General features: G+C 38.6%; 8 protein-coding genes across 10 annotated transcripts; 4 read left to right on the forward strand and 4 right to left on the reverse strand.

Annotated features, from left to right (window-relative positions):
• The first annotated feature begins 10,847 nt into the window (after window positions 1-10,847).
• On the forward strand, window positions 10,848-12,092 carry LOC149378825 (uncharacterized). Its single transcript, XM_089603878.1, has one exon. The coding sequence runs from the start codon at window positions 10,848-10,850 to the stop codon at window positions 12,090-12,092; it is 1,245 nt and encodes a 414-aa protein (XP_089460004.1).
• A 13,859-nt stretch (window positions 12,093-25,951) lies between these two features.
• LOC149378826 (uncharacterized) lies at window positions 25,952-29,748 on the forward strand. The gene is made up of 4 exons (XM_089603167.1): window positions 25,952-26,729; window positions 27,638-27,793; window positions 27,874-28,587; window positions 28,813-29,748. Exons 1-4 carry the CDS (start codon window positions 26,382-26,384, stop codon window positions 29,746-29,748), a joined length of 2,154 nt encoding a protein of 717 aa, XP_089459293.1. The 5' UTR covers window positions 25,952-26,381.
• A 301-nt stretch (window positions 29,749-30,049) lies between these two features.
• On the reverse strand, window positions 30,050-32,646 carry LOC149378827 (5'-nucleotidase / magnesium ion binding protein). Its single transcript, XM_089603168.1, has 10 exons — window positions 32,360-32,646; window positions 32,160-32,283; window positions 31,819-31,879; window positions 31,614-31,746; window positions 31,427-31,550; window positions 31,272-31,328; window positions 31,112-31,208; window positions 30,764-30,971; window positions 30,491-30,551; window positions 30,050-30,188 (listed from the first exon to the last, which is right to left on the reverse strand). Exons 1-10 carry the CDS (start codon window positions 32,467-32,469, stop codon window positions 30,108-30,110), a joined length of 1,056 nt encoding a protein of 351 aa, XP_089459294.1. The 5' UTR covers window positions 32,470-32,646; the 3' UTR covers window positions 30,050-30,107.
• A 1,521-nt stretch (window positions 32,647-34,167) lies between these two features.
• LOC149378828 (SWIB/MDM2 domain superfamily protein) lies at window positions 34,168-35,339 on the forward strand. 2 transcript variants are annotated; one of them, XM_089604449.1, is made up of 3 exons: window positions 34,168-34,396; window positions 34,727-34,922; window positions 35,021-35,339. In XM_089604449.1, exons 2-3 carry the CDS (start codon window positions 34,749-34,751, stop codon window positions 35,147-35,149), a joined length of 303 nt encoding a protein of 100 aa, XP_089460575.1. In that variant the 5' UTR covers window positions 34,168-34,396; window positions 34,727-34,748; the 3' UTR covers window positions 35,150-35,339. The 2 variants fall into 2 exon arrangements, with proteins under 2 accessions (XP_089460575.1, XP_089460576.1); XM_089604450.1 differs by having other exon boundaries at window positions 34,171-34,396; window positions 34,733-34,922; window positions 35,021-35,338.
• On the reverse strand, window positions 35,325-36,577 carry LOC149378829 (uncharacterized protein At3g28850-like). 2 transcript variants are annotated; one of them, XM_089604448.1, is made up of 2 exons: window positions 36,301-36,389; window positions 35,325-36,206 (listed from the first exon to the last, which is right to left on the reverse strand). In XM_089604448.1, the coding sequence occupies exon 2, from the start codon at window positions 36,097-36,099 to the stop codon at window positions 35,437-35,439; it is 663 nt and encodes a 220-aa protein (XP_089460574.1). In that variant the 5' UTR covers window positions 36,100-36,206; window positions 36,301-36,389; the 3' UTR covers window positions 35,325-35,436. The 2 variants fall into 2 exon arrangements, with proteins under 2 accessions (XP_089460574.1, XP_089460573.1); XM_089604447.1 differs by having other exon boundaries at window positions 35,325-36,577.
• Window positions 36,578-46,198: 9,621 nt separating this feature from the next.
• LOC149378830 (chemocyanin-like) lies at window positions 46,199-47,565 on the forward strand. Its single transcript, XM_089603879.1, has 2 exons — window positions 46,199-46,400; window positions 47,144-47,565. Exons 1-2 carry the CDS (start codon window positions 46,199-46,201, stop codon window positions 47,563-47,565), a joined length of 624 nt encoding a protein of 207 aa, XP_089460005.1.
• A 14,349-nt stretch (window positions 47,566-61,914) lies between these two features.
• Window positions 61,915-65,162, reverse strand: LOC149378831 (uncharacterized). The gene is made up of 4 exons (XM_089603880.1): window positions 65,064-65,162; window positions 62,270-62,861; window positions 62,103-62,195; window positions 61,915-62,031 (listed from the first exon to the last, which is right to left on the reverse strand). Exons 2-4 carry the CDS (start codon window positions 62,858-62,860, stop codon window positions 61,915-61,917), a joined length of 801 nt encoding a protein of 266 aa, XP_089460006.1. The 5' UTR covers window position 62,861; window positions 65,064-65,162.
• Window positions 65,163-66,994: 1,832 nt separating this feature from the next.
• LOC149378832 (RING-H2 finger protein ATL47-like) lies at window positions 66,995-67,378 on the reverse strand. Its single transcript, XM_089603881.1, has one exon. The coding sequence runs from the start codon at window positions 67,376-67,378 to the stop codon at window positions 66,995-66,997; it is 384 nt and encodes a 127-aa protein (XP_089460007.1).
• Window positions 67,379-71,009: the final 3,631 nt, after the last annotated feature.

Genomic DNA, 71,009 nt, shown 5'->3' on the forward strand with positions numbered 1-71,009 from the left:
AGTGTAGGAGAAATGTATTCGAAACAAACCTTTGATCAATCAAAGTTATTGACAGAAATCAACGTCATTTTTCTTTTCTTGTTTTGAAATGTTTATCACGACTCCTACAACATCTGCAAAAGAATCGATGTTAAAGGAGATTAAATAGAAGGAAATAAAGTAAGACATTAATTTGAATAAATGAATTAACAGTTTATAGTAAAATAAATAATAAAGTACATACTTAATGCAGTCGTTGTATCAACGAAATTCTTGCACAAATCGAGTGAAGTGAATTCGTACAATCCTTCCACCATAGTTGTGTTATCTTCTTGGACTTCATCAATTTTTGTGTCTCTTCTGAACGTCAAATGAGTTTATGTTTCGTATAATTTGTATGAAGGTTTCTCGTCTGCTACTATTGCATTTGAAACGTTATAGGTTTTACCCAGTTCTAGAGTGTTTTAGAGAGGTTCGATGTCGTGATTGAATATTGTTCCTCTTATTTTGTTTGCCTTTAAAAAGAATGTGTTAGAAGTGTTATTTTTATTAAAAAGTAAATCTTAATGTTAAGAAGCGTTAACCTCTGAATCAATTAACACCATGCTTTGGTGTCTCATTCCAGTTTGAGTATTTTTCTTAGGACTTTGCTTTTCAGCTACCGTTAATTTGGATGTCCATTGATGGTCTCTCAATTTCAATTCCTTGATTAATTTAGATGGTGTACTAACGGCGACGTCACTTATGTCTTCATTGTTTGTGTTATTGGCAAATGAGGACGAACTGAGGAAAGAAAAAAAGTAGGTATCATACACGTTTAGTAAATACAGATTAAAATATATGATAGATAAAAAAGTATCATATTTTATTGATATGGACTTCCTAGTCTATAGGATCGAAGAGATCTCGCACGAAGATTTAAAGAAGAACGAACATGTTTAAACAACAATTAGTGTATGTCCATTTTTCTTGTTCAATTAGTTTATGAACCAAAACCTCAACTGTATAACAATTTAAGGACTATTTGAGATATATATGAGTTTTAAATGTGTTAAAAAAATTCCACTGTTTTTAATCCAATTAATTACTCCAATAAACTCCCAAGGTAGTATCTATCCAAAACATATATTTGTTATAATTTAGGATAAAATAATCGAAATGATGAGCCATGGTTATTATAATTCAACAGAGTTGCGGTTGATTAATTAATTCTTTATTAGCTATTTAGCACTGGAGAAAGATAATGACGTGTCACATTACGATTGGCTAAAAACGATTAGGAATAGTCTATGAATAGTAACTACTCATTGTGGCTTATTATATTATATAGATATATATATATATATATAATATATATATATAATATATATATAATATATATATATATATATATATATATATATTTTGCATAGTTTTGAATTTGATGCTGTTTTTTTTTTTTTTTTTATAAGTAAGTGATTCTATTTGTGGTTCCACGGCTTAGTCTGAAATTGTAGAAAAATCAAACTCATGCCGGTTAGAAAAACCATAATTTTTTTTTAATACCTGTGAGAAAATAAACCCAAGTGCGACGTAACTAAATTTTAGTTTCAGATTTTGGAAAGTTCAACGATGTCATACTATGCTAATAACGTAAAGTTTCCCTCGAATGATTAGTAATCAAAGATAATTAATAAGCAGTACGAAACAAATTGGAGGACATGAGTCAGTTGTGTACGCATATCCATCTTGAATAATTAATCCACAAGAAGTTTAACATTTAAAAAAAAAAAAAAAAAACAAACAAAAAAAAACTTCAAGGATTAAATTTGTTTCAAGAGTAGTCGCTTTTTTTTTTTTTTTTTTTTTTTTTTTCATTCTTGGCCTGAATACCAAATACAAGTTGGCCATCTCAAAGAGATCCTACACAACACAACTGTGTGACCTTCGCCATATTTTATCACAAGAAGGAACTATGATGAGTCAGTGCTCATCTTAATTCTTGGCCAGAAATGAAAGCAAGTATTTTCTTTTTTTAGATTAAAGATTCTTAGCTCAATGAGATAGATAGAGATCTGCCATGTGAAGGATCAAATATCAGAAGAGAATGAGATTTATGAAAAGCCTAGTGATGACTATAAATGGAAATGTGTATAATTAAGAAACTGAGACGCGTCTTAATTGTGGTGACAAATAAAGGATTAACAATATCATACGACAAGGCAAAACTTATCGTTCTTTTTCTCTTTATTTTATCTTTGCTGAGAAAACGGCTCATTATAATCTTGAATTTATACTCATTAAAACCTTGAAACCATGTCCATTGCACATTCAAAAAGTCTATGCATGCAGTTTAAACTTTAAAGAACCAACTTGACGATAATAATAATTAAAAAAGAGGCCCACATAAATTCACAACAAGGATAGAGGAGCAGGCTTATGGGTATGGAATAAAAAGTGGGAACATGTCTAAGGTAAGGTTTCAATCTATCACCACGAAGAGACTTTCATATATATATATATATATATATATATATATATATATATATATATTTTTAAAAGAGACTTTCATATAAAGAAAAAAAAAAATCATTCCATTTTCTGTAAATGAATCGGACCTCTAGTCTAACATAAGTGCGTGTCAAATCAACGAAAGCTTTCTAAACAATTTAAAAACGCAACATCAATTGAGGTTCAGAAATTAGTGAATACTTTATTTTAATTTTCATTAGTTTATAAAAGATGTATATACGGAGTTAGATTTCAGTATTATATGTTTAATTTTACATCTACCAAATTTCAATTTATTAGATACACACATGATACATCTATCTATCTGTAAAATCCTTTTTTTTATGCGATTTGTTTTTTCCCGGACATACCATAACTTAAGGGTTGACATAATGCAATAAATAAAACTTAAAAAAAGGAAATGGAAATAGTGCAGCAGATGACAATTTGATTCGGAAATGAAACACGGAATAGTTACGATACGATTCAAAACGGATTATCCAATTAACAAGATTAGTTAATGATTGACGCGAAACACGATTACGACTCGCACGAATATGATCCAACTAAAACAATTACGAGTAATAACACGATTACGACCCAATTTAAACACGATCAATATTATATATGTAAAATTATTATTTATATATAAAAGTGGTGTAAATAGTTTTCAAAATAATTAAACTCAACTATTCATGTAGAACAATAAATAGTTTGTCAGTCAATCAATCAGGTTATATAGAACAAATAAGAACAATAACAATTTAAGAAGAATAGATTTTTAATCATTTAGTTGTTTTATTAGTTTTGGAATCGAAAATGTCGTATACACATACTAAGATTGTCAATTATTTTGACAATAATATATTTTTATATATTAATCCGTAAATGTAAATGTTATATAGTTTTAGTATCAAATGTTATATAACTTTAAAAAGTTAAAATGAATTTTATTCAATTTTATTTAATTTAAAGAGCCATAACCATTTGCCTTCACGAGCCATTTTGAATCATATAGTTGTATTGTCATCGAATGACAATTTGGTTCAAAAATAAAATACAGATTGGTATTTTTCAATTTGTTTTCAATTACTAAATCAATTTCTATGTCTAATTATTTTTAATAACTAAACCAATTATTATGTAGTATTTTTATAACAACAACGTTATCGAATTATATAAAAAATTCACAATTCACAGATTTTTTTTTTTTTGCATTCATATATAAGAGCAATTCTAGAAAAAAATAAAAAAAATTCATATATAAGAACAAGGACCATCTTCAGTGACACATATAAACTACTTTTGGTTCAATTATGACAGATGTTGAACCCTAGTTTTGTCACAAATTTAGTTGACTTATTATGCCCTTTGAGAACCACTATGCATTCTCTTTTTTCTCGTGTGAGACTATTCCGAGAGTTTGGTTGAAAACAACAATCATTGGAGAGCTTGGACTTGCCAAGAACAATTCAAATTGCCCATTGCATATAATTTTAAACCAAACTATTACCATCGGTTAGATGTGTTTAGTTTTTCTTCAAGTCTCTATTTTTTTAATATAACTCTTTTTTCAACTCTAAAACGAAATAGTCACCTAATATCCACTAAACAAATTAAATGTGATCACCCATGTAGAATGTAGTTTGAAACTAGAAATAAAGTAATGAACAGATAGTTTATCATGACTTGTCAGCATTCTATTGGATTTCAAGAGTAACGATCAAAGATCATTAGTAAAGCATGTATAGTGAGGCAAATGGAAGCAATTTTTTAATAAACGAAATAAACTAGACATCTATCAATTCTGATGTAATTAATTTTTTTATTTACTTATTTTTTTATTACCAAATCAATAAGTGCAATTAGAATTTGAGGACTGAGCTGTAGACCTGGGCATTTTGTTGCAAGTTGCAACTTATGACATGTATGAAACTTTTGGGGACCATGCATGATTAATTTCTGAATTTTACGAAGTGAAAATCGTAGTATATGAGGGCATAACAAAATATATAGGTCCCTATATGTCTAGGTCTCTTTTCGAAAAAAAATATGTCTAGGTCCTTGCTTTAATACAATTATATAAAACCGAGTGAACTAACATATAGTTACACCGCAAACTCTCATTCCTCAAATTTTATTATTAAACAAATTGTGTTTCGTGTTCAAAGCCATGAAATTCTTAAAAATCAATATGAAAACGTAGGAGATTATGACGGGCTTTAAAGTCATAAATTTTCCCTAACTTTATTTATTATTTTTTTAAATAAAATTTTTGGGTTCAGGAGTAAGCCAAGCAGTGGTGGATCCAAACTCGGAAGGAGGGGGGCCGAAACTGAAATTAAGCTGTAAAAAAAAAAAAAAAATTAGCCCAAATATTTTTTTTGGGGGGGGGGGGGGGGGGGGGGGGCAAGTAAACATACATATCAAGCCCGTCAAATATATTAGGGAAATTTTCATGTCTATTTAATTAACATTATAACTGTGTCTAAGTGGTGGTGGTCGTTCACATGCAATAGATCATCATCATTATCATATTGCGGATTGATTTTTGTTTCTCATCATTATCATTACCTAAATTTTTAAAAGAAAATCAACTTTGAACATATACTGATGTCTGTATGTGGCAAACTTTCGTACTTTTGGAGGCACATTAAAGTTTAGGTAAGAACATAGAATGATAATTAATACAAACGATCATTATCTACATGCACGGTTTGTGATGTATTTCTTTTACTTTTCATTTTTGTGATGTGTTTTTTAATTGTTTATAAGCCTTTATATTATACATTCACTGAATCATTCGTTTACATAAATTCACCATGCTGTCGTAAAATATAAAATATATGTGATGTCGTAGAGAACTAAATGGAGCACTAGTAATAAAGTATTTTTCATCTTTTTTTTTTTGTACCCTTATGGTTGGTGTTTGTCTACTCTTAAAGATTTTTATGCGTCAAGAAAAATGTTTAAGGTTTTTTTTTGGTGAATATAAGGGTTCTTTAAATGAATTTTTATTTATTTATTTATGATAAGAGTGTAAAACACATTGGAGATTTATGTCATTTTTAGATTATAAAGTGTAAATGCAAGATGATCTTGGAAATGATATGTAAGGTTCATAAAAAGCTTGACATAACTCATTATAGCAGAATTAAAAAAAAAAAAAAATCACATTCAAGCAATACAGCTTTAATGAAACCTAACCAATATGCATAATAATATATAAAATAATACAAATCTCTTGAAGTGTGCTTAAACTTTCAGAAGATTTTGTATTATGAACACAACTTTCACTTCGACATCGATATTTACTTGATAATGCACGAGGAACTCAAAAAAAAAAAAGGATAAATTACACTCATACCCCCTGAACTCGGAGGTCGATAACAACTCACCCCCTGAACTCAAAAAAGTCACAAAAAATCATCTGAACTCTCGTTCTGTTAAAGTATTGCCCCTTCTGTTAAAAATATTCCGTTAAAATTTATATTTTGAACATATGACTCTCACGTGATTATTATTTGAAGGGCAAATCAATAATATTACTTAAATAAACCATTTACTTATAAAAATGACAACTTTTTTTTTATCCCTTTTCTGAAAAAGCTTGCAGGAAAGAGACAAAACATAAACCATCGTCCCTCTCAATAACTCTCACTCTTACTCAGCTTCGAGAACAACAACAATGGCAGACAAAGAGGAACCAGAGCAAGACGACGGCGGCGGCGACGACTTCAAGAAGCTCCTGCACTCCTACGTCGGCCTGAGCTTCGGCGTCTTCCTCGCCGTGGTCCGGCGACAGACGGCGGAGCTCCGTCGCGCGGAGGAGCAGGTCCGCTTCTCTTTCCGAGTCAATAACACAGTGTTCCTCAGTTTCTATCTTCTCGAATCCTGACTCGATTCCCGAAAATTTCGGGGTCGCAACTTCTTCTTCTTCACAAGCCTCTGAAACCCCGAGACTTTTGGTCTCGAGAGCTAGTTCATAAATGTCAGTCTCTACCTTGTTCTGGGCACACGATTTATCGAAACTTTTCTCGACTACGTTGCATTCCTCGATCTCTCGCTTCAGTCTCATCTCAGTCACGCTATTTTTGCTCGTCAACAAATCAACCTCTTATTCTCTTGGGGCCAAATCAAACTCTTCACAATTTTCCAACAACCCAACACTAGTTTCCTCTGAACTCTTCTCAGCCAAATCATTTTCTCTCGCCGCCGAATCGGACTCTTCTTCACAATGCTCTAAACTCCCAAAACCACCATCGAAACCTTCTTCTTCTTCTTCACGAGCTTCACAATCCTCATTCTTTGCCTTTGAAATATTCCCAGTCAAATCTTCCTCGCTCGCCGTCAAATCAATCTCTTCGCAGCCCTCTGATAAGCTCTTAAACCCACCATCAAAACCTCCTTCGTTTAAGACCGAGTTATTAATCAGCTCTTCACGACCTTCCAACAACACAACGCTACGCTCCTCGATCTTTGCCTCTGAAACCTTCGAACTCACGAAATCACCATCAAAACCTTCTACTTCTTCGCTTGGGGCCAAATCACTAAACTCTTCAGGACCATCCAACAAACCAACGACACTACTACGCTCGTCAATCTCAGCCGTTGAACTCTTCTCAGTCGAATATCTTTCGCTCACCGCTAAATCAGACTCACCAAACCCACCATCAAAACCTTCCTTTTTGTCTTCTTCTTCTTCCAACAACTTAACACTACACTCAGACTCTTCTTCACATCCCTTCAAACCCCCAAAACCACCATCAAAACCTTCTTCTTCTTTACTCGAACCCAAATTATCAATCTCCTTCGTTTGAGATTCTCTTTTATGTTTCAAGAGAGAGAGAGAGAGAATACCAAATATACCCCTCGCTGATGGGTCACGTGTCGAAAACGTGAGTTTGTCATGGATGGTAACTGAAAATAATAGACAGAAGGGGCGCAATTCAAAAAAATTGAAAGATCAGAGTATTTTTTGTGGAAATTTCGAGTTCAGGGGGTGAGTTGTTATCGACCTCCGAGTTCAGGGGGTATGAGTGTAATTTATCCAAAAAAAAAAGAATCTAAAAATTATGTGTGGGCACAAGTGAAGTAAATGGTTAGAAATGAATTTTCTTAGTCAAATCGAACTTGGAATTCTCGAAAAACTTATATGTTATAGATGGCCAAGTGTGTGTGCACGCGCGCGCACGAGAGAGAGAGAGAGAGAGAGAGAGAGAGAGAGAGAGAGAGAGAGAGAGAGAGAGAGAGAGAGAGAGAGAGAGAGAGAGAGAGAGAGAGAGAGTTATTTCGAAAACCAAGCAAGGTGTTCACTAATCCACTTATTGTGGAGTCAAGGCTAACACCTCATCAAGTCTAAATCAAAACCCCTCTCTCATTGTGTCACACGACCCTGATCTTCAATCCTTTTGAAAATAATTGAACAAATAAGATTTAAGCACACAATAAAGTTGATTAATTATGACTTAAGATCATTCAACAAAATGACATGTGCATTAATCCTATCTTGACCGAAATGGCTTGCCACATAAAGAGACTCACGACCAAGCTTGATCCTTGTGATGTTGTCTTCAACCAATCACAATTTTACAATACATCAATCTCATTTAATTAGTCCATGACTATAGCTTAATGACATGTGTAAACTCAAAGATAAAAGTTTCCTTGATTCCCTCCACATGGCGCGGTCATAGTCTCAATTATAACTTATGGTATTTATTTCATTTAGCATCATACGATAAATTGCAAAATCACGTTATGAATATTTGGTAATTTTAGTGAAAAACAACACCGAGTGACTTTTCTAATTGCATTTCACAAAATGAAAGTACATTTAACAATTGAATCTTATTTTCAATTTAACTAATTTAACATATCATATTTTCTTTGGCTAGATGAAGAGACCTTATTATGGACCCATATGAACAAAGCTAAGATTGAATCATTGGATTCAAATCAAGGAAAAAAATACCGTTTTCGTTGCCGTTTCGAGGCGCTCCTGATTTACGGAAAATCGTCATGCCGATGGAAAATCGAACGGAAAAAATGAGAAAAATGGCAAGTGAAATGCCGTTTTCCATGGAAAACCGACATGCTGATGGAAAACCGAGCAGAAAAGATGTGGTAAAATATATTTAAAATATATACATGTAATACATACATATATTTTTCAATTTTTAAACATATATAAAGAAAATACATTATGTATATAATCTTTTGAATAAATCTCATTTTTACCCCCTGGACTCGTACCTCGGTTACATTTCGCCCCCTGGACTCGAAAATGTTGTAAAACTCAACTCACAACTCAAACACGTGTTACAAAACCCCACTTCCGTCAGTATTTGGACGTTAAGTTTCACGTTTTGATGACGTGGCAAGATTTTAAAGGGTATAAGAGTATTTTCTATTATTCTAAATACTTTTAATATTTATCAGATATATTAATTGTTATTAAATAATTATCTATTATTCTCTCTCTCTCTCTCTCTCTATCTCTCTCTCTCCTTTCTTCTTTTTTTCTTCTCTGCATTTTTTCCTTTCATCAAAATACAGCATTATCAAATGCCAAACAATAACAATCCTCCTGAGCCCTGTAACCCCAACCAAACAAGAACACACTTCATATATGTGGGGGTCAAAAATCAATTTTCTAAAAATAAAAGTAACAAAAAACATTTAAGTTGGGCTTAGGGCCGACCAAAGCCCAACATCAGACCAATTCGGCTCTCAGAGACGTGTCTGGACCCAGCTCGACTCATGGATCTCGGCCCAGGCCCAATAAAGAACCCAGTTCGCCACAGCAAGAGCCGCCCGCGTTGACTCAACACGAAGAAGCGGTCTCAATCAGATAGAAGACCTCGCCGCAAAGATCGGATCTGGGATAGCTTTGACTAGCGACGCGACAGAGCCGAACTGACGAACACGTGTCCGCTTCTATAGGCCAACCTCGATTATAAATAGAAGCTGATATGTTAAATTTCACACACGCAAGCCATTGATTACTTTGGATTATTCATTAATTTATTTCTTTGAGTTCGTCCTTATCAAGTTCGGCACTTCGCCTCCCTCCGGTTTGTAATTCATTCAATTATCAATAAAAGCTTCGAGCATTCATATTCATTTCTGTCCATTTTCTTCAAGATTTCTTTTGCTTCTTATATGACGTCTTCTGAAACCCCCATTATAATAAATCAAATATAAATACTATATTATAATTTGAGATTGTTGAAATCGACATCAACAATATGGCGCCGTCTGTGGGAAGACCAGAGAGACTAACCTCGAAAGAAGTAGATTCGCCAGAAAAACAAAATCATGTCTTCCACCCCAACTCACTATGAATCGGAAGAGGAAATCCCTCCGGGGATCAGGACAATCCTGGATATGCTGAACAAAAAAATTGAAAGTCAAGAGGAAACCAACCGGAGCCTCAACGCCCGGCTGGACTCCCTCTTGACCCCTCAAAATACTCCGGGTCAACAGTCGGGATCCGGCGAAGTGACTGCCTTAGATTCTGCTCGCAACGCGGCGTCAGCTGCGCAAACGAGCCGGACTCTTCCTCCCGGAATCCGTCTAGACTTCTCCGGGATCCAAGTTCCTCAGGGCACGGACCTACCTCCGGGTTCGAGTTCACAGCCCGGAGGGGGAACGGAAGAGGTCTCTACAGAAGCCGCGATCAATCTGGAGGGACTGCCCCCACCCCCGCCAACAGGTGCACCTCAAGGATCTTTCTCGACTGATTTCGGACCTTGCCCTGCAACGACTTTCCATATGTTCACCCCCCAATATTTTGGCAGGCAGAACCAGACACACACTAACCGGGGCGAAGTCACTACGGTCACACCAGTGCGCACGGGACTTCGCCATTTTCAAGAAGGCGAACCCAGCACGACCGAATTCGAAAAATTCAAAGAGTCGGTAACAGCCGAGCTAAAGGTTGTCCGCTCAAAATTCCACAATGCGACCAGCTCGGCCCCAGAGATAGACCGACTTGTCGCCGAAACGGGAAGAACCCCTTTCGCAAAAAATATAACCGACGTCTTTATTGGGGATGCCGGGAAAGTTTGGCTCCCGCGGTATAACGGGACCTCGAACCCGAAATCTTACATCCTGTCTTTCAGGATTGCGATGGGTCGAGCCATGCTAACAGAGAGAGAACAAGAGGCAGGGTACTGCCAGCTGTTCGCTGAAAGCTTGTTTGGAGCTGCCTTGGAATGGTTCTCCAGACTCGAGCCGAACTCCATCGATAGCTTCGCCAAACTGTCGGCAGCCTTCCTAAAACATTATTCGATGTTTGTTGAAGACGAACTCACGATAGCTGACCTAGGGGGGGGGGGGTTCAACAGAAGGAAAATGAATCCTTAAAGGATTATATGATCCGCTATAAGGATGTCCTCTCGAAAATTTCCAATATCGACCCCGAATCAGCCATAACCTCCCTGAGGAACGGACTATGGCATGAATCGAGGTTCAAGTTGGAAATGACTGTGAACTGGCTCCTGTCGCTAGAAGACGCAATCCACAAAGCCGCGAACTACGCCAAAGCCGATGAGGAGTTCGCCTTCTTGGCAAAACAGCGTGCGGCCGAAAAGAAACCCCACGCTAACACATGGGTACGCCCCGTAAGCGCTGGGAACAATCTCCGCAGGCCCAGTCCTCAAGAGGTCGGACCGCAAACCAGGAAGCAGCATGCCCCTCCTGGTTTCGCTTTCAATATAGGAGAAGAAAGTAAGGAGGGAGGTCCCCAAGCAAAAAAATGGACCAGGGATCCAAACGCGTTCTGCGAATTCCACCAAGCCACCGGCCATGCCACAATAAATTGCGAAACTATGCGCAAAGTACTGGCCGAAAAGTATGCAAATGGGGAACTGAAAAACGTCAACCTGGGTCCCCCGCCCAAAAAGAAGGTTTTTAATAACCGCGGCAGAGGCAATCCCTCGCCAAAAAGATCTAGGCCCATCGAAGAAGGGGAGCCAGAATCCCCACCGACCGCGGCAAAACACCGAGTCGACTTCATAATGGGTGGATCGAAGTTTTGCAAAAGCTCGGTCAACTCAATTAAGGCTCATCAGCGTCAGCTGATGAACAGGACCGTCAAGATCGAAGAAGACCAAGATGTCCAAATCTCATTCTCCGAGAGAGAAGCTGCCGGGACAGCGGACCAGCATGACGATGCGCTCGTAATAACAATCGACGTGTCCAACTGTGAAGTCGCCCGAGTCCTAATCGATGGAGGAAGCTCCGTAGATCTAATCTTCGAAGATACCCTTAAGAGGATGGGGATAGAAGAATCAGAGATCGAGATAGAGCAGACCCAATTAACAGGCTTCAACGGGTCGACCACTCCCTCAATAGGAACCATCAAGCTGCCCGTTAAAACCAATGGTATAAATAAGATAGTCGAATTCCAGGTCCTGGAATGCCTCTCCCCTTACAATATTATCTTAGGGCGACCGTGGATACATCGAATGAGGGCCGTTCCCTCTACCTTTCATCAGTGTATCCGGTTCCCCATGCCTGAAGGGGTAGGCAAGATAAGAGGTAATCAGGCGACCTCCCGAAGCTGCTACCTCACTAACCACAAGCAAAATATTAAAGAAACTAGTGAGAAGCAATAGCAATTAACGAACTTAGAGCGAACAAAAAATGAAGGTTCTAAACTAGAAGAGCTGGACTCCCCGAGTACTAAAATGACGGTACAAATACCGCTTGACGGTCTCGACTCCTCCAAGTGCATGGGAATTGGAGCCGAGCTAAAAGGGGGGATACGACGAGAACTGATTTGTTTCCTAAAACAGAACAAATCTACCTTTGCTTGGACCACGGAAGATATGCCAGGGATTAGTATCGACGTTACGTCCCATCAACTTAACGTAGACCCAAGTTTCAAGTCAGTAAAGCAGAAAAGGCGTAAACTTGGTCCCGATAAAGCATCAATAGTTAACGACGAAGTCGAAAGACTCCTGAAGGCTAACTCAATCTACGAAGTCAAATATCCAGACTGGTTGGCAAATACCGTCGTCGTGAAAAAGAAAAATGGAAAATGGAGGGTGTGCATCGACTTCACTGATTTGAATAAAGCATTCCCCAAAGACAGTTTCCCCTTGCCACGCATCGACCAGCTGGTAGAGGCAACTGCGGGACACAACATGCTTTCGTTCATGGACGCATTCTCTGGATACAACCAGATCCTAATGCACCCGGACGATCAAGAGAAAACGGCTTTCATAACTGACCGAGACACCTATTGCTACAAGGTCATGCCATTTGGACTAAAAAAACGCTGGCGCAACCTATCAAAGGCTAGTCAACGAAATGTTCAAAGAAAAAATAGGAAAAACAATGGAGGTGTACATTGATGACATGCTCATCAAGTCCCTAAGAGATTGTGATCACGTAGGACACTTGCAGGAATGCTTCGAGGTATTGAACGAATACCAAATGAAGTTAAACCCCGCCAAGTGTTCCTTCGGGGTAACGTCTGGGAAATTCCTTGGGTATCTGGTCACCCAATGTGGAATTGAGGCAAATCCAGACCAACTAAATGCCCTGAGGGAAATGCCCTCACCCCGTAATAGGCGAGAAGTGCAGCGACTAACAGGCCGCATCGCCGCCCTCAATCGCTTCATCTCTCGATCTACCGATAAATGCCTCATGTTCTATCGACTCCTGAAAGGAAATAAGAAACTCGAGTGGAACGAAAAATGCGAGGAGTCATTCAAAGAACTTAAAGCGTACCTGGCGACACCCCCGATTTTAGCAAAACCTGTGATAGGGGAACCTCTCTACTTATATGTTGCCGTCTCCCAGGCAGCGGTTAGTGGAGTGCTCGTTAGGGAAGAGCAAGGCGACCAACGACCCATATTCTATGTAAGCAAGTCGTTAGTCGACGCCAAAACTCGATATCCCATAATGGAGAAATTGGCATTAGCCGTAGTTTCCGCAGCGCGAAAACTTCGGGCGTATTTCCAGTCCCATTCCATAATAGTGATGACGACCCAACCGCTAAGAAGTTTTCTGCACAGCCCCAACCAGTCAGGGAGATTGACCAAATGGGCAGTAGAACTAAGCGAGTACGACATTGAGTACTGAATCAGGACTTGCGCTAAATCTCAAGTTTTAGCGGATTTCCTCATCGAACTCCCGAGAGAGGACCCAGCCGTGACCAAAGATGATGGCACTTGGACACTGAAAGTGGATGGCGCATCATCGAAGCAAGGGGCAGGGGTAGGAATACACCTGACATCGCCTCACGGCGAGGTCATCGAACAATCATTCAGACTCGACTTCGTTGCATCCAACAACGAAGCCGAATACGAGGCGCTGATAGCCGGACTAAGATTGGTCACAGCCGTGGGAGCAAAGCAAGTGCAGGCTTACTGCGACTCGCAGCTTGTAGCAAACCAATACTCCGGCGAGTACGAAACAAGGGATGAGCGGATGGAAGCCTATTCAAAGGTCGTGAAAGACCTTGTGGCACAATTCAAGCAATTTTCCCTAACGCGAATCCCCAGGGGCGAAAACACCTCTACAGACGCACTAGCTACATTGGCATCTACTTCGGACCCGGACCTCAAAAGGGTAATACCAGTCGAGACAATCAAACAACCTTCCATAGCCATCACTGTCACGGCAGTAATAACTATAGAAGGGGGGGATTGGAGAGATGAAATCATACATTACATCACGACTGGTACGGTCCCGTCCGACAAGATGACAAAACGAAAGCTGATACTAAGGAGCGCAAGATTCTGCGTAATAGACGGAAATCTATATAAAAAAAGCTTCGCAGGACCATACCTTAAGTGCATCAGCACGGACGAGTCAAAACGAATCCTGGAAGATGTACACGAGGGAGAGTGCGGAAGCCACACATGGGGTAGAGCACTCGCCCTCAAAATAAAAAGGCAAGGCTACTTTTGGCCGACCATGCTGGCAGATTGCGAGGCACATTCGCGCCGCTGCGACCAATGCCAACGCCACGCTCCCAACATAAAAAGACCCGCCGAAGAGTTGTCCTCCATCTCGTCTCCATACCCATTCATGAAATGGTCAATGGACATCGTGGGACCAATGCCGTCCGCTCCTAACGGATTAAGATTTTTACTGATCTTAACAGATTATTTCTCAAAATGGGTCGAAGCAGGCGCTTTCGTCCTGGTAAAGGACGTTGACGTAACCGCATTCATCTGGAAGAATATAATCTGTCGGCATGGAACCCCCCACAAGATTGTAACAGACAACGGGTCACAATTCATATCAAAAAAATTTAGAACTTTCTGCTTCCGCAATAACATAGAATTGAGGACGTCGACACCTCGATATCCCCAAGAAAATGGACACGCGGAAGCAACAAACAAAACTATAGTAGACTCAATACGAAAGAGGCTCGACGCCAAGAAAGGGCGATGGGCAGAAGAGTTGCCCGGCGTGCTCTGGGCATATCAAACCAGTCCCCGACGACCGACAGGAGAAACCCCGTTCTCCTTAGTTCACGGGGTCGAGTCGGTCATCCCGGTCGAGCACCAGGTGCAAACCCTTAGGGTGACACACGCACCTGAGGACGAGTCGAAAAACAACGAATCATTATGCGACTCCTTGGACTTTGTGGAAGAAAGGCGGGATGCGGCCCTGGCACGAATGTCCCTCTATAGGTAATCCATTGCCAGATTCTACAATAAGGGAGTCAACGCAAGAAGATTCGACGTAGGAGACTTGGTTCTCCGAAAAATATTCCAAAACACTGCCGAAGCAAACGCGGGAAAACTTGGTACGAAATCGAGACGCTCGGCGGTGTTCCCGTTTTGCGATCATGGAACGTGATCAACCTCAAAAAATATTACTGCTAAGCGTAAGAATCGAACTACGACTGACTTGATCCCTGCATAAGTGTACATAGGCAGCCTTTCCTTGCAAAGGCACAGTCCAAAAAATATAACAATCTTACTCGCCCGTCGAGTAACAACCGCAAATATATAACAAAAGGGTCCGAAGCCCGCACCTCGTCCTAGGACCACGGTGTAAATACCTCACAACCGGGGCGAGATCCGAAGTCTCACCTCGCCATATCACGTGGCATCTGAATCGGTGGACGCGCCTCGCCAGAGAGGACCTCGCCCGGACGGGATTCATTTGTTCACTCTAGCCTAAGGGAAACATTTTAGATCCGGAATATCTAAAAGACTTAGCAACTATCAAAACGTATGGCACCGCGACTCCGGCTTAGGAGAAACGTTTTAGACACTGCAATGGTCTAAAAGACTTAGCCACTTATAAAATACCGCCATATGACCTCGACCTAAAATCTTAAGGGAAATATTTTAGATCCCGCCGATCTAAGAGACTAGACAGATTTTACAAAATCCGAAGTGATCAAGACTTCGGCCGGGCAACATTCTACGGAAGCCCTCAGAACGCAAAGGCGACCTGAATAACTTGGACAATATGCACACATTCATAGCTTTCTCGAAGTAACTGAGCGAGCTAAAAGACTTAGCAAATATTGAAGAAATAAAAGCTGCATTCAAATATAGTAAATAAAAACGATAGTAGGCATTCCAAAATAGATAGGGGTACCGAAGCCCCCTATAATTGTCTTAATATAAATCAAAGTTTCGCCCAAAACAACCGGGCCCAAAGCAGGAAAATAAAAAAAAATGAATGAATAAAAGCAACAAATCGCAAAAAAGTTTTATTAATGAGACCGCGACGAAGGCAGCTCTGAGCTTAAGTCTCGGGATGTTCGGGAGACGGGTTGGATCGCTGCGCCTCTTCCTCGACCTCGGCGATCGGGTTCAGGACCTCGTCTGCCACGCCCATCATCGAGCCATGCTCATCAAAAGGAGGAACCTCCAGCTCGAGAACCTCGGTGGAAGCATCGGGGACGAAGTCGGGTTGGGCCTCAGGAGGAGAGCGATCGGAATAGGGAGTGAAAGGAACGTCCTCGACCTCGGGGACGACGACAGCGGCGAGATCTGCCTCGTACTGAGCGATGTCATCCTCGGTGTCTTTTAGTTCGCCCGACCAGTCCGAGATGTCCCCCTTCAGAGCCTCCGAGATCAACTCCCTGTTGCCTCGGCATTGCTCGAGCTTCCTCAGGATAACGACGGCTTCGTCCATCTTCTCCTTCTGAGCACGATACTTCAGTATCTGCTCCGGATAGCGCATCGAGGTCGTCTTCTGTGCCGATAGGACCGCCCGAGCCTTCTCGACGTTTGCTGATCTTTTGATCTTCCCCAGCTCGCTCAGAGCAGCGGCCAGATCCCGATCCCTATTCCTCACCTTGGCCTCGGATACGTCTAGCTTCTTTTTCAGCTCGGTCGAGTGGACGCCCCACTTCTTGATCGCGGCCTCCTTCCTCGCGACCTCAGCCTCCAAGCCCTTGGCCTTTGCCACCAGGTCGGCCTGGGTGGCTTTGTACTTGGCCAAGAGCACGTCCTTGGCAGCGACATCCTCCTCAAGGGAAGTGACCTTCCCGCCAACCTCCTTTAGCTCGGCTTGAAGGGACTCTGTCCCCTTCTTCACCGTATCGAGCTCTTCGAGAGAGGCCTTCGCCTTTCGAAGACGCCTCTCATACCGGTGGACTCCCCGGTTGAACTGGGTACACAACTGCCAACAAAAGAAAAGAAAGTGCTAAGTTGTCCAGTTCGACCATTTTGGGAAAAGTTAAAAGTATTTCAGTCCGGCCATTTCGGCGAAACTGACTGACTAAAAACTACAAATACACTTACCCCGGTGATGGTCGACGCCATGCATCGATACCAGTCCGACTCCAGCAGCTCGGGAACCTTGGGCAGCTCGTGACCATCAATGGTCATCTGCCTGACCAGCCCCGCAGACGAATAAAAATCGTCGCAGAGAAGGTGATCCTCCTTGTAGTGAAAGCTGACGCAGTGCTTCTTCTTCGGTCTTGAAGAAGAAACACCGAGATCACCTCCTCGCGCCCTCGCAGGGCCGCCCCGGGCCCTCGCCTCGTCGCTCCCAACAGCCGGCGTGCTCTCCCCTTGAGCCGCTCCGCCTTCAGGAGCTATCCCCGGTTCGACCGAGGCGACTACAGGCTCCGGGTCCCTATTCCCGTCACCCTTGTTCTTCTTCTTCTTTTTCCTCTGAAGAGGAAACTCTTCTTCTTCTTCTATATCTCGGCCCTCGCTCCGGCCGGCATAAATTTTCCTCTTCCTGGGCTCCGCAGCGGCTCTGTTCGGGCCATCCGCTCGCCCCGCAGGCGCGACAGAAGCAGACCCGGGGGCTTGGGCGACCTCAGCCTCAACATCCACGACAGGGATATCGGCCTGAGAGCGCTCTCCAACGACCTCGACCTCGGGATCTCGAGGAGGATCCAAGGGTGCAGCAGCCGAAGAGGATGCTACCGCGGTCTTCTTACTACGTCTCGCGTCCCGGGCGCTGAGTGGCACGTTCATCGTTTCCTCGGTGACTATAAAAAAAAATATATACGGACGAAGTAAAAATGAAGTAAATAACATGATAAGAAACTCGTCTAGCAAAATCATATAAAGGCGCCGAGCTTACCGACTCTGGGAGAATGAGGCCAAAGTCCGCTGAGATAAACCTTCCCGGAGTGAAGCTCGGCCAATCGTTAATGCCTTCGCGAAGTAGGTCGAGCTTGATTGCGAACTCCGCAATCGAAGGAGCCTTGATCTTCTCTGCGAATAGCAAAAATAATGATACACGGTTCAGACGGCTGTATAAAAAACATACATAAATAAACAATACGAATTTTTAAGACCGCATACTCGGAGAACTCGCCCACTTCGCTGAGAAGTTACGAGAACGGTTCCCGAGGGATTGTTCATTGACGGCGAAGTAAAAATAGCGCCGTCCCCAGTTCTTGTCTTTTGAAGGGAGGCCGGAAATCACTCCCCGGCCCGCGGCGTTTGAAAGATAAAAGCACTTGGGGTCGTGCTTCGAGTTCGCCTTGACCACGTAAAGACGGATCAGGTCCGTCAAAACGAGGTCAACTTTCTGTTCATGGGCCACGACCAAGAAACCCATGACCATTCTGACGAAGTTAGGGCACATTTGGGGTAGGGTTAACCCCAGCGCCTCAACGAAGTCGAAAAGAAGAGGATGGATCGGGAACCGAAGTCCACACGATTCCAACCAGACTTCATACATACAACAATACCCTTCAACTACGGTATCCGCTGTAGCAAGATGGGGAGGTAAAAGAAGCCCGATCTCGGGGGCTATTTGATATTTGTTACGAATGCTCATGAGGTCAGAGCTTCTGACAGCCGAGGGCATGAGGATGTCCTCATTACCCAAAGGATTGGGTCCCGACGGCGGAATCTCAGTCCCAGATATCGTAACAAATGAAAGTTTAAGCCAAGAAGAAAAGGGCGAAGTGTTTAAAGATGAGAACTTTGTCTAAGATCGCTAACAAAAATAAGGACGAAGTACTCAGAAAATAAACTTTAGCCTGAGTTCGCAAGACGAAATGAAGAACTTTAAAAGCGAAGTCGCAGAAAATGAAAAGCGTTTGAGAGAAAAGAGAGGAGAGTAGTTCAGAGAAGTAAAAAAATGAGAAGTTACCTTTTCGCTGAAGCCGCTCGGAATATAAATGAAGTGAAACGTCCTTTCGAATCACTCTTATTTATAACCATTTATTTTAAAACCGAATTATGAGAATATCGAATGATTGCGAATCAAATCAAATATTCTGAGATAATACCCGACTCTTCGATTTCGACTGACGTAGTGCGACTGAGATCGCGCCACGCGTCACAGAAATCTTAGGTGTGCACACCACGCGCCAAAAGAAAGAGTGATCGAAGCAACTTTTCGGGTTCGGCTGATGAAGCGCGGTTAAGATCGCACCACATGTCGAAATAACCCCGGAAATATGTACCGAGCGCGCCCAAAACCAAAAATTCGAATCTTTTCCCCCAGTTTATTTCGCGATTTAGAAAAATACGCTCAAGTATTCTAAAAAATGACCTATAGGCCAAACTGACGAACACGTGTCCGCTTCTATAGGCTAACCTCGATTATAAATAGAAGCTGATATGTTAAATTTCACACACGCAAGCCATTGATTACTTTGGATTATTAATTACTTTATTTCTTTGAGTTCGTCCTTAACAAGTTCGGCACTTCGCCTCCCTCCGGTTTGTAATTCATTCAATTATCAATAAAAGCTTCGAGCATTCATATTCATTTCTGTCCATTTTCTTCAAGATTTCTTTTGCTTCTTATACGACGTCTTCTGAAACCCCCATTATAATAAATCAAATATAAATACTATATTATAATTTGAGATTGTTGAAATCGACATCAACAATATATAAGACTAAACCAAGAAATGACCTATAAAATCCAACCCGTTCCACTAGCAAGTGCATTTGCAGATCTGGGAAGCACAGATCATGAAGGCCGCCGGAGAGAGCTTCGTGAACCTGGGAAGCTTCACAGACCCAGAGAGAGACGTCCACTGGCAATTGGATTTGGAATTGTGGGGAGCAAAAGAGCAAGTTGAGCAACAACATTTTTTTTTTTGCTAGAAGACCAACAACATTGAGTCACGCTGTAAGTGTTAGTTAGTCAGCTCTCCTCACCTGTCACGTTTTATTGAATTGCAAAAACTAGTTCACCGATCTCGCCTCGCCGGAGCAAGATCCGGAAGAGGACGCCGGATCCGGCGGACCTCAGATCTGGGACTTCCACTCCGGGCGGTCCGAGTGGAAGGAAGACGAGTTCGATCGCGGAAGCTCCTTCATCATCAACAACATCGAAATGCTCATGTACAATTTGCGATTGCTATTCTTCGTTGCTTTGTTCTTGTCGATTTTAGACTCACCGATCTCTCTCTCTCTCTCTCTCTCTCTCTGGTAGATGAATTTCGCAGATAGCGCCGAAGATAGATTGCCTGTGACCGTTCCTGTGTGCGGAGCTTCGAAGGCCGAGCTCGCTCAGAACAGAGGCAACACTACAAGGAGAAGAAGAAGAGCCATGGCGGGTCTCGAGGCGGAGGAGGGAGGTGAGAAGGGTCGGCGGCCATGGCGGGTGGTCGTGGCGGATGAGGGGCTGTTCTTCGAGGAGAGGGTGGGACTGGAGTGGGAGGGGTTTGAGGGTCAGAGAGAGGGAGGAAGGGATGGACGAGAAGTGAAAGCTCCGGCGGTGGTGGTTGTGGTGGGTTCGCTGATGGTGGGCTTTCCAGGTGGAGTTGGAGATGAGGTGGGGTTGGGGGTTACAATGGTTCACAATTATCATTCCATTCATACCCAGAAAAGAACATCTGTTAAAAAAACCCATCATCAAAACCTCCTCAAAAGACCCAAAGCGAGAGAGAGAGAGAGAGAGAGAGAGAGAAAGCCGAGAGAGAGAGAGAGAGAGGGGATAGAGAATAATAGATAATTATTTAATAGCAATTAATATATCTGATAAATATTAAAAGTATTTAGAATAATAGAAAATACTATTATACCCTTTAAAATCTTGTCACGTCATCAAAACGTGAAACTTAACGTCCAAATACTACGGAAGTGGGGCTTTGTAACACGTGTTTGAGTTGTGAGTTGAGTTTTGCGATATTTTCGAGTCCAGGGGGCGAAATGTAACCGAGGTACGAGTCCAGGGGGTAAAAATGAGATTTATTCTAATCTTTTTTAATAGAAAATTGTATATATATAATATTTTATAAATGTGTGCTATTAATAATATTTAATATATAATTTATAAATGTGTGATATTATCTATTAGAATTGTCTCATATGTGTGATATTATATATAATAGAATTGGATATTATATATAATTTTTAAATATGTGATATTATATATTAGACTATGTGTGATATTATAATTTATAAATAGAGGTTATTATAAACACATATATTTATAAAAATGTCCACTTAGACTATGAGACAAATATCTTAAAAAAAAAACGAAAACAGCCAAAAAGACGACTCAAAAAAAGAAAAACGACAGCAAAAAAAACGATAGTGAAAACGACAAAAATCGACGAAAAACGACAAAAAAATGAATAACGGCGAAAAACGACGACATATTTGACTTTCGATGGCCGTTGACTCGCCGGAAACGAATTTCCCGGTGAAAATCGTGGAAATTCTCCGATATTTGATTCCTTGATTCAAATATTCGCAAACTTTTTCCAATATTCATAACCGAATGTCAATTTGCTACACTAAAGAACTGGCACTGAAAATTTCTCGGTTCATATGTTTTAGTTTTCTAGTATAGCACTACAACTTTAATACAATGAGATATGTTAAATATCTTTCAAGGTTTATCTTCATAAAAATGATTAACGATACGAGAATAACAAAAGGTACTATTTTACCATTCTAATTATTATTTCCTTCAACTCATTTGTCATTTGTGATTAAGCACAAGCATATTCTTTGTGAGATGAAGCTATCATATCATAATACTTGATTCAATGAGCCCTCTCAATTGGATACGAGGCCCAATTAATTTATTCACACTACCAAAGAACAAAGCATGAGGTGATATATATATATATATACACACACACACACACGTTGCATTTCAGCAATCTTTTTTATGAATTCCATATGTATGAGAAATCATAACCAAACGCGATTAATTAAGTCCTTTCACCAATTGCCTAATCATATGTTCTTATAGTCATAAGTGATTAGTCATAAGTGATTATGTCCCATCTCAGGAATTAATTAAGCTTGAGTGTATCATAAGTGATTATGTCCCATCTTAGGATTTTAATCATTGGCTCATCAAATGAAGATGATTAGTCATAAGTGATTATGTCCCATCTCAGGATTTAATTAAGCTTGAATGTATCATACATATTGACTTTAAAAGTTAAATGATTTTGGTTTTTAGTCTTAGAAAGTGCATTTGTCATATTCAAGATCTTCGTAAGATATATAAGAAGAACTATAGAGTTCGCAACTTTTTATGTTTCATAACCAAACATCATTAGTTTTTCTAATAATAATCTATCGGAATAATTGTCCATTTGTTCCTAAGATTGCTAATATAACTTTAAACAAGTATTAGAGGAGGTGTTTGCAAATATAAATTTGACTCTCCATGTGTTGTAACTTGTAAGTTATTTTAGGAAAAAAGAAATCATAACACATATACTTAAAGAGAATGAATGTTTCATTTTACTAATTTAATTCATCTTTACATCAAGTTACCTTTGAAAAGACTTGTTACACTTAAGCAAATACATATGTTACATCTATTTTTGGACACCAAACCCAACATATAATTTCATTATTGGGCCAAAGCTGAGTGTATTTCTTTAAAAATCCGAGTATAGAAGTTATCGTGCTCGTTGTCATCAACCCTCAACTATGGGAGGAGATCTAACTATAGACCTTGTAAAATTGAGTATAAAAGTTATTGGGCTGTTGGAAAAGGAGAGGCGAGGTGTGAAGGTGAGGTTCTTGGCATATAGTGTGTGCGGCGATGATTTTTGGAAATAATGGCAAGGAAAAGGTATGTGGCTACATTAGGGGGTTGAAGGTTTGGCGTTGACGGAGGGACGATAATAAGCAGTTGTGGTAGTGGGGAAAAAGGTCTTTTAAGTAAATTAATGGTAAGTTATCAAACTTCATTGTACGCCATTGGAAATCCTCATATTCAAAATTTTAAAAAACAAAATTTAAGGGGTAACAATGACTTCAAAAGAAGTTCATGATATTGTCCTTAAACATCACCGGATCAAATTCAATGGGATCCGATTAAATTCGATAAAATTCAATACGCTATTCTATAATAGAGTTCAAAAATAAATAAATTGATCTTTTTTAAGAAAGTTATATTTTTGTTCGAAAATGTGTCAAGCTCTCAAGTTTTACGAGAGATGACTGAGAAAGTGTGAAAGTAAGAGAGTTAAAGAGGGATAAGTGATGTAATGAGAGGATAAGTAAGTTTGAAATGGTTTATTAAGTTTTGAAGGGGTATTTTTTCTTCTTAAAATGTGACAAAAGTGTATTTTCATAAGTTAGTAACTACCATGTCTAACCATGAATTTTTCATATGAATGAGATCTAGAAAATGAAATCCTTTAAAAATCTGACATGTTCTCATGTAATGCTACCTGAATAATCATGGTGGAACAACAATTTATGTATAATAGCGTCAAGTTCCTCATGCAATATGTTCATATTATCTAGAATATCAACGATCAAACATACATCATAAATTTTTTTTCCAATTCCACAACCTCGTTGCCAGATTAATAGGTACTCTTTGTCGGATCAATAAGAATCAAAACTTTAAGAGGGTTTCTCATTTGGCGCGGTGATGGCCATGAATAATGAATAAGGGAAATCTTAATTGCGATTTAGTCGCAACAAAAAAGAAAAAAAAACATGTATTCTCTGTATTAAATTAAAATGTGAAAACTATTCAGTGACTCCAGAATATTTTAGCCAATAATATTATTTTAATGGCGAATACAAATTATTTCAATCTTTATGTATTACGCCTATCCCTTTGGTTTAATGATTAGTATGTAATTAACTTTATGAAGCAAATTTATGAAGCAAATTTACAATTGATACACTTATTTGACTTTTGTTGACGAATTTATTGCTTTGCTTTTCCCTAGATAGGTGGATATTTGCACGTGCTTATAAATTAAAACGTGCATCGTCTCCTTTCGTTTTAGATAGAGTACCCGCGTTGCGATTCCCTCGGTTGTGTATATATCTATACATATATATATATATATATATATATATATATATATATTATTCGATAATATATATATATATATATATATATATTATTCGATAATATATATATATATATATATATATATATATATATATATATATATTATCGAATCCATCGGTTGAGTGATTTAAAGATGAAATTAGGTCTCGACGGTCACTCTTCATTTGATCATTAAATTCATCTAAATTATTTAGTAAACGAGTTGATGAATAAAAACAGTTCTCGTTATTCAGATTACTACCACTGGATTAATATGTTGCAGTCAATAATCACAACCCATTTTTTTCAATATATTTTATTTGATCTAATTATGATAAATTACGATCTTAAATTCAGGAATATAGAACACTGCCCTTGAATCTTGATAGGTAAGTTGTAACATACTTACGCGTGCTTCTTGCAATTATAGACCAAGCGGTTGGTCAACGCTGTTAATCCTCAATCTTTTGCGCACCTGTGCAACTTCCTATTCACACGCCTTATTTATTTATTTATTTTTTTTTTTCTACTCTGTTAAGATATTTTCCTATCTTCGGAGCTTTTTTTGTTTTTTGTTTTCACTATCCAAAATCATCCTTATAATGGTGAAAATGAAAATCCGGTTGCACACACTACGATATACAGTTATTGATGCCACCAAATACTCCAAGTATTTATTTATAATGAGTTTAAGTATGTCTTAAAGATATTCATTAAAAAAAAAAATATGAGGAACAAGATATAGTCGTATAATATCTTATAGTTGGAGGAGAGTTTGCATTATTTCAAAAGATAATTTTCACATTGGTTTGTTTCATTGTATTATTATATATACAGGAAGTCAAATACTATATTTTTCAGCTTACGGACACAATAAGAACTTGTTCCAACTAATTATATCCCCCAATATATATTACGCAATATTTTAAAAAATATTATTTTATCGTCATTGTAAAAACCTCACGGTCTTATACAATGATCTTCGAAGCAAAAATAATTTTTTTTAGAATGCTGTCTATTTACAATATTCATGGATATCTACGTGCCAACGTAAACCCTGAGTAAAAAACCACATAAATTAGGGATGGACAAGAATTGAAGCGAGGTGTTTTGAGAATTTACAATCGCACCAATTTGAGATATTGAGTTGGAATCATAAAATTTCCTATTTGAGGTTGCGGTTCATAATGAAGTCATTTTATTGGAGGACAAGTGGCGGAATTAGGAATTACAATTAAGAAGATAAATTTGAAAAATAAATTTTAAAGAGGGTAAATTTACAAAAACTATATAATTTTAAACTAAAATATGAAACTTTATAAAAATTTAGAAAAAAATTGCGATAAAAATAATTAATTTTTACGGGTTGTATTACTTATATATATATATATATATATATATATATATATATATAGAGAGAGAGAGAGAGAGAGAGAGAGAGAGAGAGAATCCGTAAATAAGTGATATCAAATATTATTCCGCAATTTTTAGACAACTAGTAAATTTTTATCATTATTTTTTCAAAAAATTAAGATAAAAATTAAGGTCCCTGGCCATCACGTGACTCTGCCACTGCTGGTAGAGCATATAATTAATTACACACTAATGATACGGATTTAAAAAAGTAAAAGTAACAAAAAAAATATTATAAAAAATATAGCACGAGTCAAGGAGTTAGAGTGCAAAATAATAATAGACGTTGGTTCGTTCTTATTCTTCGGTTCGGTAGGTACTTTTTTATTGCCGGCCTTTCTCTCTCCTCTTTCTTCTCTCTCTCTCTCTCTCTCACTCATTTTTTTTTTTTTTTGTTTAATATTTGTTTAGCTTCCTCACAAACAACGGCATATTCCAAATCCAACCTATACATAACTATACAATTCTTGTAAATCACTTTTGTTTTATTACCTCTACAAACAAACCAAACCGAGAAAAACAGGGACGAAAAATTCACATCATAAAGCTTCAGGAAAAAAAAGATCAAATCTTGAATAAGAAAATTAAATATTCTCATTATCCCAAATTTATTAGCACAATCCGGAAAATTTAAACGACCCATTATTTTTCCCCTTTCTTAGAACTTCCCATTCCGTTCTCATATCATATTAATCTCCGTACTTCCTCCACAATCCCAGAATCTTAATATCATTTAAAACTCTCTCTCTCTCTCTCTCTCTCTCTCTCTCTCTCTCTCTCTCTCTCTCTCGGAGCTGTGACTCGCGACAATGGTGGTGAAGAAGATGAAATGGCCTCCGTGGCCACCGAGCTCGTCCAAGAAATTTGAAGCGATTTTGTCGTTGAAATCCATCGAAGGTCTGGATTCAAGCAAGTTTTGCGAGGCTGAGAAAAGGGTTTTCGTGGTCGAGGTCCAATGGAAGGGACCGCAAAAAGGAATGGCTTTGGTCTCTCTGAGACGAACGACGAAGAAGAATCTGACGAAAGAGTACTTTCTCTCTAAGAATGATAATGGTGTTCTGAGTTTCGATGACGAGGAGTTTCGAAACGTTTGCGGGTTCTCTGGTCCCAAGGACGGCCTCTTTTACCCGTGGGAGATTGCTTTCACCGTCTTCAATGTAAGTCTTTCTTTTTTGGAAAAATCATGAATTTCTGTGTTTATTTTTTATTTTCCCTTTTCTTTCTTCCTGGTTTTGACTTTTTGATTATTATATATATTTTTTTGGATTTTTGCGATGACGGCAAAAAAATATGAGAAAAAACAAAGCAGAGATTTCATGTTTACACATGATGTGTTTCATCAAATTCATTCCTTCTCTGGGTTTTGTTGATGTTTTTTTTTTCTCGCTTCGAGTTTACTTTTCCTCTTTTGATCAATTTACGATAGGATTGCAAGAACTTGATTATATTTCTAAAGAATGAAAGAGTTCATCTATGTAACCATAATAGTATGGTATTAAATAATCAAAACTTCGATGTTTTCATTATTTTGACGTATTAGTCAATTTTCTGGTTTTTAAAAAAAATTGTAAAGGGAAAGAGGAAAAAAGAAAATACAGCTACGCTATTGCAATGAGATGAATAACTGAAATTGACAGAGTCAGAAATCGATTATTGAGGCTTAGCTTGGATATTCAGATTATTGAATATCTTCCCTTTTTTTTTTCCTCAATGACTCTGTTTCAGAAATATATTAAAATAATTTGGAATAAGAATTTGGGCACTTTCTTTACATGAGAATATCATTAAATTTAAATTCCCTGAAATTAATGATTAGCTGTTAAATCCTCTGAAAGCTGGGGCCAGATTATGTGCTTGAACATCTCGTCTTGATCATGAAAGCGACAACTTTACTAATTGTAAATGATATATATCCTAGTGTGCAAGGCTTGCTTAGACTTTCCCTTTTTTGACCTCTTCTTCAATATTTTTATGTTATCTTAAATCTGGTTGATGTAAATAGTCTCCATAAAATCCTTTTTGTACATCCTTGAATTTGACTGTGTTTTGGCTTCAATGCATGTAGGGTATTATTCAAGGGCCGAAGAGCAAAACCACTGTTCTTGGAACTGCCTCTCTGAACCTAACCGAATATGCTTCCATTAACGAGGGAAAGGATTTTAACCTCAAAATTCCATTTATCGTCCCTGGTCTTCCGCTCGAATCTCGTCCCTTCTTCAATGTAAGTGAATTTATCATCGCCTTGTTTGCGAATAACTCAAGAGTATTTTTTATGACATAATTATTTTTTTTCCTTTGCAGATATATCTTAGTGTTTTGGACGTCGGAACCGGTGCAGAGCTCTCGGGGACGGCAACGGCAACAGCACAGTCATCGAGGACTCCGAGCCCTGTCTCGCCTTTTTCCTTTGGTTTCTCATCTCCGCCGCCGCCGCCGGCGAAAGACGAGTTCTCTGCACTCAAGGCGAGCTTGAGAAAAGTGAAGACCTTTAAGGACTTTGTTTCATCGCGGAAGACGAAGAAGACGGCCCGGGAAGAAGACGGCAGCGATTCTAGAAGCTCCGTGAGAAGCGACGATTCCCCGTTCGATGTCGCGTCGCTCGACGACATGGCAGGCGGGGAATCGGAGGAGAGCAAGGACGATATCGGGATTCAGCGCTCGGTGAGCTACGAGCCGTTGGCCGGCGCCAACTCAGCCCAGGGCTCGTTCTACTACGCCGGCGATGAGTGGTTGGTGTACTCCAGCAATCTCCGTCGGAGGCACGACGAGTGTTGCTCGAGGACAGAGATCCCGACTCCGGCGAAGACTGTGATTCTCCTCCCCGAGGAGACGGAGCGGGTCCCGCGTTCCAAGCGCGGGTTTCTCTCGTGGAAGAAGAAGAGGAAGTTGGACCTAGCAAAAGCTCTCAAGGCCAAGGACGAGCCTCTCCTGAAGAAACAATACGAAGAAGACGGTGGGGACGATATCGATCACGATCGCCGACAGCTCAGCTCTTCTGACGAATCCAGTTTCTTGGTACGTGTATAATCGTTCCCTCGTCCGATTCTCATACGACCAATAACTGATGCTATTGATGAATTCGATTTCCCATTACACTGTTCTACTAACTAGAAAAAAACAAAGTGATAAACTCGGCAAATCTTTTTCGAAACCTAACGACTTATAGACGCTAAAATAAGGGCCTGAGAGAGATATATTGAAGGTCATAACCTAATGATCCAGATTCTGTTTTTGTTTCAGCCGTTGTATGACGGCTCAGCAGGGAACGGGTCGTTCATATCGGAATTCGGGGAGGAATATTTTAGGTTAGGGAGTTGGGAGATGACGGAAGTGAGGAGCCGGGATGGGAGCATGAAGCTTGGGACGCAAGTCTTCTTTGCGTCGATCGATCAGAGGAGCGAACGGGCGGCGGGAGAGAGCGCCTGCACGGCTCTGGTGGCGGTGGTGGCGGACTGGCTGCAGTCGAACCCAGGGGCCATGCCCATCAGGTCGGTCTTCGACGGCCTCATCCGAGACGGCTCGGCCGAGTGGAGAAGACTCTGCGAGAGCAGCGACTGCCTCGAACGCTTCCCCGACAAACACTTTGACCTCGACACCGTCCTCGAAGCCGAGATCCGACCCCTCTCCGTCTCCCCCGACCAATCCTTCATCGGCTTCTTCCGCCTCGAGGCCGGCCTCGACTTTCTCCAAGGAGCCATGTCCTTCGACGACATCTGGGAAGAGATCCGCGCCGTCGAATCGCCCGCCATCTACGTCGTGAGCTGGAACGACCATTTCTTCGTCCTCAAGGCGGACCCAGAGGCTTACTATCTGATCGACACGCTCGGGGAGAGGCTCTACGAGGGGTGCGATCGGGCTTATATCTTGAAGTTCGATGCAGAGACAACGATCCGACGGGTGACAGAGCGGCCGTCGGATGACGGGGACGTTGTGTGTGAAGGCAAGGAGTCTTGTAAAGAGTATATCAAGAGCTTTTTGGCTGCGATTCCGATACGGGAATTGCAGGCCGATCTCAAGAAGGGATTGACCTCATCGACGCTCGTTCATCACCGGCTGCAGATTGAGTTCCACTACACTAGGCAGATTGAGTTCGACTACACTAGGCCAGTGTTCGTAGCTGAATTTCCCGAGCTTGTGCCTTCAGAGACAGTATCACCTATGGATGTAGATTCCTAGGATAATATCCCGTCTTATCCTAATTGTTTATCCCTAGTTCAGTTATTTACCAACCCTTTTCTTTTGTATAGAGAAACTTTTTTTGAACCGTGCATAGAGAGGAGAAATCACTTCAACTCGTAAGAGCTTGAAGTGTGGTTTTCTGTGAACAGTTTTAAAGATCCGAGCTTATCTTGGATATTCTTTTGTAATCTCTTTTTTTTTTTTTTTTTTCCCTTCATTGTTTTATCATAACTCTCTAACGGAAACCATTAGAGAATTTAGTTGAAAAGAACTTGACCTTTGATTAGAATCTCATGTTTATACTATGTAGTCAAATCTATATTTAAACACAAGTCGAATACAAGTCAACCAGGGATTTAACGGTCGAGTATTTGGGGACCATCTTTAGGCCATAGCCGAGACACAAGCTTCACAACTCCTGACATTGGTGCATCATTCTGTATGAATTTGAAATCATTGACAAAGGTTAGACCTCAAAAGCCAAACAAGGCGCACATAATTAAGAGGGTAAGGATCCGATAAAAAAAATTTAGGCGGGTAAGGACTTGAAAGTGAAAACACATTTATGTCATTTATAGCTTAAATTATCGACCTCTCTACGTGCTAACACTTAAATTGTGATCACAGGACACAATTTCCGCCAATTGATATATCGTCGGGTTTACATCCTATTTCTTGGCCGGTTCGGATTAAAAAGCACAGCATAACTATATTCCGGTACCATGTTAAAAGAACTCACCAGGTAAACGACATCAAAGGCATTGTGGTAGCTCTCGAGTGAATGTTCAATATTATCATTTCTGAAACATAATGAGTGATAATAAAGGTTATTTCTTAATCTGAAATGGATATGAATACCATAGAACATATAAGTACTGGAAATGAGAATATTCCTCTTCTTTTTTTTTAACCCTTTTGAGAAGAAACAACAATCAACCATTGACTAGGTCTGTCTACAATTAGGTACAGAGTTGTGTATGAACAAACAATCATTGACCTTGTTTTTACTTACAGGAAACCCACGGAAATTCTAGTGTCGTAGTCCAAACCATCAGACATGTGAAGGTCACCGAGGTGATCACCCAGAAGAAGCACATTGGTTCTCGCCTTCACCGAGGTTGTGTCTTTAGTCGGTTCGTCTTCATCGCCTAATTGACTGTGAAGCGGAGCGGCCATCTCTAGAGCGTGTTCATTTTTATTCAGACTATGAATTGTCTTCCCTGTTTGGATATAAACATAAGATCATTTTTGTATTCAAATCAATCAGAAGGAACCGCAATTGTCACGGGAAAAATATAGTCAGTGTACCATTAATCAGTTGGAGGAAAAATGGGGTACGATCAACAAAGTGATGACATACCTTTAAAGGATACCAGGTTTCCATTTTCATCGAATACCATCCGGTTTGAAACAATCGTCACGTTTTTGAAAATTCTGTGAAGCTTTTGCCTCAGAACCTGATACCATAGAATTGTAATTAGATCTGAAAATAGATATTGGGAACTGAGAATTAGACCAACCTCCTCTATTACATCGGCCAGTCCCGCCGAAAATATAAGTACAGGGATATCCTTTTCCTACAAAAATAGCAGCCCATTCATACATACAAAAAGACAAAAAGAAGAAAGGGATTCGATAAAAATTTAGGAGCTGTGACACTTTCTAAGAAAATCACCTCCAAAAGCTCAAATAGTTCGGCCACGCCTTCCCTAAACGATATCACAGACTCAGAGACACATTTCTTTATTGAGTCATATGTTAGGCCTCCTTCGATCAGAAGAGCGTGTGTTTTTTCCCACCTGTACAATGAACACTGTTAATATCGCTTCACTTCGTAGACTAATTTTACTTATCTTACTCACCACTCTTCCATCAGCTTTAGTTTCTCCTCAAACGGAATCGTGGGCGAGAATTCTAACGGATGATAATGATAATACAAGTCCCTTCTTTTATTATCACATTCCGGGTTAGTCCCTCGTATCAGCCCGTGACTGCCTATGATCATCGATGGGAAATAAAATCAATCCTAAATAAATAAGGGTTAGTTACCGAGTTTTGGAAGCTTACTTGTACCACGACGACCATTGATCCGATACTTGGTCAGTGTGGCATCGAAATCAGCAATTACCTGCCATGACCATTACAAATAAATACAAAAGATAGGAACAAAGGTTCAAGATACAGTTATTAGAGTGTTTGGCATTCTTCTAAGAATCAAGTAAATAAACACTTTTCAAGCATTCTCTTATACGACTCACTTATCACTAGTCTGACTTTACCGACTGATCAGAAATGGGATTCAAGAGTTCGTATGATGCAATCAAGACCTAATTTTCTTAACCTTGCTTCAGGAAAAGTTCAATTCTCACGGTACGCATAGGAATCAGAAAGAGCTAAGTAGCTAGTACTTGGAGTTTTGTGGGACCGTCCGTACGGATATCGGAGATTTTCTTGTCGAGAAGTTGAGAATCGCCGACGACAAGATCAAAATCACCAGAAGAAGCGGCATTCTTGCCTTCCATTAATCGGATGCTACAGAACAGAACAAAACACTTGAAAGTTTACTCAGAAACAATTAAGAAAGAAGAAATAAAGGAAAATAGAATACCTTGGCGTTAGAGCGAATTTGCGAGTGGGAAAGTGAAGGTGGTTCCGAAGTGGGGTTAAGCAAACTGGCAACGTTTTGAGGAACAATGTCACCATCACAAAATTTAACATTTAAAAGGGTCTCTTGAGCTTTAGAGACCGTGTCACCATCACACAAATTTTACTACTATTCATTCCTCCAACTTAGCCGTAGAACATATCCAGAAGTTGCAAACACTCAAAGCTGCGATTGTAAATATTGGCGAAAAATTTCTACCAAACTGGTCCTTCATTTTAGGATTATGTCCTTCATTTTATATGGATAATTTTGTTTATTTTTTTAAAATAAAATCTATTCATCTTTTTGAATCATAGCATTTATGATCAAATTGCATATTTGTGAGACCTTTATTACTTGTCAATTTGTTTTAATGTAAACAAAACTAAAACTATTTTAATACTACCTTTTAAAAAGGAGATTTCATTTTCAGACATCGTAATTATGAATAATTCCTGGTTAAACTTGCTACTTACCAACTTACGAATATTGATTTTTATCACGTTTCTTTTTCTTTACGAAATTGCTCATCCAATTCTAATAATCCATTACAAACCTAATTCTTCTATCATTACAGCACTTCTCATTCTCTCTGTCTATTGCTCTCTCACTCTTGCGAGACTTGACTTTTTACATCTTATTGGACAAAAAAAAATACATTTTCTAAAAAAATGTTTTTTATTTTTATTTTAAACTCTATTATCGATAAACATATTGAATTTAATCAAAATTCACCGGATTTAATCGAAAATCATCGGATTTTATAAGAAGTTATCTTATTCAAACCTTTAAATTTTATATTATAATAGGCAATGCCGCAACGACTCTAAAATGAGTTGATCTTGCCCTTGAACATCGTCGTATTAATCCGATTTTTTTTATTTATATATTAAATCCGAATGCTTCCCAATAAAATAGTTCAAAATGAAGATATGAATTGATTTGGTATACGTATCTATATGTTATGACTTGATTTGGAGCATGACAGTCAAGCTAATGTCTTCCCGACTTGGATGTTTGGAAAATAATATGGAGCCCTTCCCAAGAATATGGCAATCAAGTTAGAGTCTTCCCTGTCTTGGAAGTCTGTTGAACTAGCCAAAATCCTCCCCAACTTTAGGAGTCAGACGAATATAAGAAGATTGAAGTGAGAATTATGAAGGGTGTTCTCGTGAGAAAACTAATAAGAACATTCGAGTATGGCAAATCAAAGTATTTTGAACAACCACGTAGGATCAATGATGTACGTGTAATTAATTTAAATAGAGTTTGATGTGTCCATGATTATAAGTATTTAAATAAAACTCTCAATCAGTGAATTTTTTTTTTAATTTCGTGTAGCTAAATTTTGAGAAAAATTAACATTAATGGTCCTTATTTTTATATGATAGACTTGTATACTTTTTTTTTTATATATAATTTCTTTCTTCTAATAATGTCATGTATAATTTTACATTAAGAATGAGTTAATATTTGGAAACAACTCAAAATGAGGCTCCCCTGAGAATTTATTGAACAAAAACACACATGTTTGATCTTAATCTTAAAGATAAATTGGAGAAGGTAATAAATAAATATTGAGCCGAGTAATATACACATTCGTCCGTTTGTTAAAAGCCACAAGCAGTTTGTAATTATAAGCTATGTTATTATTGAATTCAATTAAAAAGAATTGATATATATATATATATATATATATATATATTATATATACATATATATATATATATTTATATAAAATCAATTAAATTTAAAAAAAAATTGATGATTATTTTTCTCAAAAAATTTATTTAAAAAAAAAAGATGGATTAAAAGCTATAGAGCAGAAGAGCGAGGCACGGTTAACTTAACAATATTGCAAAATTGCGATTAAACCTAACTATATAGGAATCGACAAATGAAAGTGAAACGGGTTGTAAATATTAAGCAGACTTGAAAGAGGAGACGAGACAGAAAGTTTGAAAGGGCAGTATCGGAGTTACGCGACGCTGACTTGCCGTGGTATATATGTTTTAACCGATACACTTCTTTCATATGTTTTATACTTAGTTTTTGAGCCCCAAATTTGTTGAAATAGTTAAGCAGTGGTTATGCGCTTCTTTCGTTTGCTTTAAGAGTCAAAGTTTGACATATATCAGATACCCAAGTCACGTTTCTGATCAAGTTCACACTCGCCAAGTGTTTGATATAATTACTCAATGAACTTTTTCCCTCCATCGCTTTAGAGTATTGACGTAAAAAAGAAAAGAAAAAGAAGATCTGTATGTGTTTGAATAATTGACTCAAAGAAACCAGTAAATAATTGTAACTGGTTACTATCCGTTTACCAAGTTTCAGAAAGAAGGGCAGGAAAATGATATTGCCTCGGATGAAGAAGACGATGATGGACGATCCGAAGAAGCTGGCGGGCTTGATCGACCTTGTGAACCTTCCTACGCCGATCAGAGATTTTATGGATCAGTCTCGGACTTCTCGGCTCGGGTGCTTCATGCGTGTCTGGTCCTACATTAAGGACAACAATCTTCAGGTTCATCAATTCTTGACTGCGTGCTTAATTGCTTGCTTCTCAAGTGCTCTAAACATCAGATTTTAGTTGGTAATTTTTTTTTTCCCCTGTGTACATAGGATCCGGAGGACAAGAACGTGATTAATTGCGATGCAAAGTTGAGGGCAATCCTTTTGGGAAAGCCTAGGGTTGAGTTGGCTGAGCTTCCCGATCTGATCAAGCTTCATTTCCCCAAGACATCCACCTAAATTAGCGTGTCTTGTTATTTTATTATCTTCTATTTTTACGAGAGGTTTTATCTTTTACTCGATCTTCTTAACGGGCTTATATCCATCTAGTGTAAGTGGTTTCATTTGGTTAAGCCACGCCGTGTCGTGTGGAACCATAGAGCATGTCAACTACTTTCTCATTCCAAAACAGCAATATTGATAAACCAGAGAATTTATTGCTCAACATCGAGTGTTACTTTGCCGAATTTTATTGCTCGCTTGCAAACAATCTCCATCACTAAATAACAAGTATACAAAATGAATAATCAAGAAGAACAAAGAGGGCAAAGAATCAAGCCATTCTCATTACAATCGCGACACACACTCCAATCAGCATCATCATGACACCTCATCTTCGTGCTCCCGCTACAGCGGGAACACACGAGGAAGCGGGCCCCGCCGCATCCGTCGCAGAGGCGGCGGGGCCCGCGGACGAGCAGGCCGAGGAAGAGGGGGGTGAGGCGGCCGCGCTCGTGGAGGCCGACGACGTCCTCGGCGCCGCCCACGTAGCGGCCGCGCACGAACAGCCTGGGCGGCACCTCGTCGCCGCCGCCGCCCAAGACGCGCCTCATCTCGTCCCTGAACTCGGCGTGCATCGACACGTCCCGCTCCGTGTAATTCACCCTCAGGCTCTCCAGAAGGAACCGCACCGCAACGCACCCCTCGAAGGTCTTCCGTATCCCCCGCAGGCTTGTCGTGTACAGGATCACCGCCTCCGAGCCACCCGGCGGGCATTTCTCCGGGAACTCCCATAGCGACTCCGCGTCTTCCAGCTCTTTGCGGGCCTTCAAATCCTCCGCCAAGGCCTCGTCGAACGCTGCCAAGAGCTTCGGGTCGAACAGGCTGTACGAGTTTAAGTCGGGTTTTCGGAAACCCGACTTTGAAGGTAATGATAATGGAGGAGCATTGTTTTCCTTGTCGTCAACCATCGATTCTTCTTCTTTTTCTTCTTTGTTGAGGTCTTTGGTGTTGGTGTTGGTGTTTTCTTGTTCTTGTTGGTCTTTGGTGATGGGATAACTTCTGTTTTTCTTGGGCTCTGTGATCTCATGTGAGGCTAACTTGTTCTGAATCTCGGTGTTGAAGCTGTTTTCGCAAGAATTGTTGAATAAGTATCGGTTTGGATTACTGACCTGAAGAACTCGATCATGTAAAGTCAGGTATTCGACCGTTTTCATCGACTTCATTTTCTTCAGTAGCCTCCCTTTCATTCCCTTCATCTCTCTCTCTCTCTCTCTCTCTCTCCCGTGGAATCCAACACTGGATCAAAGAATCTGGGATCCAAAGTACCTTGTTTTGCTTATTATTCTTCACCCGAAAAGTTTTAAGAGAGAAAATCTGGAGAGTAAGTAAAATTGTGAAACAGAGAATATTTTTTTTTTTTTTTTTTTTTGGGTTCAGAACTTAAGCTTCAACGGCTAGAAAGCTGTTGCTATTATTTTGTAAATATTTATTGTGGGATCAGAGCAAATATCCTCTGCGATGCGGCTCCGAATAAGTCTTTATCCTATGAGCGCAACGTGGAAAAATAAGTCAATGGGCCCACGTGTTTGGTAAATAGAGCATGGGAAAAGTCACAAAATCATAGACGAAAACCATTTTATTTTATTTTATTTTATATTTTGGATAAAATACAATATTTTTAATAATGTATTTACGAAATAGTCCTGTTATACTAATTGATTAAGAAATAAGCAATATTTGGGAGACCAATCCGCGCACGGTATAGTTAAATGGTTATTTTCTATTAAAATTACAACATATTTATTCAAAAGTTAAATATGTAGCTTAATTTATACCCATGCCTCTTATAATATAGTCTATGCATCTTGTTTAATTTAGATTATATTCTAAATTTTTAAATAATTGAACTATAATTTTAACACATGAGTTCTGCATAGACTACATATCTAACTCTTCCTTTTTTTTTAATCTAGCATAATATCATTTAATAATAAACAAAAATAATGTCTCAAACTAAACAATATCATATTATTCCACAAATAATCATCCTTAATAAATAAAATTTACTATGTTAGTAATTTTAATTTATTTGAAAAACCTGATAAATTTTAAGATGAACTACAAAAATCAGAATTGCCATGACATAAAAAATGAAATTTTTAATAATATGAACTTTAAAAAAATTAAATGTAATTGTAAAATTAATTTAAACAGAGAAAACAACAATTTTTTTTAATCAAATGGTATTAAATTTATATTAAGATTAGTTATAAAAAAATTCCGCTTAAAATTTGCACAATTAACAAAATGATACAGCTTTGAAGCTTGTCAAACAATTACCTTAAACTTTTTATATTTATACATCACTGCTCCTTGTCAAATGTTTAAGGGAAAATAACACATTTATACCATGTGTTTTAGTGAAATGTCGAGTTTAACCCTCGGTTTTAAAAAATATCGAGTTCATACCTTCTGTTTAACTAAAATGATGAAATTATACCCTCTGTTTAACTAAAATGACGAAATTATACCCTGAAATGAATAACAGCGTCACAAATCTCCCTTTCATTGATATTAACTCTTATATAAGAAAAATCAAATCAAATCTAAATCAGTGCCCTAACTTCCGAATTCTCAATTTTGAAATAAAAATAGCCTTAAATTGAAATTAAATAATAAAACTCATACCTCCTAAGAAATGACTTCATTCCGTGGTCGAATTATAACTCTAAATACTGGATTCTCTGTTCGAATATGCGATTTTGATGACTATCAATTATCGATGTTTTACCCCTTTGCCTATTTCTGTGTTCTTCACGATTAAGAGATTGTTATTTATTTTTTAGTTTTTAAATAAATTACATATATGGCGCGAATGAATAAAGATAATTGGTGTTTATATATAAATATTATAGTCAACGTCAATGAAAAGTCAATAAAAGGAATATTTGTGACACTGTTGTCTATTTCAGGGTATAATTTCATCATTTTAGTTAAACAGCATGTATAATTTCGTCATTTTAGTTAAACAGAGGGTATGAACTCGAAATTTTTGAAAACCAAGGGTTAAACTCGACATTTCACTAAAACACATGGTATAAATGTGTTATTTTCCCAATGTTTAACGGCAAGTAGGCATATGCCAAAAAAATTAAGGGTTAAAATTGTAAAAGCTCTATTTTCCTTTTATCCTCTTCATTCCTCATTTGTTCCTTTTTCTTTCCTTTTCTTTTCTATATATGGAGGAAGGGACGAATCTAGATTAGGGGATGCTAATTTGCAATAAAAAATTCAGGAAGGGGGAACTGATTTCTAAATTTTGAGAGTGAAAAAATATAAAAATAAAATAAAAAATGGACAAAAAGAGCAAAAATTTTTTTTTGAGGAGGGGCTATAGCCTCCTTTCACTCCCATGTGGCTTCGTGCCAGTATGGAGGTGTATTTCACACCTCTTGATGTGCATATTTTTTTTTAAAAAAAGGGAAATAATTTTTTATTTTTTTTTGCTCTAAGAAAATACTTTTTTATTTCAAGCTTATGGAGTTTGTTATGCTGTATATATATCTTGAAAAATATGACGAAGAAGTAGGCCACTTGATACATTATTACTATATAGTCAATGTTTCAAATATAGTCATTAACTCTGATGTGCAAAGTTAATTTATGTTATATTTTGGATATTTATATACTTGTTAGTTTTTAGTAATTACTATTTTACAAAATTAAAAGAATGTTGGTTATTTATCAAGATTTAAATTTGCACGTGTTAATTAGCTACCAAACTCATACAAATTTCTATTGTATACCATATTGCAGGTGTTTTGAAAAAAAAAAAAAAATTGTAGTTGCTTTTTTCATGACACGTACTCCAAAGAATGAGTTTGTGATATTTATATATTATGACGTATATGTCTATTATATCATTTAAGTTATATGGGTTTGTTAGAGAAATTATAAGAGATTAGTGAGAGATTGCGACTCAATATAATTGTGTATATGGTGGTGGATAAATGATACTACCTCCTACGTGGAGAAATGATACAACCTCATGCTTATGAGGTCTCGTTTTGAGTGAGTTGGTTCAATCCCCCGAAAAATCGATTTGTCTCCATTATTTAAAGTTTGAAGAATTTATTTGTAATATGAGTTTAAGTGTTCTATGTAATCAGTAAACAATATATGTATAAAAAATGCAACTAAGTAAATTATGTGTATTTTTTTTTTTTTTTGTTATTTCTATCTGAATGAGGATAAATGGATAATTGTATAAAAAAAAACTATTTTATAAAAGCTACGAATTTCAGCTTTTCAAACTTACGTTTAATTTGTCAAGAACGTTTTTACAATTTTTTTTATTAAAAGTTATTTTTACCAAATAGTTCAAAACAATTAAACTTTTTAAAAGCTAAAAACAGGTTTGTTCGGGAGAAAAAAAAATTAAAAACAGGCTTAATAAGTAACGTCAAACAGTGCCAATATTTTATTTTATAACTTCTTATTCCTAAGATCTCATTTATCCTATCTCTAATCTTTGTTCCTTATCCTCTTCAAAGAAAAAAAATATTGATTCACTCCAAAATTGATAAAGCAACAAACCCCGAATCTCTTCAAACAAACTTGATGGACAATGGAACTAGAATCATCGAAGAATAAATCAATCCAGCAAGTAAATTCAAAGAAGAATAAAATGCATAAAACGAAAACAGGAATTGAGTTTTTTCGTCTTTGTATAATATGGACATCAGCGAATATAAAAGCCATTTACAAATCCAACAACATTGAAGGGAGAATTTGAGAGTTGGAGTTGGAGATCTTCTGAGATGGGAAGTTACATTTTTCATTCAACCCACTAAAAACGAAAATAAATAATTCCCAATGGTTGAGTGAAAAATGTTGTATTTATTGGTTTAATATGTGTTATTATGTGGCCTGATTACTCAGGAGGTTTTAATTATGGTTTAATTTTTTTTAGTGGGTTGTTAATGTGTGGCTTTTGGTTTTCCTAGCATGAAGGGTTGTTTCATGCCTATAAATATTCTTTATTTTAATAGGAAAATGAATCCACATTTTGATAAAAAAAAATGAGTCTTCTCTTGAGTTCTATATGAACTTTTATTGAAACTTATCAAAACTATCTTGTGGCGTACAAATTGACTAGTCAATCGGTCCTCCGTATCCGATCGTGACGTCATTCAATCCCGACTTATCAAACAAGCTTCCACCATCGTTTTGTGTCGTCATCATTATTCCAAGGTTCTCGTTTCTCTAGACATTGGGTCGCGAAGTGGTTCACGTCACCTGATCACCCGAGGCGTATGATATGTAACAAGACATACGCTTCGTATATCCTTATGTAAGGAGGTGATATTTGTTAAACTTACTCAAGAACGGCTTGATAAAGTTGGCTCTGGTAGAATCCGCTTTGGTGGTTGGGATCTGCATTCTTCTTCATGTTGTCTTTTTGGTCTTTCGATTGCACAAAAAAACAATTTTTGCCTCTTCGGCACTAATGTATTTATGAGTTTTCGGAATAACATGAGTTGTCCGTGTCTTCCTCTGCAACTTTCTTCTTGTACATATCTCGATTATGCTTCCGTACATTGACTCTTCGGACTGTGATTTGTTCTTTGAGTTTTTTGTTCTTCCGTTCCCGCTGCAACAAACGTTTGTGAATTTTATAGAATTCCTCTGGAAAGCTAAGAAAGGGCAACATGTTTGCCATTTCTTTAGGAGTTATTGCATAGTGGAGTTGCGGTGCTCGATTTGAGCATCTATCTATCTCTGTCGCGTTTCTTTCGCTTTACCTTTGGGTGTTGCTAATGAACCTGAAATTGACTTTAAAAGATATTGACCTCCTTCTAGTGTCAAACTGTTGGTGGCAAAATATTGTTATAACAATTATATCGGCAATGACATGTGTAGAGTCGGTCGATACACCCAAGATCTAGGTCAAATTATTCTAATAATAGATGAATCTTTCTTAAAAAAGTATAACGTTAATAAAAATGAGGGTACACTAAATATAAAAGGGCTTTAGATGCGACAAAAGTCGTGTCTAAATCCTAAACAGTCACGTCTATTTACGAAATGGACGCGATTTCAGACGCCAAATGAATCCAGTCATGTATACATGGTTGTATTCGTGATGCAAATACGTGACATATCAAATGGTGCTTGAATTCTTGATATGGTTTGCAAAGTGATTATGTCTCAAGAGAACTTATGTTGAGTTGTCGTTGCCTTTTATACTGCTTGATTGTTTGTGTAATAGGTTTAGCAGATTCACATCTAGGCGATTATGTTGTTAATTGTTCCTTTCGTGTGTATATCTGAGCTATTTTGATAACTTCCTAACCTTCGTGGTCTATTAGCGATGATCTAGTGTTTGTGTGTGGCATTGGTAAACTTTCGATTTTGACTAGTCTGTTCAAGGATTATCATAACTTGACTTATGGTTCTATTCGTTTCTTAATGTATTTAATCCTCGAGTGCTTTGCCGGGGCTCTTTATGTGGCGCAAATACCAAATATGTCCTAATCGGTACTTCAAAATTTTTTATGTATAGTAATGTTTAAATTTTCAAAACAATCATATTCATACATGTATATACATGATGTTACAATGAAATAATAACAAAATCATGATGCTTACTACGCTTATTAGACGGATCCAGGACTATTTTGTCATTAGAGTCTTATTTACAGCTTCTAACTAACTCGACCTTTTTTTATTAGTCAATTAAAGTATTTAAAATTTTAACAAACTTTAGAATCTTGCTTAAAAAAGTATTGTATGCATGTTTTCAAGAAAGAGCTTATTAAGAAAAATTCATTTAATAAAAGAAAATATATATTGTTATTTGTAGAGCTACAACTCTTAAAATTTGTTGGCTAATACAAGAGTAAAGAAACTTAATAAGAGATTTTAAAGGCATTTTTACCTGATTAAAAATTCTCTTTAAATAAAATAGAGTATAATAAAACAATAATATTGTCACCGCGTTACTCTTAAACATCACCACTGTTGATGGTGATAAAAGCATAGTAAAGTACTTGTGTTGGAGCCCTAAGGTTCTCGGATCCGTGACCCACATTGCTGTCAGATTGAGAGATAAGTTATATTACTTTAGAGAAAGTCTAATTTTTTAATTAAAGCATGATCGTTTTGATTACTGACTTGTTTGTCCTTTGGTTTTGACTTTTGACACAAGAGGCCACTATGCTGCTCTTCCGCATCACCACCGTTGGTATTGACATTATTGAAGTACATGTGTCAGCAACTAATGAGCATAATTTGTACGTGATTATAACCTGTCTCCGAGCTTGAATCTCATGCGTTCTCGAGTGACTTTGGTGTGTTTAATATCTATTTGACTGAATTACTGGTTTGATAGAGTGTTTTGGTGTTATGGATGTAATCGGAGCACTGAGATTTTTTTATTGAATATTTTGGATATATTTTGCTCAACATTGGATAGATATTTTTCTTAGCTTTTCAACGCATAATTATTTACGAAAATCGGACATCGGAGCTAAGAGTTATGACCGTGAAAGTTGCTATCCGCGCCGTGGAAGTTGCGCCGCGCCATGGAAACTACTGCCAGCACAATAGATTTTCTCCAGGTAGCGCACCACGTGCGTCAGCTGGCGCGCCGCACATATGAACGAATCGAATCTTGAGTGTTATGCGCGTTACTTGATGTTGCCATACGGATTAGCGCGCCGCACCATCCGAGGAGCGCGCCACACTGCGTCTCTTGCACGCCGTGCGGAGGCCCAAATCAACGTACCAAGTTCACGAATTTTAATTGTTTTCAGCCATCTGATTAAATCCAATGGTCACCAATGTTCCGAAATCACCATACCATATAAACATATTAGACTCCACATAAACATAAGCTAGGTTTTATTCTAGTTTCTTATTTAGTGTTTCGCTAGTTGAGAGAGAAGAGACAACCGAAGAGGAAGACCACCGTTCGTTGCGATTGACAACCACAAATTCAGCATTTTACCTTCTATCTCCACTCTCTGGAACTCACGTTTATGTTTATGTTCTAGTCGACCCCATGAACCAAACCTCTTAAGGGTGATGCTTAGTTTTGCTTGAATATGGCTGTGGATTCATAATTATTTAATTGAAGTATTTTTTTTTTCATCCTCTCTTTCACTTGAATTTATTCCATGATTAATGGTTGTGTGAGATTCGCAACCTCATTCATGATTTTTAGGATTGACTTGATGTTTGGGAAAGATTAGGTTGATCGTGCATTAGAATTAGATAACTGTAGTACATTCCTAGGCTAGAGATAGCTAGACTGCTATGGAATCGTGTGAACGCTCTTGTTTGTAATGCTTATCTTATTTTTAGGGTGTGAGATCGAGAGATAAAAATTTGGTATTGACATAGGTTGTTAGATGCTCGAGAGAGAGTTATCGATAATTACGTGAGTGTGATTAGTGAAGAGAGAGAATCGAAAAATTGTGCGTAGTTCTAGAAATCCCGATCATAGAAGATTTTTGTGAAGATTTCCCTTGCCTTCTACGTATCCGTTCATCCGAGTTTATTTCTTACTTTATTTATTTGTCAGCAAATTAGTTAATAATCACCATTATTTACTTGAGTTCAATTGGTTGCTAGTTAGTTGAATTTCGGTTAAGCATAGTCTTCGTGGGATCGACTCGTATTTACGACTTTACTACTTGAGCGACTACGTGCGCTTGCGTACAGAAATATTGCAACAACAACCTATAACAAGACCGGGTTGAGAGAGAAGAAGAGATCGGTTTTCGACCCCAAAAAATGGCCGAAGCCTTCAACGGCGACGCTTGGCCACTAAAGGATGACCCAAGCTCTCAACCAGATCTCCCCTCACTCACACCTTAAAGACCTTCTACCTAGTCTTCGCTCGCTCAAGAGTTCGGTCCGAACCTAAAAGGTTCAGGTTGCTTAGATTACATGTCTTAAGGAAAATTCTAATATTGAATTGAGGACTTAATAGTAACACGTTTCGCGTACCTTATTGGTATACAAAACCCACAATCTACTATACTCAATCATTATTTTTTCTATCCTAAACGTGTTAGATAGATTTATTTATAATGAAAGCCCATATGAACAAATCCCAAAGAATTCAAGCATTTAAAAAATAAGGCAAGCGGTATCTAAATAATCATAAGCAATCATGGATGGTTGGCTGCTATTGGTTTCCATTGTAATTGAAAAAATGAACTATTTAAGTGTTCACAAAAGTAAAGGCCCAATTAAATTGTCCTTTTAGTGGTTTGGTTGGGTCCAATTCACATAAATGACCCATTTAAAATATAAAGAACTTAAGAATAATTTTTTTTTAATTTTTCAATCAAAAGTAATTAATTAATTAATTATTTTTATTTATTAGTGTGCTGGCTTGAGGCGTGCACTTTTGGACCAGCTGGGCTAAAATGAAATTTCAACAAAAAAAAAAAAAAAACGAAAACACCATGAACATATATGTAGTTACAATGAGTTGGCCATTTGGTTCAGGCAACTCTATTGTCTTTGATGATGTCTCTACCTTCGCACAGAACATTATTGTTATTGTATGACCAGGATTTGACGTGGCCTTCCTGACAGCTTTTTGGCTGTACTCGTCCTGATGTGCGCCACCTGTCCTGGTGTCCGATCACATGACATTCTCTTTTGTTGTCTCTTATAAAAGAGAATGTCATACCCTAGGTGGGTGTAACACTCTTTGCCGCCGAAACAAACTTTGAAAAGGAGTGTATGTGGTTTCTGGTTTTTCTAGGTATTTGACTCTCGTCCGGTGAGGTTCTACCTAGTGTGTTTTACAGTTGTTACTGTCTTATATGTTATTGTAATAAAGTGAAACACTGGGAGAGTGTAAGAGTGAAAAGTGATGGGAACTCAAACCTAATGGGAACTTAGGTTAACAACACCATAGAAATAGCTTGGAGTTAGGAATAGTGTAAGGAGACCGTCCATTATATATATTCCTATGTATACTCAGCATATTGTCTAGTGAAGTTGTTCTTTCACCGGGATTGATATCCCCCCAGAGTAGGCATTTGAGGCCGAATTGGGTTACCATTTCTTGGTGTTCCTTATTTGCTTTCGTTACCTGTTGCTTGTTGTTTGTCTTGTTGTTCTTAACATCACTTAACAAGCAGGTTATAGAGTAGATCGGACTTTCAATATACCTCAAATGTGTTCAGACAGGTTTCCACAATGGTGCTCAAATGAAATTTGAAATGGTCCTCAATTAACAAAATCATGAGTGTAATGGATTTATATAATTTTGAAAATATATATCAACTAATTATATTAATTAAATCTATCAAATATTTTATTTGAAAAACAACTGGTTTCTAAATTCAAAACCGCGTGGAACATAAGAGCAACATTGTAAATCTGAAACTTGTGGCTAGTTCTCTAAAATTTATAAGGTCGGTAAAAATGGTTAAGTTTAAAGTGATTTAGTTAGTTATAATAATTATATTATATATAGTGACTATATTTTTATGTAAAACGTCTAAATTAGCTATATGTCCAACTCTTCAATTTTTATTCCTACTTTGAATCAAGCAAACTCCCGTTTCAAGTCTCAACACAGCTAAAAATCTCTAATATATATATATATATATATACATATATATATATATATATATAATATCGAATTAGTTGCTCCTAGATAAAGCTCTAACATATATAGAAACAATACAAAAATTAAATTCACGTAAAAAAGAAAACTAGTGCCCAATCTTAACTAGCACATTAATTAGCGTACCGTACCTCAAAACGACTCGCAAGCAATAAATGATTGTCTTAAAATGAAAGAAAAGAAAACAAATGCTTGATAAATAACGGACATAAGAGGCAGTTTACATTTTACACTGCTGACATTAACATTTTAAGCACATTTGTAGGTAAAACATCATGTCCATTAATGCCTATTACGTTACGTACGTACCCTTATAACATAGCACTAGATTTCCATAGCTTTGCATGTCACTTAATATTTTCTACCGAAACACTTCTCACAGAAGGAAAAGCCAATCCTCTCCGTGGATAATGGCTCGCGAAAACTTCGCCTTTGAATCGAGAGTGTCGATGAGTTTAGTTGTGGTTGTTTTGGTTGCGCTGGTGGGCTATTGTTCGTGTTCTTCAGGAGTGCAATATGCCGTGGGTGATTCGCCGTGGACCATCCCACCATATCCTTCGTACTTCTCCAACTGGTCGTCATCTCATTTCTTCAAAATCGGAGATTCACTCGGTACATTAAACATATATCCCCAAAGCTAAATATATGTTCATCTCTTGATCTGGCTTTCGTTTAATTATCATTACATTTTTCAATTACGTCTTGCGCCCGTTTAAGCTTTGTTTTTTTTTTTTTTTTTTTTGTTTTTTTTTTGTTTTTTTTTTTATTTAACGATGTAGATGATCCCTTAATGACATGAAGGTAGCTCATCTTTAATTTTTCTTATAAATTAACAATAAACCTATATAAAAAAATTGTCAAACAGAGGCGTAGTGTAATTTTATTTTATTTTATTTAATTAATTAATTTATTTTTTAAGAAATTGCAAGCGAAATATATATACACAAATATCGAATTGTAAATACTATATAATTGATTCATTGTATAACTTACTGTCGTCTCTTCCAAAAGGAGTAAACAAAAAGACCTCAGTTTGAAATATTTACTTCTCTTCCGGGTCCAAAAAAGTATTCAATTAAAATTGGTGAAAAAATCAATTTTTCATTAGATGTCAGTATATATATATATATATATATATATATATATATATATATATATATATATATATATATATATATATATATATATATATACTCCTAAAGAAAAATAAACATAACATTCACTTAATGATTATTTTGAAAAGAAGGAAAAAACACTATCCTTTATAATACACATAGCCATCTAATTTCTAAAAGTAAAATAACTTCTAATTATTGTCCACATATATTTGCATGCATGCATGGATGGGAACGTAGTGTTCGACTTCGAAACGGGACGTTACGACGTGATCCAAGTATCAAGGCAGGACTACGAGATGTGCACGGTGTGGAACCCCATACGCATCTTCTACGGCGGCCCAGCCATAATCCCTCTCACCGACACCGGAGTGTTGTACTTCATCTGCAACTTCTCCAATTACTGCAGCCTCGGCCTCAAGATCTCCGTCTCAGTCCACCGCCCCACCGTCCCCTCCGCTCCCTCTCCGGCGCCGACCTCGACCCTACCGCCGCCGCCGCCGCCGAGCCTCGCTGGACCAACGCCCCCAACCGGCAACGACAACGCTCCTCCCTCGACGCACAAGAAGTCGTCGGCCACCACCACTGCTCGTTCTGGGGATGGGTTTGCTCTTCTTCTTGTTGGATTTTTGTCGTCATTTCTTGTTGCGGTTTTTGTGTGATGTATTGTGTTGTTTCTTTTTAATTTTATTTTGATTTCAATTTTTTTTGGGGGGGGTTTATAGATGTGTTTATGCGTTTGTTTGAGGTTAATTATTTGGATTCTTTTACGAATTTGTGATGTTGTGTGTGTGTGTGTGTGGCATCAGAAGTTCTTCAAGACGATCTACTGTCTTTGAAAAAGAGACCATATTTTTTCTCCTATTAATTAATGGCAGTCTTGACGTATTCAAAATAGAATTTATGTAAGTTAATTTGTAACTGCAAAAACCTAACTAATTATATACTTTATATATATATATATATTTTTTATAAAGATTATCAGCTAATAACTAATAGGGACCCTAACTAATAAGTCAATTGGGCCGATCTGCTCGATACCGTTCGACCTTGCATCTTATGTCACAAATTGGCAATCCAATTACAAATAAATCACACGCAAAAATTTTAAAAAGTTTTAGAGGGAGATGAAGTGATTTTTAATGAGGTATTGTAAAAATTCAAAAGACATGGAGTAACTAATAAAAAGATTAAATGATGAGAGAGAGAGTAATTTGAAATTTGCACATATGACATGAATGTAAATACGTGACACAAATGCAATTTTGACAATTTTGTGACACAAATGCAAAAAACCGACGAATTTGTGACATTGACGCAAATTTCCCTTCGACCTGACCCTCTTTATTTAAGGTTTTTGGATTGGGACGGCCCACTTTGTAAAAGGGTTGGACCGAATTCCACTTGTTGAAAGGTCTGGAATGGATTTGGGGTATATCTAAGAGTGTGCATGGTCCGGTCCGGTCTAAAATCGGACCGGACCGTTTTAAACAAAGTAAAAAATTTTAGATCGTACCGGACTGTTTAAGAAAATAAATCAAATCGGACCAAACCGTTTTAGACCGGTCCGATTCGGTTTGGACTGTTTAAATCATTTTAAATAATTTTTATTTATATTTTGTACAAATTTAATTAAAAATAGCAAAAAATGATAACAAAAAATATATTTACATAAACATATATTGTTTAAGATGTCTAAAAAATAAAAAATATCTTAGAATTATCTGAAAAATAAAAAAGAACTTTTTAAAATTAAGATCGGTCCCATCCGGTCTAAAACGCGGTCTGAAATTTTCAAATGGGACCGGACTGTTTTAGACCGGTCTGAAAAATCGGACCGGAACGTATTAGACAAAAATCGTTTTAAACAGGACCGATAGTTTAAAAAACCGGTGATCTGGTCCGATTTATAATTTTTTCTGTTTTCTTGCACATTTAAGTATAGTTAGCCTGGTCCGGCTTAAAGTTACCTTCCAAAAAGCCTAGTCCTGATTTAGGTGAGATTGGGACCCAGCCTTTTTAAATTTAAAACCAATTTAAAAAAATTAATATTTTTATATATAAAAACTATGTATTTATTTTTAAGAGTATTTGTTCACAGTTCTCGACTTTTTCAAGTTTTTTTCAAGAGTTCGGGATAACCTTGTGTAGTTCTTGAATTCTTTCTCTTACTAGTAAATTGTAATTGTTTTTTTTAATAAGATTGGATATGGAGAGGTTATAATTCAACAATTACTTTGACTTTTTAGTTTTATGTGTCATTTTCCCGTCAAAAGAGAGAAAAAATATGACAAACAAAACACCTTGGAACAAGTCTCCGAAAGCCAAAAATGACAAGCCAACGATATCACCCTCAGGGGGCTTTAATTGCCGACACTCGGTTTTGGTCACCTGTTGGGTCAGGCCCTCGGGATGTGAGAGAACTGTCTCTCAGCCACCGGCTAGACAAGGCCCTCGGCACACGGGTCTCGACCATCGACCCAGCCAGGCCACATAGGAGGCCGGCCAAGGAAGCCACCACAATACTTCTCGTTTTCTTCATTCACTGCTGTGGTTTCTAGTTGCCTCGTCATCTTCCACGTGGCATGAGAGTGGTTGTAGTTAGTTACAGCTTACCTGATGTAAACCAATACCTTGGGTGGTTATATAAACCCGGTTTTGGTATTAAGTTGGTTATTCATTCTTGCACAACAAACTGAATAGTCTGTACTGAAAGAAACCTAGAGAGAGATTGAGTGATCAAGAGAGCGTGAGAGATGTTGGAAATTGAGTAAAATTAAATAGGTGTTTTAATTAGCTCAATTTAATTTCTTCATTAAAAGACAAAATAGTGTGTTGTTGATTGAGAAAGTGAGTTTGTGAATGAGGAAGTGACGAGCTCGACTAGGGCGAGGTCGTCAGCTCGACTGGGGCGAGGTCGATTGAACGAAATGACGAAGTCATTTCAGTTCGACTGAGGGCGAGGTCGACTGGTCGACCTCCTGGCGAGCTCGACCTCCAGATGAGCTCGGCCTCCTGGCGAGCTCGACCTCCTGGCGAGTTCGACCTCCAGGTGAGCTCGACCGCCTTTTCGCGGAAATTCTCGCCAACGGTCGAGCCTCCTCATTTAGCAGTTATTTGTGGTTACCGTTCGAACTAACGGTCACGTCTCTTCAAAACGAAATATCGTTTGGCCAACGGTCGTGTCGTTTGAGAGTATAACCGTAGTTCGACCGAAACGGTGTGTCTGTTCGTAGTTCGACCGAAACAGTGCGTCTGTTCGCAGTTCGACCGAAACAGTGCATCTGTTCGCGAAGACCGTTAGTTCGACCGAAACAGTGCGTCTGTTCGTCGAACCTCTTCGCGAACAGGTACGATTGATTATATAATCCGATTTCGGATTCAGTAATCAACAGGTTTTCGAACAAACTTTCTCAATTCCCGAAACACTAATACAGAAACACAGTTCTTGCTTATTTTCGGATTTTCACTCTGTCTTGGTGCAGTCCGAATTAGGCTTGTCGTATCCTGCGGTATTCTTGTACAATAAACCTTAAGACACTTTGGGGTACTCGAAATACTATAAGGAAAGCGTTCCTATGCGTGATTCAAGCCTCGAAGTCTTCAATTTCGAAGAATTATCCAACAATCTTATAGTATCTTGTGCTATGGCTACCGAGGCGTCAGTTTCGAGTTTGAAAGTGATGAGCCAGGGCTTCGTCAAGTTGGATCGCTTCGACGGCACCAACTTCACCCGCTGGCAAGACAAGATGCGTTTCATCCTCACTGCCATGAAGATCTTCTACGTGCTCGACCCGACGTTGGTGCCCATCCCAGAGCCGCCGGACGAAGATGATGACGAACTCAAGGCGGACCGGAAGAAGTGTCAAGAGGACGAGCTGCTGTGTCGGGGTCACATTCTGAACACATTGTCAGACCGACTCTACGATCTCTACACCGACAATCCATCGGCGGTCGAGATATGGAAGGCTCTCGAGTACAAGTTCAAGGCCGAAGAAGTCTCGAGTTACTTTGATTCCAAGATGTTTGATGACAAGCCTATACTTGCTCAAGTTCATGAATTGCAAGTTATAGTCAACAAATTGAGGGCTGTGAAGATAGATATTCCGGAGTCTTTCCAAGTTGGTGCAATTATTGCGAAGTTGCCCAATTCGTGGAAAGATTATTGAAAGAAACTTCTTCACAATAGCGAGGACTTCTCTTTGGAGCAAATCCAGAAACATCTTCGAATCGAGGAGGAATCGAAGATGAGAGAGAAGACGTCGGATGCCGGTACTTCCAAGGCCAATGCGGTGAGCGCTAAAGGCAAGAGGAAGTGGAATGACAAGGAAGGAATTTTGGGTTCCAAAAAGGACTCGAAGAAATTCAAGCATTCCGGCAAATCCAAGTCCGGTAACAAGCCCGGATCCAAAGGGTCCAAAGGGGGCTGCTATGTGTGTGGCAAACCTGGTCACTATGCTCGAGATTGTCGACACCGCAAGACGGATGTGAAAGAGGTCGACGCCACTATGACCGACACTAACATAGTCGCTACCTTGAACGAATTCATGGCGGTCAAAGGCAAGGTTCAAGGGTGGTGGTACGACACTTGTGCTACCGTTCACGTCGCCTATGATAGGGCTGCCTTCAAAACCTATTCTGAAGTCAACGATGGACAAGCGGTTCAAATGGGAAACGAGCATCGCTCTCAAGTTGTCAGCATCGGGAACGTGGATCTCAACTTCACCTCCGGGAAGACGGTCACTTTGACCAATGTTCTCCATGTTCCGGATATGTGTAGGAACCTAGTTAGTGGCGATCTCCTAGGCAAACCGGGGATCAAATCTGTGTATGAGTCGGGCAAGCTTATCTTGACCCGTAATGGTGTATTTGTTGGCAAAGGCTATTTCAGTGAAGGGATGGTCAAATTATGTATAATTGACAATGTTATCAATGAAATTTCTCCTTCTGCTTATATGCTTGATTCTGTTTCTTTATGGCATAGTAGATTAGCACATATTGGTTTTAGCACTATGAAAAGGTTAATTAAATGTGGATTAATTTCGTGCAAATATGATAAATTAGATAAATGTGAAATATGTGTGAAATCTAAAATGATAAAGAAACCGTTTTATAGTGTAGAGAGAAATTCTAAGGTGTTAGATTTTATACACTCTGATATATGTGAATTTAATGGCATGTTAACCCGTGGGGGAAATAGATATTTCATTACCTTTATTGATGATTGCTCTAGATTTACATATGTGTATCTTTTGAAACATAAAGATGATGCTTTTAATGCTTTTAAGGTGTATAAGGCTGAAGTAGAAAATCAATTAGGAGTTAATATTAAAGTCCTTAGAAGTGATAGGGGCGGTGAATATTTTCCTAGTGATTTTAATACATTTTGTGAAGAAAATGGTATTGTTCATGAATGTTCTGCACCTAGAACACCACAACAAAACGGTTTAGCCGAACGTAAAAATAGGACACTTCAAGAGATGATAAATGCCATGTTAACGCATTCTGGTTTACATTTTAGTTTGTGGGGTGAAGCTTTACTATCCGCATGTCATATTTTAAATCGTATTCCTTTAAAGAAAACCCAAATATCTCCGTACGAGGTATGGAAAGGGCGAAAGCCTAATATTGGGTATTTCAAAGTGTGGGGGTGTCGGGGTGTCTAGCCTACTAGAAAAACATGGATCCTAAAAGGACCAAGTTGGGTCCTCGAGGGATGCGAAGTGTTTTTATTGGTTATGCCATGAATAGCAAGGCATATAGACTTCTAAACTTAGAGTCTAATGTCATAGTAGAATCCCGAGATGTGGAATTCTTTGAGAATCTTAACTCGACAGGAAAAGAACCTCAAAATTCCACTTATGAAGAACCTCGACCAGGCAAGCTCGATCTCCAGGGAGGATCGACCTCAAGGCGAGCTCAAACCCCTGGCGAGCTCGACCAGCAGGGAGGTTCGACCTCCAAGCGAGCTCGACCCCAGGTGAGGTCGACCCCTGGCGAGCTCGATCTCCAGGCAGGTTCGATGCCTCGAGAGGAAAGTTCTTCTAGGGTAGTTGTAGAACAACCCAAACTTCGGAGAAGCAAAAGAGTCCGTAAGTCTAAGGAAATAAATTCTCGCATCATTTCTTTTTACCTAGTAGAAGGAAATAGAGAGAGTTTTGCACGGAAAATTCCTATTATTCTTCTTATTGAAGACGATCCTAAGACTTATAATGAAGCGGTGGCTTCTCGAGACTCTGCCTTTTGGAAGGATGCAATCCAAGATGAAATGGATTCTATTATGTCAAACCACACTTGGGAAATTGTCGATCTACCCAAAGGGTCTAGACCTATTGGGTGTAAGTGGGTGTTCCGAAAGAAGTATCATAGTGATGGTACTCTTAATACTTACAAGGCTAGATTAGTAGCCAAAGGATTTCGACAACGGGAAGGAATTGATTACTTTGACACATATGCACCGGTAGCAAGGACAACAACAATTAGAGTGTTGTTTGCCTTGGCTTCTTTGTATAACCTCAATGTTCATCAAATGGATGTCAAGACGGCATTCTTAAATGGAGATCTCGATGAGGAGATTTACATGGAGCAGCCGGAAGGTTATGTGCTTCCGGGTAATGAACAAAAGGTTTGCAAACTTGTTAAATCCTTATATGGATTAAAACAAGCACCCAAACAATGGCATCAAAAGTTTGACTCAGTCATACTTTCGAATGGATTTGTTCCTAACGTTTGTGACAAGTGTTTGTACTCAAAGGTGCGTAGTAACCTTGTGATCTTCCTATGTCTCTATGTTGATGATATGTTGATCATTAGCAACGAGATGAAAGGAATATTAGACACGAAGAGGTTTCTATCTTCCACTTTCAAAATGAAAGATCTTGGACAAGTTGATACTATTTTGGGTATTAAGGTTCGTAGAACCAGTGGGGGTTATGAACTTAGTCAATCACACTATGTTGAAAAAGTGCTTGATAAGTTCAAACATTTAAATTTCAAAGAAGTGAATACCCCATTTGATCCAAGTGTAAAACTTGAAAAGAATGATGGAAGGGCTGTGGCTCAATTGGAATATGCTAGTGCGGTTGGTTGTCTTATGTACTTGATGCAATGTACTCGACCAGACATAGCATTTGCCGTTAGTAAAATGAGTAGATTTACCGGCAATCCAAGTGCCGAGCATTGGAAGGCCATTGGGAGAATCTTTGGATTTCTTTTGAAAACCAAAAATCTTGGACTTCAATACGGTCAGTTTCCTACCGTACTAGAAGGATATACTGACACAAGTTAGATATCGAGCGTCGGAGATAAAAAATCTACGACGGGATGGGTGTTTACACTTGCCGGCGGGGCAGTTTCTTGGAAATCAAAGAAACAAACATGTATCACTCATTCGACCATGGAATCAGAGTTCGTGGCTCTTGCTTCACCAGGTCAAGAGGCTGAATGGTTGAGGGATCTTCTTTTAGAAGTTCCATTGGCTAAAGACAATATATCAACCGTGTCGATACATTGTGATAGTCAATCAACTTTAGCGAGAGCATACAGTGAAGTGTATAATGGAAAGTCTAGACATATTAGTCTGAGACATGACTATGTGAGGAAATTGATCAAAGATGGAATCATTTCGCTCACATATGTAAGATCAAGCTTTAATATTGCTGATCCGTTCACTAAACCTCTTGCAAGAGATTTGGTGAGATCGACCTCGAGAGGTATGGGTTTTAAACTCCTTGAGTAGCGATCTGATAATGATGGCAACCCAACCTAAGGTTAGGAAATGACTAACTATAGGTTCAATGGGTACGAACAAGTCATTGAATTGGATATTCATAACATTATATAATAATGTTGATTGTTACAATTGGGAGGTTGAGTTTCTTAACTCTTAATGAAGTTCAGTCTTGAGGACAAGTATCTATATGTAACCGAGATACTGTAAGAACTTCACCTATGTGAATTTCGGGATGGTGCCGTCCCAAAGTGAGAGTTGGAGTTTTCTCTCATGAATAATTCACGAGACAGGATGAGCACATGGCCATTAACGGTGCTAAGCGTGTGATATAGGCGAAGAACACTAAAGAGTGTCTGTTGAGTAACACCGATTTTATCACAAGGAAAATAGGTTCAAAGCCTGGCTACCTAATTTCCGATAAAGTCTTGTGTTGCTTATACTAAGGATAAGTTCAAATCGAAAGATACTTATCTGTACTAACATTCTTTGTCTCTTTTCTCGATTCTATCTTGTTTTTCTGAACAAGTGGGGGATTGTTGGAAATTGAGTAAAATTAAATAGGTGTTTTAATTAGCTCAATTTAATTTGTTCATTAAAAGACAAAATAGTGTGTTGTTGATTGAGAAAGTGAGTTTGTGAATGAGGAAGTGACGAGCTCGACTGGGGCGAGGTCGATTGAATGAAATGACGAAGTCATTTCAGTTCGACTGAGGGCGAGGTCGACTGGTCGACCTCTTGGTGAGCTCGACCTCCAGATGAGCTCGGCCTCCTGGCGAGCTCGACCTCCTGGCGAGTTCGACCTCCAGGTGAGCTCGACCGCCTTTTCGCGGAAATTCTCGCCAACGGTCGAGCCTCCTCATTTAGCAGTTATTTGTGGTTACCGTTCGAACTAACGGTCACGTCTCTTTAAAACGAAATATCGTTTGGCCAACGGTCGTGTCGTTTGAGACTATAACCGTAGTTCGACCGAAACGGTGCGTCTGTTCGTAGTTCGACCGAAACAGTGCGTCTGTTCGCAGTTCGACCGAAACAGTGAATCTGTTCGCGAAGACCGTTAGTTCGACCGAAACAGTGCGTCTGTTCGTCGAACCTCTTCGCGAACAGGTACGATTGATTATATAATCCGATTTCGGATTCAGTAATCAGCAGGTTTTCGAACCAACTTTCTCAATTCCCGAAACACTAATCCAGAAACACAGTTCTTGCTTATTTTCGGATTTTCACTCTGTCTTGGTGCAGTCCGAATTAGGCTTGTCGTATCCTGCGGTATTCTTGTACAATAAACCTTAAGACACTTTGGGGTACTTGAAATACTATAAGGAAGGCGTTCCTATACGTGATTCAAGCCTCGAAGTCTTCAATTTCGAAGAATTATCCAACAATCTTATAGTATCTTGTGCTATGGCTACCGAGGCGTCAGTTTCGAGTTTAAAAGTGATGAGCCAGGACTTCGTCAAGTTGGATCGCTTCGACGGCACCAACTTCACCCGCTGGCAAGACAAGATAGTGGATCGACAAAGGGACTCTCTCGAGCTCCGAATGGAGTAAGATTCAATTTGGATCCGAACCAGGATAATTTGCATGTCTTTTTCTCTCTTCTTCTTAATTTATGTTCTTGGCGCTCGTATAAGGAAGTTTGCTTCCTGCGCAAGTTATTTCTTGAAGATCCAGTTTTTGATCTTCGTGTCTGTTCGTTTTTCATTGTTTTTGTGTTTTTCCGCGAGCATAACTTAACAAATTGATATCAGAGCCATTCTTTCCTTGAGTCCAACAAAAAAAAAACTGAAGTAGCCAAATAGCCTCTGCGACGTCGCTTTGAAGTTTCCAGATCTGTGATTCCCTGATCAAGAATCCACGATGGCAAATTACAAATCTGATATAGAGAAGTTCGATGGCAAAAACGACTTCGGTCTATGGCGAATCAAGATGAAAGCTCATCTTGGAAACCTAGGGCTTGACGAAGCTCCCAAGGGCGAGTCTAAGATGGCGGCGAACTTATCAACAGAGAAGAAACAAGAAATACTGAAGAAAGCAAAGAACGCGATCATCCTTAGCCTCAGCGATCAAATCCTGAGGAAAGTGATGAAAGAAGACTTGGCATCAGGAATGTGGCTCAAGCTCGAGTCATTGTATATGACCAAGTCATCACGAGTCTACTTGAAGCAAAAATTCTACAGCTACAAGATGAATGATCTGAAGAGCATTGATGAAAACATCGATAAATTCACAAAGCTAATCTCTGACCTAGAGAGTCTTGATGTAGAAATTGACGATGAAGACCGGGCTATATTTCTTCTATATTTCTTCTCAACTCTCTTCCAAAATCCTATGAACAATTGTGTGATACTTTGAAATATGGCAGAGAATCTCTAACACTTGATGAAGTAATTTTTGCAACCTATTCCAAAGAACAGGATCTGAAGGCACAATATAAGGGAACTAGATCTGAAGGTCTCACTGTAAGAGGAAGACCAGAAAAGAAGGAAAAAGGGAAGAAGAATAAGGCCAAATCAAAATCAAGGACTAAAGATTCTAAAGAGGCAGACACATATTGGCATTGCAACAAGGAATGACATTGGAGAAGGAATTGTCCGGAGAGAAAGAGTCAAGATAAAAAATCTGGTGACTCAGCAAGCCTCTCTAGTGGTCTCAATGAAGCTGAGGTGCTAACTGTGTCAAGAGAAGACCCAAAAGATCAGTGGATCTTGGATTCAGGGTGTACATTTCACATGACTCCAATACTGGATTGGCTATTCAACTACAAGCCTCAAGAACATGGGAAAGTCCTGATGGGAAACAACCAAGCTTGTGATGTCCTTGGATCAGGATCAATCAAGATCAAACTCAAAGACGGATCACACAAGATCATAACAGAAGTGAGGTATATTCCTGCTCTAAAAAGAAATTTACTCTCACTTGGTGTTTTTGATGCTTCAGGTTATTCCTACAAAGCTCAAGATGGCATCATAATGATATCTAAAGGAATACTAGTAGTTCTCAGAGGAGTCCTTGAAAATGGACTCTATGTCCTAGAAGGTGAGACTATTGCAGGAGAAGCAAGCATTGTCCAGGATGAGACAAGTGAAGCTGTCATGTGGCATAGAAGACTAGGCCATATGAGTCAAAAGGGACTCCAAGAACTCTGCAAGCAAGAGCTGATCAAGGTCAAGGATTTACAAAATCTTGATTTCTGTGAGAATTGTGTTCTTGGGAAAGCCCACAGATTGAAGTTTCCAAAGGCCATACACAACACTAAGGCAATTCTAGACTATGTTCATTCAGATCTTTGGGGATCTCCTCAGGTAGTTGTATCCTTATCAAGGTGTCAATACTTTATATCATTTGTTGATGATTACTCTAGAAAAACTTGGATTTATTTCCCGAAAACAAAAGATGAGTCTTTTGGCAAGTTTGTGGCCTGGAAAACCTTGGCCTAGAGTTATGGAACACTGAATTTGATAAATTATGTGAAGAACATGGCATCTCAAGAAAGCACACATGTGCTTACACCCCACATCAGAATGGAGTGGCAGAAAGGTTCAACAGAACTATCATGGAGAAAGTAAGGTGTATGCTAGCAGACTCTGGGTTGAGCCAAAAGTTTTGGGCTGAAGCTGCATCAACAGCTTGCTATTTGATCAACAGATCACCAAAATCAAGCCTAGAGTTCAAAGTTCCTGAATATGTATGGTCAAATCATAAGCCTCTTTACAGTCACTTGAAACCTTTTGGTTGTATTGCTTATGTTCATGCTAGTCAAGGAAAACTGAACCCTAGGGCAAAGAAAGGCATTTTCTTAGGATACCCTGAGGGTGTTAAAGGGTATAGGATCTGGTTGATAGAAGATAAACGTGTTGTTATAAGCAGAGATATTGTTTTCAATGAGCATGTGTTCTATAAGAATGATTGTTTGAATCAGACAAGTCAAGGACTTGATCAGACATGTAGAAATACAGATAACCAACAGGTTGAGCTTCATAATATCCCAAGTGATCCAGATCAAGGTGGAGCACCGGATCTAGATCAAGGTGGAGGGTCTGATCAAAATCAGGGTGGAGCTGAAGAGAGATGTGATACAAATGAGCAGATGAGTCATGATCAACATGAAGATTTTGAAGACAATACTGATGAAGACCTGAGAAACTACCTACTTGCAAGAGACAGAACCAGAAGAATGACTACTCAACCTGCAAGGTATGCACAAGCTGATTTCATAGCCTTTGCATTGAATACCTCCGAGCTGATAGAAGATGAGCCAAAGCATTACAAGGAGGCTCAGAAAAGTGAACACTGGAAGTCATGGCATCAAGCCATGTTTGAAGAGATGGAATCCCTCAAGAAAAACAACACCTGGATTTTTGTGAAGCGTCCTGAAAGTAAGCGTGTAGTAGGCTGCAAATGAGTGTTCAAACACAAGCAAGGCATTCTTGGTATTGAGAAACTGAGATTCAAAGCTAGGTTGGTGGCCAAGGGTTATTCTCGGATAGAAGGAGTAGACTACCATGAAGTGTTCTCTCCTGTAGTCAAACATACCTCTATAAGGGTAATCCTAAGTGTTGTAGCCATGTTTGACCTTGAGCTGGAGCAGCTTGATGAAAAAATAGCTTTCTTACATGGGAATCATGAAGAGGAGATCTATATGCAGCAACCAGAAGGTTTTGAAGAGGATGCAACAGGGAAAGTATGTCTTCTCAAGAAATCCCTGTATGGTTTAAAACAATCACCTAGACAGTGGTACCTAAGGTTTGATGAGTTCATGATCAAACAAGGATTCAAAATAAGTAGCTACGACAACTGTGTTTATCTGACCAGACTACAAAGTGGTTCTTTCATGTATCTATCTATTGATATATGTGGATGACATGTTAGTGGCTTGTAAAGACAAGATTGAGGTTCAAAAGACGAAGACTCAGCTAAAGAGAGAATTTGAAATGAAGGACTTAGGCCCTGCATCAAGAACTTGGAATGGACATATCAAGAGATAGAGTGAACATGACCTTAACTCTATCTCAAGAAGGTTATCTCAGGAAGGTTGTGGAACTTTTTGGTCAACAAGAGTCCAAAACCTCTAGAGTTCCTATTGGAGCTCATTTCAAGCTTAAGTCTGTTCAAAAGCATGAAGAGGACTCTGAGATGAAATTCATGAAGAATGTCCCATACTCAAGCTGCGTGGGCAGTTGTATGTATGCCATGATCTGTACCAGACCAGATATAGCATATGGAGTGAGTCTCATAAGCAGATTCATGAGCAAGCCATCAAGAGCTCATTGGCAAGCTGCAAAGTGCTTGATCAAGTACCTAAAGGGAAGTCTAAAACTCAAACTTGTCTACAAAGCTAATAAAGAGCAAAAATACTCTGTGATGGGTTTTTGTGATGCTGATTATGCAGGTGACCTGGATAAAAGGAGATCACTTACTGGCTATGTGTTCACCATCGGAGGAAACACAATCAGCTGGAAGACAAACCTACAGCATGTGGTTGCTTTATCCACCACTGAAGCAGAATATATAGCTCTTACTGAAGCTATAAAAGAGGCACTATGGCTCAAGGGTTTCACCAGGGAACTAGGCTTATCAGAAGATGATGTGGCAGTGTACTGTGACTCACAAAGTGCAATACATCTATCAAAGAACAGGGTCTTCCATGAAAGGACAAAGCACATTGATGTGAGACTCCATTTCATAAAAGATGTTAATAATGACAAGCTAGTTGAAGTGAAGAAGATAGCTACAGAAGTAATCCAGCAGACGTGTTCACCAAGGTGGTACCAGCAAACAAGTTTGAGGAAGCCTTAAACTTGTTGAGGCTGATCAAGGAATGAAGATCATCAAATGGAGCTCGAGAGTAAAATAGGTTGTTGATTCACTAAAGCATCACTAGTACAAAAAACAGCATTGGGTGCGACTTTTTTCACACCTGAAAGTCAATTTTCGCACCCAATGATACCTTTAGGTGCGACTTTTTCGCACCCGAAAATTCGCACCTAAAGGTCATGGGTGCGAAAAGTCGCACCCGAAGGTCATCATGACTATTAGGTGCGACTTTTAGGTGCGGTTTTTCGCACCTATATTCGCACCCATAAGTCAGAAAAGATGTGCGAAAAAGTCCGCGGGAAGGCCATTGGGTGCGACTATTCGCACCCAAAGGCCTACCCGCCAAACCTTTGGGTGCGACCAGTCGCACCCGTTGGCCTACCCGCCAAATTTTTGGGTGCGACCAATCGCACCCGTTGGCCTACCCGCCAAATTTATGGGTGCGACCAGTCGCACCCGTTGGCCTACCCGCCAAATTTTTGGGTGCGACCAGTCGCACCCGTTGGCCTACATTAGTTTTTTTTAAATTTTTATTTATTTATTATGCTTATGAATTCTATAATTGTAATCAAATAATATGTACTAAATAGTTTATTAATTAGAAAATTCATTAATTAATATTCATAATAATAATAAAAACTAACCATTAGTTGTTCGATTACAATAATTATTATAATGTACGACAAATAATTAAAAAAAATGTTCATTCTTTTCCCTTTCCTTTTCCTCGGTTTGTAAACCACTCCTTGAACATTTTACTCCCTCTTCCGCCAAATCTTGCTCCAGAACTGCTGCTACCTCCTCGTCCACTGCCGCTCGTACGCTCACTGCCGCTCGTACGCTATCCCTGAAAATCTACTGGAGCTGGCGGCGTCGTCTGAGCATCTGCCATTGAAACTGATGGCGGCGTTGTCTGATGCATAGGGTGCATCTGAGGCGACGGGTGCATTTGAGGTGACGGCGTCGTCTGAGGCATCTGTGGCATCGTGCCGAGCGACATATGAGGCATCTGTGGCATCGTACCGGACGACATCTGAGGCAAGGGCAAAAACTGCTGCGTGAACGCGAACATTTTTCGCTGCATCTCCTCCATCTGCTGTTGGTTGGCTCGCCTCATCTCATCCATAGCGAGTTGTTGTGCCGCCACCTGAGCTTGGAGCTCGCCAACCACTGGATCTGGAACGCGGCGCCGCGACGAGTCTGAGCCTGGCGACGAGCTTTCGTCCTGAGCCTGAGCAATAGCCCAAGTTGATCTCGGGACCGTTGGACCTATTCCAACGTACCAATCTTGACGGTTCCCGAGAATTTCTAGCATTGCGTGCTCCTCTGCATCGTCCTGGTTAAAGACTACGCCTTGCTCTTCTGCTTGTCGCTGAAGATCCGCCAGTAGAGTAACTATCCGCGCTTTTACACATAAAAAAATTATTAAAAATTAATTATTATGTAAGTAACGTAATCTTAATTATCACATATGACTTACATGTGCTCGTCTCGCCCAATCTGTCGTCCATTCACCTTTTCTATTATGGTGTTTTTGCTCCCACGTCGTTAACGCGGAGCCCAAAGTCCCATCATCCTTACTCTGCAATTGTTATGAAAATATAAGTATTGAATTTATTTCAAATTAAGTATTTCAAAATTAGAATAACTTACGTTCAAATGACGATGAGCCAAGAAAGAAAGAGATCCTTGAGTCGACCTCGTCTTCTTCTTCTTCGAATTCTCCTTGTTGCGATTAGACTTTTTCTGCAAATAATTAATTTTGTCATTATTCAATCTGATAAAGATATTGTGATTTATTACAATCATACATTACGTACCTTCCAATCGTCAGTTGCGAACTCGTCTACCACCGCCTCCCAATCCTCTTTCTTATATCCCGGTGGTGTTTCCGCCTTAGCGTTTTCTGTGCTCCCACAAAACTCCAACATGAACTTCTCTGATAGCTTGGACTTCTGGTTGCGTCGCCTGATCTTGGCATTCCGAATGATAGTCTGATCAATCGTATTCTGATAGCAATCCGCAGGCAGATCCTCGCCGGTGTTAGGATCCGTGTACACAAATCTGAACTCCGAATGAAGTGCGCTCAAAATAGCAGCCAACGTCTGGGGCGTCACTTCACTCCAATCACGAGTCGTAGGCGGGATATGTGATTTCACCAAAGCACCGAGGCGGTTGTTAAATAGTCCAACCTTTTTATTTTCTTTCCTTATCTCTTGATAGAATGTTTGGTTTATTGGGTCCCACTTGACCACCTTCGCACCCGGTACACCCTGTGTTGCTCGCGCCGACGTCGAGCCGGTTGTTGGTCCCCTTGATTTCTTAGGACCTTGGGAATCAGGTTCCTGTGGCGGACCTTGAGAATCCGGTCTTTGTGGCGAATCTCCACCAGAACCTGAAGCGGTCGACATCCTATAAAATGAAAACAACATTTGTAAATTGACATCGTATAAAATAAAACAACATTTGTGAACATACATCACAAAACAAAAGGAAACAACATCATACAAAAACGTGGGTGACACCACGGATATATTTTATTATAAAACCTCACATATGGCGGAGGAAAACCGTGGTTACATAGATAGTTCTCATTCATCGTCATCACTACCTATATCAACATCAAGGTACTCTTTCTTCATGCACAACCAAGGCGGCAAGTTGTACGCCGTAAATACTACATGCCATATGCTGTATGATAGGTTCATATCCCCAAACGAGTTGAATCCATCCGCAGCTAGCCCAAGCCTCACGTTCCGAGGCTCTGTAGCAAAACCTGGGTATCTCTCGTCCAAATTCTTCCACGCTGTACCATCCGCAGGATGTCGTAGAACGCCACCTTCCCTGACGCGATCTCTTTCGTGCCACTGCATATGAAGCGCCGTGTGTCGAGATGCGTACAGTCGCTTCAATCGATCTTTCAAGGGAAAATATCGCATTATCTTTTGCGGTATCTTCTTACCAGTTGGCTTCCATCTACTCTCGTTACATATCGGGCACACGTCGACGTTCGTGAGATGTTTTCGGAATAAGACACAGTCATTAATGCACGCGTCGATCATCTCGTATCCCATGCCGAAACGCTTCAGCTTTGCTTTTGCCTCGTAGTGCTTCTCTGGTATTCGATTACTGGCTGGATGAGACTTCCTCAAAAGCTGCAGCAGTTCTGTGAACGACTTGTCGTCCAATGGTTCGTGACTTTAAGGTGCATCAACTGAACCAAGAATGACAATGACGAAAACTCCTTGCATCCAGGGTATAATTCCGCTTCCAACTCGGCGAACAAGTCTTCCACTTGCTCCTCCGCACGCACCTCGCTCGGAGCCGGCTCCGTAACACCATCGAAATCCTCGTGATCTCTTATATCCTCCACAGCAGCATGTATTCCTCCTACTCCTCTCTGCGTTGTTTCTCCGATGGGGACTTCTTCAAGATGACCGACGGAACGCACGACCTCGCCATGATGATACCATTCTGTGTAGCCCGGGGTAAACCCTTTGTTTAGCAGATGATGCCTTACAACCCCAATGTCATGCCATCTTACGTTGTTGCAAGGCTTGCAAGGACATCGATATTCGTAATTATCGTTCGGAAATCTTCTTGCAGCGCGGATAAATTCATTAACTCCGATTTTATACTGCAAGGACAACCGATTGTTCTCGGTGATCCAATCTCTACTTGGATTGGACATTGATTTCGCTAAACGAAAGGGAAAAAGAACAATCATTAAGAGTTGTTGCTAAGTGACGAAGACGAATGAAGTCGATTACTTATTGCTACGGGACGAAGATCAATGAATGAAGATTAGATTATGAATTTTATGTTATTTGAAGTCGAATTAAAAAAATTAGGATTTTGAGAATAATAGGCTAGAAACTCAATCTAAATTTCGGCAGAGTTTCCCCTATAATACTAACAAACCAAAAACCTGCAAACCCATTTAAAAGCATATACAAATCATCCAAAACTATCTTAATAATCAACTAAACCCTAAACAGAACCTTTGTGGCTCGTTTACAACAAAAATACAATATTCTCAACTCATTTATACAATAACTTAACTAATTTTAATTTCATGATTAACAATTTAACACATATTATTAAACTAATTACAATTTCAATTAACCTAAACTAATCAAAACTAAAAAACCTAAACATATTATTAAATTAATTACAATTTCAATTTGACAATTTCAATTAACCTAAACTAATCAAAACTAAACAACTTAAACATATTATTAAACTAAATACAATTTCAATTTGACAATTTCAATTAATTAACATAAACTAATCAAAACTAAACAACCTAAACATATTATTAAACTAATTACAATTTCAATTAACCTTAACAAATTAAAACTAAACAAGTTAAACATATTATTAAACTAATTACAATTTCAATTTGACAATTTTAAATTAACCTAAACTAATCAAAACTAAACAACCTAAACATGTATGTATTAAACTAAAAAACCTAAAATTAATTAGAACAAATTTCATTTAATAAATTAATTACAAACTAATTAACTAATTCATTACAAATCAATTACAAACTAACTAACTAATTATAAACTAAACTACTAATCAAAATACTAATCAAATTATGAAAAATACCTAATGAAGCAGAGGGGCTGGTCGGAGGCTTGGGACAGGTCGGAGGAGCTGGTCGAAGAGGCAGCAGCGGAGGGGCTGGTCGGACGGGCTGCAACGGAGGCTCGGTGCTGGTCACGGAAGGGCTGGTCATGGAGAAATCAAAAGCCCCAAAATTCGAATCTTCAAACCCTAGTTCATCAAATTTCGGCCAAATCACTACCAAACCAAAGAAATCCGAACTCAATCCACAAATTCAAGCTATAACCTTCACTAATCGAGTTCAATGAGCAACCAAAACCAATCAATTTCACAAAAATCATCTTTTAAATCCGAAACCCCCAAATTTGAATTTCGGAGCTCAAAAATCCAAAATCAACTCGAGGTCAAGAATCCTCACCTTGTTTTTGTGGAATTAGATTCTCCGACGCTCTCTCACTCCTTCCCCGGTGGTCGCTCCTGGTCCGGCGTCCTCGTGACTCACGGCTGACAGCGTGGTGGGAGAAGAAAGGAAGAAGAATGGGAAAAGAAGAATGACAGCGTGGCGATGGAGTACAGAGTGAGAGGGAGCCGACGAAGCTCGGAGTGGCGGCGGCGACGGAGCTCGGCGTATGGTGGTGGTCGGAGACTTTTTAGGAGAGAAATCGGAGAGAGAGAAGTTTAAAGTTTGGTTCGGGTGAAATGAAAACCGAGCACTTTAATTTATATAACCCTTTGAATTTGGGTGCGACTTTCTCGCACCCAATGACTCTTTTGGGTGCGACTAAGTCGCACCCAATAACACATTTTTACCAAAAGCGGGGGAAGTTGGCCGCTAAAAATATTTTCAGCCTATGAGTGCGACATAGTCGCACCCACTAGTTCTGAGAGACTTTTGGGTGCGAAAAGTCGCACCTGAATGATTATTTGGTGCGACTTTTGGGTGCGAAAAGTCGCACCCGAATGTCTGCCGCACCTGAAAACAGTATTTGTAGTAGTGCATGAAGTTTCAGGTTGAGAAGAAACAGCTACATGAAGATGTCTCAGCAAGGTGGAGATTTGTGGTTTCTAGTTGCCTCGTCATCTTCCACGTGGCATGAGAGTGGCTGTAGTTAGTTACAGCTTACCTGATGTAAACCAATACCTTGGGTGGTTATATAAACCCGGTTTCGGTATTAAGTTAGATATTCATTCTTGCACAACAAACTGAATAGTCTGTACTGAGAGAAACCTAGAGAGAGATTGAGTGATCAAGAGAGCGTGAGAGATCATAGAAGGTTTCGAGAAAGCTCAGCGAGATCGCGTGTTTTCAAGCTAGCGTGAAGACGAAGTTACGTCTGCGAGTTTGAGTGTGATCATCTGTAATCTGGTTTCTTGTACATTGTTTGAAGATAGTGGATCGACAAAGGGACTCTCTCGATCTCCGACTGGATTAGGATTCAATTTGGATCCGAACCAGGATAATTTGCATGTCTTTTTCTCTCTTCTTAATTTCTGTTCTTGGCGCTCGTATAAGGAAGTTTGCTTCCTGCGCAAGTCATTTCTTAAAGATCCAGTTTGATCTTCGTGTCTGTTCGTTTTTCATTGTTTTTGTGTTTTTCCGCGAGCATAACTTAACAACTTCGTCTAAGCTTCGATTTTTTATTTTGCTATAATTTCTCGAAAATTCATAAAGAAAAACTTCGTTAAGTTGAGACTTCTAGATTTCAAATGACTATTCGTATAATTTATTCTTTATTGTTTAAACGCATGAGTTACATTTGGCTAACATCATCTGCTGACCAATAGTTTAATGGCTTATCGCCGTGAAAACATTAGAGACATCAATGAATTTGACAATAAGGGAAAAAGAAACTAACGAGGGGAGGGAAAAAAAAATTCAACCGTTTCCATTTAGTCCTCTAATTTTTATGTGAAACTCCCCCTTTATGTAAGGCCCTACTATCTACATGTCACACATTCCATCACAAGTACAATTAACAGAGATCCTCAGCGGAAGCTAAAAGCAGTGAGCCCCGGCAAATGGGACATGTGGACTGGAGATTGAACCAGCGTTGGAGGCAGGGGACGTGGAAGAAATGGGAACAGTTAGGCAACAAGACAACGCGGTCGCCCTCTTCGTAGTCGACCAAGCATATGGAACACTCGGCCGGATCCGTGCCATGTGGGATCTTCGAGTATTTCATCGTTGGAGAAGATTCTCGCGGGCGGCATCGACCACCGAGCGTCGCGTGGTGGTGGTGCTCCAAGAAGCCGCAGCAAGCGTTGATGACGAGGAGCAGGAAAAGCGAGCCCAAAGTGAAGAGCATAATGTAGAGAGTAGATGGTGTGAATGTGATGATTGAAGTAGCGTATGACATATTGTTCTTTCTTTACGTCTTCTATGTCATATATATATATATATATATATATATATATATATATATATATATATATATATATATATATATATAATGATCATATGATATTAGATATAATGTGTGATTATTATGAGAGAATCGTGTCAATAGTCTTTCAAGCTTCACTGTGAATAGTAGTGTTGAATTCAACTCTCTCTCTCTCTCTCTCGTGTGGTTGTGCTGAGGTCCCGTATGCTGTGATGTGTTTATTTATAAATTCGAACGAGTAGTTGGGAATAGTGGCTTATAAGATGTTTGGAAGTTATTACTTCAAATTGTTTATAGTATCTAGCTACCTTTTTGTTTCATTTAATTTTAGGTAGAACAAAGTTGGTTTAAATTTGTGTTGTATGTTACGATCGGTTCATGGTTCTCAAATATTTTACTTGTTTTAATCGAATTTTGTTTTAGAAAAAATCACTTGAGACAATTGTGGAACATGGTTTTCACTAATCCTATTGAAAAAAAAATCCACCAACGCAAATTTTATAAACACAATATTAATCAAAGCAGATGACAAACTACAAGTGGGATACTCATTTTAGTGCGGAAGATCATCAAGACAATACATAATAAAAATGGAGGACGTCCGAGGGTGTTTAACATGCTACTAATTCAAACAATTATTAGTATCAATGTCTTCTCCAAAGAATTAGAAACTCAAATAGCATCCAAATATCATCAAATATGGTATAAAAGGAGGAGCAATATCACCAATTAGGTAAAACTTGTTGGCGCACATCCCGGATCTGACGAAATAGGATAAATTGAGATGGTATTTTGTAAATACGTAATTATCTTGAATATATTAACTATTTCTTTATTTTCCGCGAGAATTCATCTTAAACAATCTCAGTGTTTTTTTTTTTTTTTTTTTTTTTTTTTTTTTTTTAAGATGACTGATTTAGTTACGTGATGACACATATGTTACCATAATTGGGTACATGTCAAAGTTGAGCAAGTCCCCTCATCTCGTCTCATGACACATATGTTACCTGATTTTGATTTGAAGGGACGGTTGCGAAAAAAGTGGCTTGAAAATTCTTTGAGATTCGTAATTTGAAACGTTGGTGTTTAAATATGTTAAAATATTGATTTTTTAACTATAAATAATCATTATCTCCTTATTAACAAATTTAAGTAGACCCTAAAAAGTGAACAAAAGTATATATATATATATATATATATATATATATATATATATATATATATATATATATATATAAATATAAAGAAAGATGATTATTTACAATTTAAAAATACTATTTTTGTAACAAAAGTTTTAGGGAGAGTTAACCCACTAGCCCAGGGGTCAAACTTGTTTTGAGGAATAGCCCAAATTCGGTAAAATTAAATAAATAGCCCAAGCCATCTAATTTGGCATCAAACTTCCGATATTACCCTCGTATATAAACTTAAAAAACACGCTTAAACACTCTGATTTCAAAATCGCTAAGACCCGAACGCGAAACCCTAAAATTGTTCAGACCGATCCACACCGTCGCGTCGAAGCCGCTTGTCGTTGTTCGTCGCCATCATCACCGCCCGAACCCGCATCCGCATTCAACTTCGTCTTCGACGCGAATTTCTGACCAAGCTTTTGTTCTTCAGTTCCAATAGGTAAATTTCATTGTTGATCGTCACCCGACGCGCACCTCCGACGCGAGCCTAACACGAGTTCCGGCGAGCTCCTCTGCGCGACCTGACCGGCCTCTGACGCCGGCGATTCCGAGCTCCCTCCTTCACCATGCTTCGACTAAGGAAGAAGAGCAACGAGGACGAAGTGAAGATACATCTCGGTCTCGAATTGTTGAGCTATTTGTTGATTCAGTGCTAATTCGCGAATCAGTTAATTAATTAACTAACTGAATTGAGTTAGGTTAATTAATTAGCTGATTGGTTGAATTAAGAATTAGCCTAGATTCTGATTTTTTTATGAGTAAAGTTAATTTACTAACTGACTGAATTAGGAATTAGGTTAACTAATTGAATGCTTTGAATAGGAATTGATTTAAGTTTTGATTTTTGTAAATTTTTTGTGAATTTTCAATCCAAACATTCAGTTAATTAATTAACCTAACTCAATTCAGTCTGTTAATTAATTAACTGATTCGCGAATGATATAATTGTCTGCTAAGAAAAAATGAGTTTTTTCCTTAATTAAATGAAACTTGAGCTATTCTCCAAATAAGAAGTGTATAATGGGCTAGTGACAACAAATTTTACAAAGTTTTAACCACGTTAATTCTGCGCCTAGTTAAAAAAAGTACACATACCTCATGCAATTTCCATATTTAATTAATTTTTTTTTTTTGTGTGAAAATTGCTTATGATAGTGCTTTTTAAAAATAATCACCGACTATTGTGTCTAATTTTTTTTTATCACGTATATAGTGTTTTCGAAATTGTAAGCAATCACATTTTTGTTTATGTTTATTGTAAAATTTTAAATTCATTTACTATTTTGAGCTCTATTTAGCTTTGATTATTTTTTAAAGAATTTAAAACACCTACTATTTTAAAAATGTTGAACTTTAAAACTGTATCATTTATTTTTCACATCTCTTTTCCTTTCAATAATGGGGTTTGGATGGAGATATTAGCAATTTAGAATTATTTTTTTTTACCAAAACCAATCAAAAGTATAATATTTACCGTTCTAGCCCAATGTCAAAAGTTCATAATACTCTTTAATTTAATTTTTTCTCTTTTTTTTTTCATTTATATATATCTCATCTTCATTTCTCCTAAAGCTAATTACTTTCTGTTCTCCGCCTAGCTCGAGTCTCTGTCTTTCACGGAGAACACGAATCCAAGATCCATATATCACCTCTTCAATTTTTATTCGGCTTCACTTCTATCTTTCTATTTTTCTTTCGTGCTTGTTTTTCTTTAATTATTTGATTTTTTTAATTGATTATTTTTTATTCTGCCTATTATATTACAACAGATGTCTGGTCAAAACATAAGTCATTAATTTATTTTTACTTGCAATCAAGAAAACCATTTTCGTTGTGTCCTATTTATTCCATATTATTTATTAAAAGATGGTATAAGAATGTGTTGGAATAATTGTGTTATTGTTTAATGAAATGGTTTTAATATCAGCATAATTCTTGTATTCAATTATATGGATGTCAATCAGATACATGATTTGTTTACATGCCATCAAATTTAATGTTTAAAATCCATATCATATCATTAAACCTAATATTTAAAAATCATACTTCAAGATTTATTGATATTATTAATATTCGAAAATGGATCAACATTTAAAACAGGAGTGGTTCGATCCAGGACCTTACCCTGTGACCATACTAAAGTCAAAATTGTTGGAATTGATCTAGGGTTAAGAAAAGATTTAACGCTTCAAGCAAGCGGCGGAAAATAAAATTTTTCTTCTAAACAAGTAAAACGATTTTATTAACCTAGACAAAGAGCAGACACATGTTTATATTTAAATTAAAACTATTAACGAGCATTACACGTTTACTAATAACCTTTGTGAAGCTTGAACGTTGAGAAGCCTTAGGAAGATTGAAACGTTCGTCTCCCCACGCAGCTCGTCTTTCTTCGTTCTTTGGGAACTCGA

Source organism: Urtica dioica, chromosome 12 (genome assembly GCF_054948205.1).
Source record: "Urtica dioica subsp. dioica isolate 48M chromosome 12, U.dioica_male_clone48M_v1_H2, whole genome shotgun sequence".
Classification (NCBI taxonomy): Eukaryota; Viridiplantae; Streptophyta; class Magnoliopsida; order Rosales; family Urticaceae; genus Urtica; species Urtica dioica.

Bases quoted from the DNA above. Each gene is read 5' to 3' on its own strand.
- LOC149378831 (XM_089603880.1), bottom strand. From the start codon at position 62,860: ATGTCGACCGCTTCAGGTTCTGGTGGAGATTCGCCACAAAGACCGGAT. The intron at 62,196-62,269 runs GTACGTAATGTA...AATTATTTGCAG, and splicing joins TCGCAACTGACGATTGGAAG to AAAAAGTCTAATCGCAACAA. The intron at 62,032-62,102 runs GTAAGTTATTCT...TAACAATTGCAG, and splicing joins TGGCTCATCGTCATTTGAAC to AGTAAGGATGATGGGACTTT.
- LOC149378827 (XM_089603168.1), bottom strand. From the start codon at position 32,469: ATGTTAAATTTTGTGATGGTGACATTGTTCCTCAAAACGTTGCCAGTT. The intron at 31,747-31,818 runs GTAAGCTTCCAA...CGATGATCATAG, and splicing joins CAATGGTCGTCGTGGTACAA to GCAGTCACGGGCTGATACGA. The intron at 30,972-31,111 runs GTATGTCATCAC...ATATCCAAACAG, and splicing joins AAACCTGGTATCCTTTAAAG to GGAAGACAATTCATAGTCTG.
- LOC149378826 (XM_089603167.1), top strand. From the start codon at position 26,382: ATGGTGGTGAAGAAGATGAAATGGCCTCCGTGGCCACCGAGCTCGTCC. The intron at 27,794-27,873 runs GTAAGTGAATTT...TTTCCTTTGCAG, and splicing joins AATCTCGTCCCTTCTTCAAT to ATATATCTTAGTGTTTTGGA. The intron at 28,588-28,812 runs GTACGTGTATAA...TTTTTGTTTCAG, and splicing joins CTGACGAATCCAGTTTCTTG to CCGTTGTATGACGGCTCAGC.
- LOC149378828 (XM_089604449.1), top strand. From the start codon at position 34,749: ATGATATTGCCTCGGATGAAGAAGACGATGATGGACGATCCGAAGAAG. The intron at 34,923-35,020 runs GTTCATCAATTC...CTGTGTACATAG, and splicing joins TTAAGGACAACAATCTTCAG to GATCCGGAGGACAAGAACGT.
- LOC149378832 (XM_089603881.1), bottom strand. From the start codon at position 67,378: ATGTCATACGCTACTTCAATCATCACATTCACACCATCTACTCTCTAC.
- LOC149378829 (XM_089604447.1), bottom strand. From the start codon at position 36,387: ATGAAGGGAATGAAAGGGAGGCTACTGAAGAAAATGAAGTCGATGAAA.
- LOC149378830 (XM_089603879.1), top strand. From the start codon at position 46,199: ATGGCTCGCGAAAACTTCGCCTTTGAATCGAGAGTGTCGATGAGTTTA. The intron at 46,401-47,143 runs GTACATTAAACA...ATGGGAACGTAG, and splicing joins CAAAATCGGAGATTCACTCG to TGTTCGACTTCGAAACGGGA.
- LOC149378825 (XM_089603878.1), top strand. From the start codon at position 10,848: ATGATCCGCTATAAGGATGTCCTCTCGAAAATTTCCAATATCGACCCC.